A 72089-nucleotide genomic window follows, 5' to 3' on the forward strand; every position below is an offset into this window, starting at 1 on the left:
ATCTTTGCACTGGGGGGCCAGCACCTCCAACACCCTTTCAAAAACGACCGTCATATGAGGTGCTGGTCCTCCTCCTGAAAGATATAAGCAACAGTTTTTTTTTTTTTAAATCAAAACAGTATGACATGTTGTATAGGGTACCTATTTATTTTCCTATAACGAACATTATCCATATACCCAAGTAAATGGGAACGTGAGCAGTTCTTAAAAAGTAATTGTCGAGCCTTGACCAAATGAATTCAAAATTTAATCCGTAATCCTTGTTGGTTATTCATATAATATCAAATTTGATAAGGAAAGCTGAAACCGGCATTCTCCGATTGTCAGCATGTATTAATCTCCATGAGTTTGAATTATCATGAAATATTACTTGAGAATTAAACTCAGTACAAATAGGGCTCTGAATTGTTTATTTGGTCAAAGATAAATGTTATGTTAGGTTAATCTCATTTAGTGCCCACACATCCAATCCAATCCAGGAATTTATAAAGCGCCAATATCTAGTTGCCTAATCAAAGGCGCTGATGAGACTGAAAAATGTCTATTGATGATTCTAAATGAGAAAGACAAACAAAGCAGTGACTAATTGTAAGCAATCTGAATGTCTTTAGTTGAGTCCTGACAGTGGAAAGCTTGTGACAAGGGCACAGAATTTGGGGAAGACCATTCCACAATCTTGATGCACAGGCAGTAAATGATCGCAAATTAAAATAATACCTGTCATTTTGGACTTCGACCTGCATGCCAGGGCCCTGGTCTTCAGCTCCTGCCATTTTTTACGGACGTCCTTCCATTCACGCTGGCATCCACCAGCAGCTCTCAACAAGGCCTCGCACTGCTCCCATGCCTTCTGCTTCCGTTCCTCCACCTGGACGGTTCAAAATAGATTAACGGACAAAAGAATGATATAATTAACCTATAAAAGAATGACATGTTCTCTATGTACTTAATGCATATGATTTAATCATACACATATATTTTGCATTTAAATGAGAATAATAGAAGTGACATATCAATGGGTTCCATGAATGAGCCTCCAGTACCAATTTTATTTAAAATGGTCCATTTTTACAAATTAACAACAAATCATTAAATACAACTATTAGTTTCCTATAAAGAAATGTATGGAATTTTAAAATTAAGTTTGGAAAAACGCTGATAAAATCCCCAAAGCACCTAAGAGTATTTCATTTGTGTTGATATCTTTAATATGGAATCATCACGGAGTGCCAATTCATATTACATATATTCCTATAAATAGTAAGATAAACAAAATTGTTTTAATTACTCGAACTATACACTGCCTTTTAAGTTAACAAATACTAACCCGTTTCCCACAAAATCCTGCCTTTCCGAACAGGGCCTGTGTATTTTGGCTGACGAATGTCACCATCGCATACTGTTCTTCTGTAGAAAAGTTGGCTTTCCTTTCTCTTTTCTGTAAAGAATAAAAATATCACTTATTAGAAGGCAGATTACATTAAATCATAATTCAGTTGATTTATTAGATTAAATAAAATAATCTAATTTCTTCATCAAATTCATCATTATCCTTATCGTCATCTCTATGGAAGTGTAGGTTGTCGTGTCGGTCTCCTGGTCGAGATCTAGCAGTAGATTGTTGCAGCTAATTCCAGTCTGTACCATGTATGAACAAACAATTGTGAAGGAAAAAAAATCTTTCCTCCCGCTGTAATGTACGTTGAGAAATAAACTATGCCAATCAGCGAAAAAAATATGATGTGGAAATAATCGTAGTAGTGTGTGACTCTTTGAAGCTCGTTAAATTACCAGAGTTCTTACATTGTACTGATCTTTTATAAAACAAGAAGCTCACCTCTCAACAGTAAAAGTCATTTACTATTCAGTTCAGAAAATAATCAACTGCGAAAGTATTGAACAGGTTGAAAAACTTTAAATCAATTTCAATTAAGACAATTAACCCCCTATTCACCATGAAACAACAAAGAAAACCACTGGAATTGAAAGCTCTGTACTGCAGTGTGAACCTTTATACTTATGTTCAATATAAAGCTCTGTCATTCTTTCCAGTAGCCATCCAACTACATGCATCACAAACTTATTTAGGATTGAACTATTATATTTAATGTACATCAGTACGAGAATACACCCAACGGTGGCCTGTACTTATAGCGAAGAAGAAGAAAAGCCTGAAATTGAGCTTCAGTCGACAGCACTCGACAAACACAAGTACGATAATACGCCAACAGCGGTCTGTACTTAATCGGAAGAAGAAGAAGATATAATAACACAAATTCTGGCAAATAATTGAAAACTTAAATTTAATATAACTCATTGTAATTGAACAGATCTAGGATCTTCATCTTAATTTACCTTCGGAATAGGAGAAGCCATGTTCCTGTGCTAGCTATCCCTGCTCTCTTCAAGTCTGAAAAAAGAAAAGGAAAGTAGATTTAGATATAGTCTAATACTATTATTGTTTATATATCCTATTATAAAATCATACTCAGTCATAGTTCATACCCATTATTTTTTCTTCAATTTCGTGGGAGAAGGGGGGGGGGGGGGTGCAAACGATTCTTAGTACTCTTTCTTAGTCTTAATTACTCTTACAAGTTTTATTATCGTTAATTATTGTAATGTTATGTAGACCTACAAATATTAAATAATAAATAAACATCTACATCTAGATCTACATCTAGACTACATGATCCATGGATCTAGTTATCTACATGAATGTAATAATATTCCCCACGGAGTAGCAAACGCAGATGAGCTCACCATCATACTCATACTTATACTCAGTCACAGTCATAGTACTACTACATTAGACAACAGACAGGAAACAGAAAAATATCTAGTAAATAAGTAACTAAGAAAGACATGCGAACATTCATCTAGACAAGTATTATTACCTTTTACTGACTAAGGTCAGGCAGTAATGGTAGTCGTAGTTCGTTCTAATAATATAATCTAAATCATCGTCTCATGTCTGCAACTGCAAGTAATCTAGTGAAACGTATCACGAATTCACATCACGACGATTCACGAATCGTGATACACACACAGATATTCACACGCGGGACCGGGTGCAAAGCTGGGTGAGTACGTACCGTTCTTTGACTGCAATATCCTTCGAGATTTCTATGCTATAATTTAACCTAATAGAAAACTAATACTCTGGCTCGAATGGCCTTACATCATGAATTCAAAAACATAACAGATGAAAAGTGATAAGACAGAACTACTAGAGAAAAATATAAATTACTAGCGATAACTTACCCAAAACAGACGACAAGATTTAGAGAGATGAGCGCGGTAAATCTCGGCAGACACTTTTTCTCTGTTTACATGAATATGCATGAGTATGCAAATGATTCAGGCTCGTCCGTTTAATATTGAAGCAATATGAGTCGCACTTAGCCTAAGTACGACTTAGTGAAACAGACTTTGCTTCTCCGTGAGAGTCAAACTTAGGGTAAGTCACACTTAGTGAGATTAACGCTAAGTGCGACTTACTAAGTGCGACTCTTTGTGAAACACCTCCCTGGTGTTGTAATCCTTCGGTAAAAAGTAATATTCGTGCACAATGATAAAGATATGTTTCCTAAACAATTGCAACCATGTGAATGCCACTTAAAAATGAAGGCACGACATTATCTTCTAGGCTTCCAATTGATGATATCCTTTTTCCCCATAAAGAGAGAGAAATTAAAAAAAGATGAGTATCACTTGTATATTAAGTGTAATCTAATATAATCTGTATTTGTGTTCCTTTTACCCTCATCCTTTGTTTATAGGCAGTAAGTATCCATCTAAATTCAAATATATATATTTTTTTTAATATGTTCTGGTCCTTTTTCCAAATCTTGTTCATCTTTTCACTTCTACGCTTTTGTTTAGCTCATCACGTTAGAATGATTGGGTGTTGTAGAAATAATACCACTTTTCCTTGATCACTTCTAACCATCAGTTTAAAAATTAAATTTTTCGTCTTTCAGAAAGTCACGTATTGTATGATTATCTTAACTTTTTTCTTACTTAAATGGACTGGTGTGGTAATCCTTCGGTAAAAAGGGATATTCGTGCACAATGATTATGATATATTACAAAACCATTGTAATCATATATGCCATTTATAAAATATGGCATTAAAATTGTCTCTTAGACTTCCAAATGATGATATCCATATTTCCCATAAAAAAGAGAAATGAAAAAGATGAGAATCATTTTAAAATGAACTGTATTCTAATATATATCTGTATCTATGTTCCTTTACCCTTTAGGTACGTTCATAGGACGTAAGTATCCATCTAAATGTAATCATCCCTTTTTCATAATAATTTGTCGTCCTTCTTAATATTTCGATTCGTAGTCCCGTTTTAGGCTTTTGTTTTAGCTCCCAAAGAGAGAATGCTAGGTTGTTTAAAAAATGCTACAATTTTTCCATAACCTTTTTAACCATCGGTTTAAACATTCAAATTGTTCGTCTTTCAGAAAGTCATGTATTGTATGATTATCTTATCTTTTTTCTTACTTAAATGCACTGGTGTTGTAATCCTTCGGTAAAAAGTGATATTCGTGCACAATGATAAAGATATGTTTCCTAAACCATTGCAACCATGTGAATGCCACTTAAAAATGAAGGCACGACATTGTCTTCTATGCTTCCAATCGATGATATCCTTTTTCCCCATAAAGAGAGAGAAATTAAAAAAAGATGAGTATCACTTGTATATTAAGTGTAATCTAATATAATTTGTATTTGTGTTCCTTTTACCCTCATCCTTTGATAAAAAGACGGTAAGTATCCATCTAAATTCAAATATATCTTTTTTAAAAATATGTTCTGGTCCTTTTTCCAAATCGTTTTCATCTTTTCACTCCTACGCTTTTGTTTAGCTCATCACGTGAGAATGATTGGGTGTTGTAGAAATAATACCACTTTTCCTTGATCACTTCTAACCATCAGTTTAAAAATTAAATTTTTCGTCTTTCAGAAAGTCACGTATTGTATGATTATCTTAACTTTTTTCTTACTTAAAAGAACTGGTGTTGTAATCCTTCGGTAAAAAGTGATATTCGTGCACAATGATAAAGATATGTTTCCTAAGCCATTGCAACTATGTGAATGCCACTTAAAAATGAAGGCACGACATTATCTTCTAGGCTTCCAATTGATGATATTTTTAAGCTCCCCACGAGAGAATGCTAGGTTGTTTAAGAAATGCTACCAATTGTCCATAACCACTTGTAACCATCGGTTTAAAAATTCAAATTGTTCGACTTTCATCAAGTCACGGATTGTATGTTTATCTTATGTTTTTTCTTACTTAAATGAACTGGTGTTGTAATCCTTCGGTAAGAAGGGATATTCGTGCACAATGATAAAGATATATTCCGAAACCATTGTAACCATATATGCCATTTATACAATATGGCATTAAAATTGTCTCTTAGACTTCCAAATTAAGATCTCCATATTTCCAATAAAAAAAGAGAAATGAAAAAGATGATTATCATTTTAATATAAACTGTAATCTAATATGTATCTTTATCTATGTCCCTTTACCCTTTGGCTATGTTCATAGAACGTAAGTATCCATCTAAATTTAATCATCCCTTTTTAATAATCATTTGTCGTCCTTCTTAATATTTCGATTTGTAGTCACGTTTTAGGCTTGTTTTAGCTCCCCACGAGAGAATGCTAGATTGTTTAAGAAATGCTACCACTTGTCCATAACCACTTCTAACCATCGGTTTAAAAATTCATATTGTTTGTGTTTCATCAAGTCACGGATTGTATGTTTATCTTATCTTTGTTCTTACTTAAATGAACTGGTGTTGTAATCCTTCGGTAAGAAGTGATATTCGTGCACAATGATAAAGATATGTTTCCTAAACCATTGTAACCATGAATGCCAATTAAAAATAAAGACACGACATTTTCTCTTAGGTTTTCAACTGATGAGCTCCTTCTTTTCCATTAAAAAAAATGAAAAAGATGAGTATCATTTTAATATAAACTGTATTCTAATATATATATATCTTGATCTATTTCGCTTTAACCTTTGGCTTCGTTCCGCACAGCGTGTAAGTATCCATCTTAATTTGATTATAACTTCTCTATAATCATTTGTCATCTTTCTTGATATTTCGATTCGTAGTCACATATTAGGCTGTGTTAAAGCTCACCACGAGAGAATGCTAGGTTGTTTTAGAAATACTACCACTTGTCCATAACCACTTCTAACCATCGGTTTAAAAATTAAAATTGTTCGTTTTTTATAAAATCACGGATTGTATGTTTATCTTATGTTTGTTGTTACTTTAATGAACTTGTGTTGTAATCCTTCGGTAAGAAGTGATATTCGTGCACAATGATAAAGATACATTTCTAAACCATTATAACCATATATGCCATTTATAATTTATGGCATTAAAATTGTCTCTTAGACTTCCAATCGATGATCTCCATATTTCCCATAAAAAAAAGAGAAATGAAAAAAGATAAGTATCATGTTAATAAAACAGTTATCTAATATGTATCTTTATCTATGTTTCTTTACCCTTTGGCTACGTTGTTAGTGCGTAAGTACCCATCCAAATTGAATTATCACTTCTTTATAATCATTTGTCGTCCTTCTTAATGTTTCGATTTGTAGTCAAATATTAGGCTTTTTTAAAGCTCACCGCGAGAGAATGCTAGGTTGTTGTAGAAATGCTATCACTTGTCCGTAATCAATTCTGACATTGATTTAAAAATTCATCTTTAATTTTTCATCTTTTATAAAGTCACGGATTGTATTTTTTCGATGTTATTTCCTACTTTAATGCTATAGTGTTGTATTCCTCCAATATGCAGGGATATTCATGAAAGGCATGACATTTGTCTTGAAGGCTTTCAACGATAATCTCCTTATATCCCATGAAAACAGTGAAATTAAAAAGATGAGTATCATTGTAATATAAACTGTATTCTAATATGTATCTATTTCCCTCTACCTTTTGGCTTTGTTCGTAGCGGGTAAGTATCCATCGAAATTTGATTATAACTTCTATTTAATAATTTGTCATCCTTCCCCTCTACCCTTTCTTACGTGATAAAGTAATCATTAAAATATGAACCATTAAAGATAGTTTAGAGGCGATGAAACTGATGTTGTACAATATTTTGTTGAATTAACGTGCACAATTTTTAGTATGTACGCTTTTGGTGTCCTATTCAATAAACAAAATAGGAGGGGACACTTTGATTTTTTTCTTCATGTTTTTTTCTCAACAATTTCAAACTAATTATAACATGAATCAAGATGACAAACAAATTAATACATCTTCAACGTTAAATAATTACATTGTGATACTAACATAATATAATCATGAAGACAGATTGGCATATAAGTTAAGCTTGAAGTAGTGGTAAACCAATATTGAACGTATTGTTTTATAAGAAAAAAAACATGATGTTGGGGATGACAGTGAAAAAAAGATGTACGATCAGAAGATAGGAGGAGATTTGATATAAAGCGATAAAAAGTGATTCATGAAGCTGTACTGAATAGATAAAGAGAATTAGGTAGAAGGTAAAAATGAAGAGTGACGTGCGGGAAGTACCATCAGTTTAACAATTCAAATGTTTTGTCTTTCAGAAAGTCACGTATTATATGATTATCTTATTTTTTGTCTTACTTAAATGAACTGGCGTTGTAATCCTTCGGTAAGAAGGGATATTCGTGCACATTGATAAAGATATGTTTCTTAAAACATTGTAACCATGAATGCCACTTAAAAATAAACGCACGACATTATCTTCTAGGCTTCCAAATGATGATATCATTCTTCCCCATAAAGAGAGAGACATGAAGGAAAAAAAAGAGTATCAATTTTATATTAATTGTAATCTAATATCATCTGTATTTGTGTTCCTTTTACCCTCATCCTTTGTTTATAGACGGTAAGTATCCATCTAAATTCAAATACATCTTTTTTATATGCTCTGGCCCTTTTTCAAAATTTTGTTCATCTTTTCACTTCTACGCTTTTGTTCAGCTCATCACGTTATAATGATTGGGTGTTAAGAAATAATACCACTTTTCCATGATCACTACTAACCATCAGTTTAAAAATTCGATTTATCGTCTTTCAGAAAGTCACGTATTGTATGATTATCTCGTCTTTTTTCTTGCTTAAATGAACCGGTTGTGTAATCCTTCGGTAAGAAGGGATATTCGTGCACAATGATAAAGATATATTCCGAAACCATTGTAACCATATATGCCATTTATACAATATGGCATTAAAATTGTCTCTTAGACTTCCAAATTAAGATCTCCATATTTCCAATAAAAAAAGAGAAATGAAAAAGATGATTATCATTTTAATATAAACTGTAAGCTAATATGTATCTTTATCTATGTCCCTTTACCCTTTGGCTATGTTCATAGAACGTAAGTATCCATCTAAATTTAATCATCCCTTTTTAATAATCATTTGTCGTCCTTCTTAATATTTCGATTTGTAGTCACGTTTTAGGCTTGTTTTAGCTCCCCACGAGAGAATGCTAGATTGTTTAAGAAATGCTACCACTTGTCCATAACCACTTCTAACCATCGGTTTAAAAATTCATATTGTTTGTGTTTCATCAAGTCACGGATTGTATGTTTATCTTATCTTTGTTCTTACTTAAATGAACTGGTGTTGTAATCCTTCGGTAAGAAGTGATATTCGTGCACAATGATAAAGATATGTTTCCTAAACCATTGTAACCATGAATGCCAATTAAAAATAAAGACACGACATTTTCTCTTAGGTTTTCAACTGATGAGCTCCTTCTTTTCCATTAAAAAAAATGAAAAAGATGAGTATCATTTTAATATAAACTGTATTCTAATATATACATATCTTGATCTATTTCCCTTTAACCTTTGGCTTCGTTCCGCACAGCGTGTAAGTATCCATCTTAATTTGATTATAACTTCTTTATAATCATTTGTCATCTTTCTTTATATTTCGATTCGTAGTCACATATTAGGCTGTGTTAAAGCTCACCACGAGAGAATGCAAGGTTGTTTTAGAAATACTACCACTTGTCCATAACCACTTCTAACCATCGGTTTAAAAATTAAAATTGTTCGTTTTTTATAAAATCACGGATTGTATGTTTATCTTATGTTTGTTGTTACTTTAATGAACTTGTGTTGTAATCCTTCGGTAAGAAGTGATATTCGTGCACAATGATAAAGATATATTTATAAACCATTATAACCATATATGCCATTTATAATTTATGGCATTAAAATTGTCTCATAGACTTCCAATCGATGATCTCCATATTTCCCATAAAAAAAGAGAAATGAAAAAAGATAAGTATCATGTTAATAAAACAGTTATCTAATATGTATCTTTATCTATGTTTCTTTACCCTTTGGCTACGTTGTTAGTGCGTAAGTACCCATCCAAATTGAATTATCACTTCTTTATAATCACTTGTCTTCCTTCTTAATATTTCGATTTGTAGTCAAATATTAGGCTTTTTTAAAGCTCACCGCGAGAGAATGCTAGGTTTTTGTAGAAATGCTATCACTTGTCCGTAATCAATTCTGACATTGATTTAAAAATTCATCTTTAATTTTACATCTTTTATAAAGTCACGGATTGTATTTTTTCGATGTTATTTCCTACTTTAATGCTATAGTGTTGTATTCCTCCAATATGCAGGGATATTCATGAAAGGCATGACATTTGTCTTGAAGGCTTTCAACGATAATCTCCTTATATCCCATGAAAACAGTGAAATTAAAAAGATGAGTATCATTGTAATATAAACTGTATTCTAATATGTATCTATTTCCCTCTACCCTTTGGCTTTGTTCGTAGCGGGTAAGTATCCATCGAAATTTGATTATAACTTCTATTTAATAATTTGTCATCCTTCCCCTCTACCCTTTCTTACGTGATAAAGTAATTATTAAAATATGAACCATTAAAGATAGTTTAGAGGCGATGAAACTGATGTTGTACAATATTTTGTTGAATTAACGTGCACAATTTTTAGTATGTACGCTTTTGGTGTCCTCTTCAATAAACAAAATAGGAGGGGACACTTTGATTTTTTTTCTTCATGTTTTTTTCTCAACAATTTCAAACTTATTATAACATGAATCAAGATGACAAACAAATTAATACATCTTCAACGTTAAATAATTACATTGTGATACTAACATAATATAATCATGAAGACAGATTGGCATATAAGTTAAGCTTGAAGTAGTGGTAAACCAATATTGAACGTATTGTTTTATAAGAAAAAAAACATGATGTTGGGGATGACAGTGAAAAAAAGATGTACGATCAGAAGATAGGAGGAGATTTGATATAAAGCGATAAAAAGTGATTCATGAAGCTGTACTGAATAGATAAAGAGAATTAGGTAGAAGGTAAAAATGAAGAGTGACGTGCGGGAAGTACCATCAGTTTAACAATTCAAATGTTTTGTCTTTCAGAAAGTCACGTATATATGATTATCTTATTTTTTGTCTTACTTAAATGAACTGGCGTTGTAATCCTTCGGTAAGAAGGGATATTCGTGCATATTGATAAAGATATGTTTCTTAAACCATTGTAACCATGAATGCCACTTAAAAATAAAGGCACGACATTATCTTCTAGGCTTCCAAATGATGATATCATTCTTCCCCATAAAGAGAGAGACATGAAGGAAAAAAAAGAGTATCAATTTTATATTAATTGTAATCTAATATCATCTGTATTTGTGTTCCTTTTACCCTCATCCTTTGTTTATAGACGGTAAGTATCCATCTAAATTCAAATACATCTTTTTTATATGCTCTGGTCCTTTTTCAAAATTTTGTTCATCTTTTCACTTCTACGCTTTTGTTCAGCTCATCACGTTATAATGATTGGGTGTTAAGAAATAATACCACTTTTCCATGATCACTACTAACCATCAGTTTAAAAATTCGATTTATCGTCTTTCAGAAAGTCACGTATTGTATGATTATCTCGTCTTTTTTCTTGCTTAAATGAACCGGTTGTGTAATCCTTCGGTAAGAAGGGATATTCGTGCACAATGATAAAGATATATTCCGAAACCATTGTAACCATATATGCCATTTATACAATATGGCATTAAAATTGTCTCTTAGACTTCCAAATTAAGATCTCCATATTTCCAATAAAAAAAGAGAAATGAAAAAGATGATTATCATTTTAATATAAACTGTAATCTAATATGTATCTTTATCTATGTCCCTTTACCCTTTGGCTATGTTCATAGAACGTAAGTATCCATCTAAATTTAATCATCCCTTTTTAATAATCATTTGTCGTCCTTCTTAATATTTCGATTTGTAGTCACGTTTTAGGCTTGTTTTAGCTCCCCACGAGAGAATGCTAGATTGTTTAAGAAATGCTACCACTTGTCCATAACCACTTCTAACCATCGGTTTAAAAATTCATATTGTTTGTGTTTCATCAAGTCACGGATTGTATGTTTATCTTATCTTTGTTCTTACTTAAATGAACTGGTGTTGTAATCCTTCGGTAAGAAGTGATATTCGTGCACAATGATAAAGATATGTTTCCTAAACCATTGTAACCATGAATGCCACTTAAAAATAAAGACACGACATTTTCTCTTAGGTTTTCAACTGATGAGCTCCTTCTTTTCCATTAAAAAAAATGAAAAAGATGAGTATCATTTTAATATAAACTGTATTCTAATATATATATATCTTGATCTATTTCCCTTTAACCTTTGGCTTCGTTCCGCACAGCGTGTAAGTATCCATCTTAATTTGATTATAACTTCTCTATAATCATTTGTCATCTTTCTTGATATTTCGATTCGTAGTCACATATTAGGCTGTGTTAAAGCTCACCACGAGAGAATGCTAGGTTGTTTTAGAAATACTACCACTTGTCCATAACCACTTCTAACCATCGGTTTAAAAATTAAAATTGTTTGTTTTTTATAAAATCACGGATTGTATGTTTATCTTATGTTTGTTGTTACTTTAATGAACTTGTGTTGTAATCCTTCGGTAAGAAGTGATATTCGTGCACAATGATAAAGATATATTTCTAAACCATTATAACCATATATGCCATTTATAATTTATGGCATTAAAATTGTCTCTTAGACTTCCAATCGATGATCTCCATATTTCCCATAAAAAAAGAGAAATGAAAAAAGATAAGTATCATGTTAATGAAACAGTTATCTAATATGTATCTTTATCTATGTTTCTTTACCCTTTGGCTACGTTGTTAGTGCGTAAGTACCCATCCAAATTGAATTATCACTTCTTTATAATCATTTGTCGTCCTTCTTAATGTTTCGATTTGTAGTCAAATATTAGGCTTTTTTAAAGCTCACCGCGAGAGAATGCTAGGTTGTTGTAGAAATGCTATCACTTGTCCGTAATCAATTCTGACATTGATTTAAAAATTCATCTTTAATTTTACATCTTTTATAAAGTCACGGATTGTATTTTTTCGATGTTATTTCCTACTTTAAAGGGATCCGGTAACTTTGTCTCAGATTCTGAAACAAAATTCTGGATTTGGCTCATGATGCAATGATAATTATAAACCTTTAGGTCAGTCAGGAACCCCATGACGTTTACAAGCCGATCGCCTGTCTGATTATCAAGATATTTATGATTGGAAATACAAATTTTGAAAACCGTTCGCCTGACGGTTTTCATAACACTACAGTCTATTGGGGAAAACGAGTATGGTAAAACCGGTCACTCAAAGATTTTTACTTTTTTGAGGCACTTCTTGATCATTTTGAAGCGCAATTTTTTTAGGGCTTCAATATTACACCATATCACAGACACTGATGACACGTAGGGCCGTGTATCTCAGATTTAACATTGTTAAACGATCCCTTTAATGCTATAGTGTTGTATTCCTCCAATATGCAGGGATATTCATGAAAGGCATGACATTTGTCTTGAAGGCTTTCAACGATAATCTCCTTATATCCCATGAAAACAGTGAAATTAAAAAGATGAGTATCATTGTAATATAAACTGTATTCTAATATGTATCTATTTCCCTCTACCTTTTGGCTTTGTTCGTAGCGGGTAAGTATCCATCGAAATTTGATTATAACTTCTATTTAATAATTTGTCATCCTTCCCCTCTACCCTTTCTTACGTGATAAAGTAATTATTAAAATATGAACCATTAAAGATAGTTTAGAGGCGATGAAACTGATGTTGTACAATATTTTGTTGAATTAACATGCACAATTTTTAGTATGTACGCTTTTGGTGTCCTCTTCAATAAACAAAATAGGAGGGGACACTTTGATTTTTTTTCTTCATGTTTTTTTCTCAACAATTTCAAACTAATTATAACATGAATCAAGATGACAAACAAATTAATACATCTTCAACGTTAAATAATTACATTGTGATACTAACATAATATAATCATGAAGACAGATTGGCACATAAGTTAAGCTTGAAGTAGTGGTAAACCAATATTGAACGTATTGTTTTATAAGAAAAAAAACATGATGTTGGGGATGACAGTGAAAAAAAGATGTACGATCAGAAGATAGGAGGAGATTTTATATAAAGCGATAAAAAGTGATTCATGAAGCTGTACTGAATAGATAAAGAGAATTAGGTAGAAGGTAAAAATGAAGAGTGACGTGCGGGAAGTACCATCAGTTTAACAATTCAAATGTTTTGTCTTTCAGAAAGTCACGTATTATATGATTATCTTATTTTTTGTCTTACTTAAATGAACTGGCGTTGTAATCCTTCGGTAAGAAGGGATATTCGTGCACATTGATAAAGATATGTTTCTTAAACCATTGTAACCATGAATGCCACTTAAAAATAAAGGCACGACATTATCTTCTAGGCTTCCAAATGATGATATCATTCTTCCCCATAAAGAGAGAGAAATGAAGGAAAAAAAAGAGTATCACTTGTATATTAAGTGTAATCTAATATCATCTGTATTTGTGTTCCTTTTACCCTCATCCTTTGTTTATAGACGGTAAGTATCCATCTAAATTCAAATATATCTTTTTTATATGCTCTGGTCCTTTTTCAAAATTTTGTTCATCTTTTCACTTCTACGCCTTTGTTCAGCTCATCACGTTATAATGATTGGGTGTTAAGAAATAATACCACTTTTCCATGATCACTACTAACCATCAGTTTAAAAATTCAATTTATCGTCTTTCAGAAAGTCACGTATTGTATGATTATCTCGTCTTTTTTCTTACTTAAATGAACCGGTTGTGTAATCCTTTGGTAAGAAGGGATATTCGTGCACAATGATAAAGATATATTCCGAAACCATTGTAACCATATATGCCATTTATACAATATGGCATTAAAATTGTCTCTTAGACTTCCAAATTAAGATCTCCATATTTCCAATAAAAAAAGAGAAATGAAAAAGATGATTATTATTTTAATATAAACTGTAATATAATATGTATCTTTATCTATGTCCCTTTACCCTTTGGCTATGTTCATAGAACGTAAGTATCCATCTAAATTTAATCATCCCTTTTTTATAATCATTTGTCGTCCTTCTTAATATTTCGATTTGTAGTCACGTTTTAGGCTTGTTTTAGCTCCCCACAAAAGAATGCTAGATTGTTTAAGAAATGCTACCACTTGTCTATAACCACTTCTAACCATCGGTTTAAAAAATAATATTGTTTGTGTTTCATCAAGTCACGGATTGTATGTTTATCTTATCTTTGTTCTTACTTAAATGAACTGGTGTTGTAATCCTTCGGTAAGAAGTGATATTCGTGCACAATGATAAAGATATGTTTCCTAAACCATTGTAACCATGAATGCCACTTAAAAATAAAGACACGACATTTTCTCTTAGGTTTTCAACTGATGAGCTCCTTCTTTTCCATTAAAAAAATGAAAAAGATGAGTATCATTTTAATATAAACTGTATTCTAATATATATATATATCTTGATCTATTTCCCTTTAACCTTTGGCTTCGTTCCGCACAGCGTGTAAGTATCCATCTTAATTTGATTATAACTTCTTTATAATCATTTGTCGTCTTTCTTGATATTTCGATTCGTAGTCACATATTAGACTGTGTTAAAGCTCACTACGAGAGAATGCTAGGTTGTTTTAGAAATACTACCACTTGTCCATAACCACTTCTAACCATCGGTTTAAAAATTAAAATTGTTCTTTTTTTATAAAGTCACGTATTGTATGTTTATCTCATGTTTTTTCTTACTTAAATGAACTGGTGTTGTAATCCTTCTGTAAGAAGTGATATTCGTGCACAATGATAAAGATATGTTTCCGAAACCATTGTAACCATGTGAATGCCACTTAAAAATGAAGGCACGACATTATCTTTTAGGCTTCCAAACGATGATCCCCTTCTTTCCCATACAAAAGAGAAATGAAAAAGATGAGTATCATTTTAATATGAATTATATACCTCACTTAAGTAATCCAGCCATCTGATTGGTCGAATTGCATTCATAAACTTCAACTGTTCCTGTAAAATTCCCGGTAACCATGCATAAAACATTTAATATTTTTAATAACCATGGTTATTAAAAAAATAGGTCAGTCTCCATGGTTACCCCATAGGTTTACATGTTAAAAAATGGTTTGAGCGATCGAGGATACCGTATGTGTGCGAAGGATTGGTCGGTAATTTCAATACAATTGAATCTCGATCGATCTTACCGACAATTTTATCTTGCATTGTTGACATGAAGACGAAAATAAACTTCCAAAAACAAAAAAACAACATCTGCCGATAGATCTAGATCTAAGTTCGTGCCAATATGCATTGCAAAAGTAAAAGAAGGGTGCTTTTGCGAAGCATTCATCACGCCGAAGCCGGTTTCAATCCATTTTAATGTATATATTGTACAAAACTGCCAAGCATGTGAACAGCGCGCGATGGCCGAGTGGTGTAAGGCGTTGGTGAAGGATTCATCACACATTGTACGCAAGAGTTCGACTCTCACCTTCGACAAAAAAAAAAAGTATTTTTAATTTTTTATTTTTTAGTCTATTTTTTTTCGGCATATAAAAGTATTAATGACTGCTTTAATATTCGAGAAATAGTTGTTTTCATACGCTCTCGGGAAGGTTAGAATTGGGCTATTCCCCTCGGCAAGCCTCGGGGAATAGCACAATTCTAACCTTCCCTTGAGCGTAATAAAACAACTATTTCTCTCAAAGCAGTCATTAATACTATACTATATTCTAATATATATCTTGATCTATTTCCCTTTAACCTTTGTCTTTGTTCATAGTGTGTAAGTATACATTTAAATTTGATTATAACTTCTTTATAATCATTTGTCGTCCTTCTTGATATTTCTATTCGTGGTCACTTTTAAGGCTGTTTTAAAGCTCACCACGAGAGAATGCTAGGTTGTTTTAAAAATACTACCACTTTTCCATAACCACTTCTAACCATCGTTTTAAACATTCAAATTGTTCGTTTTTCAGAAAGTCATGTATTCTATGATTATCTTATCTTTTGTCTTACTTAAATGAACTGGTGTTGTAATCCTTCGGTAAGAAGGGATATTCGTGCACAATGATAAAGATATGTTTCCGAAACCATTGTAACCGTGAATGCCACTTAACAATGAAGGCACGGCATTATCTTTTAGGCTTCCTAATGATGATCCCCTTCTTTCCCATACAAAAGAGAATTGAAAAAGATGAGTATCACTTGTATATTAAGTGTAATCTAATATCATTTGTATTTGTGTTCCTTTTACCCTCGTCCTTTGTTTATAGACAGTAAGTATCCATCTAAATTCAAATATATCTTTTGTATATGTTCTGGTCCTTTTTCGAAATCTTGTTCATCTTTTCACTTCTACGCTTTTGTTTAGCTCCTTAAGTTAGAATGATTGGGTGTTGTAGAAATTATTCCACTTTTTCCATGATCACTTCTAACCATCAGTTTAACAATTTAAATTGTTACGTCTTTCAGAAAGTCACGTATTATATGATTATCTTATCTTTTGTGTTACTTAAATGAACTGGTGTTGTAATCCTTCGGTAAGAAGGGATATTCGTGCACAATGATAAAGATATGATTCTTAAACCATTGTAACCATGTGAATGCCACTTAAAATAAAGGCACGACATTATCTTTTAGGCTTCGAATTGATGATATCCTTCTTTCCCATAAAGAGAGAGAAATGAAAAAAGATGAGTATCACTTGTATATAAACTGTATTCTAATATATATCTTGATCTATTTCCCTTTAACCTTTGTCTACGTTCATAGTGAGTAAGTATACATCTAAATTTGATTTTAACTTCTTTATAATCATTTGTCGTCTTTCTTGATATTTCGATTCGTGGTCGCTTTCAAGGCTGTTTTAAAGCTCAACACGAGAGAATGATAGGTTGTTTTAGAAATGATTCCACTTTTCCATAACCACCTCTAACCATCGGTTTAAACATTCAAATTGTTAGTCTTTTAGAAAGTCTTGTATTGTATGATTATCTCATCTTTGTTCTTACTTAAATGAACTGGTGTTGTAATCCTTTGGTAAGAAGTGATATGTGTGCACCATGATAAAGAAATGTTTCCTAAACCATTGTAACCATGAATGCCACTTAAAAATGATGGCAAGACATTTTCTTTTAGACTTCCAAATGATGAGTTCCTTCTTCCCCTTAAAGAGAGAGAAATGAAAAAAAAGATGAGTATCACTTGTATATTAAGTGTAATCTAATATCATCTGTATTTGTGTTCCTTTTACCCTCGTCCTTTGTTTATAGACAGTAAGTATCCATCTAAATTCAAAATATCTTTTTTTATATGTTCTAGTCCTTTTTAAAAATCTTGTTCGTCTTTTCACTTCTACGCTTTTGTTCAGCTCATCACGTTATAATGATTGGGTGTTGTAGAAATGCTATCACTTGTCCGTAATCAATTCTGACATTGGTTTAGAAATTCTCATTTTTCATTTTTTATAAAATCACGGATTGTATGTTTATCTTATGTTTGTTCTTACTTTAATGAACTTATGTTGTAATCCTTCGGTAAGAAGTGATATTCGTGCACAATGATAAAGATATATTTCTAAACCATTGTAACCATATATGCCATTTATAATTCATGGCATTAAAATTGTTCTTTAGACTTCCAATTGATGATCTCCATATTTCCCATAAAAAAGAGAAATGAAAAAGATAAGTATCATTTTAATATAAACTGTAATCTAATATGTATCTTTATCGTTGTTTCTTTATCCTTTGGCTACGTTCTTAGTGCGTAAGTATCCATCCAAATTTAATTATCGCTTCTGTATACAGCGTGTCCACACACAAAACAATTTATCCCGAAACTCTATAACGATACGTCGTGTAAAGTATCATCGTATAAATTCCAGGATGTCCACACACAAGAAACGTCGTCACTAAAGAATCATCGTATAAAGTGCCCCCTGTCCACACACAATATTTTCCGTGATTAGGCGTGATACCGTTTCGCGATAGTTTTACGATGAAAATTGTAGGTGTGGACGCTCACTAACGATACGTCGTATGAGGTCTGATCTCATTTCGCTCGAGGTCACGTTAAGCCCCGCCCAGTTAGTTACACTAGTTACACTCCCCCTGTCCACACACAACATTTTCCGTGATTAGGCGTGATTCTTTATAGAGTTTCAGTTCGAAACGATGCCCAAACCTGCGTTTCGTTAGACTAGTTTCGTTATACGACGTATCGTTAGTGAGCGTCCACACCTACAATTTTCATCGTAAAACTATCGCGAAACGGTATCACTATCGCGAAACTCTATAAAGAATCACGCCTAATCACGGAAAATGTTGTGTGTGGACAGGGGGATAATCATTTGTCGTCCTTCTTAATATTTCGATTTGTAGTCACATTTTAGGCTTTTTCAAAGCTAGCCGCCAGAGAATGCTAGGTTGTTGTAGAAATGCTGTCACTTGTCCGTAATCAATTCTGACATTGGTTTAAAAATTCATCTTTAATTTTTCATATTTTATAAAGTCACGGATTGTATTTTTTTGTTGATGTTTTTTTCCTACTTTAATGCTATAGTGTTGTATTCCTCCAATATGCAGGGATATTCATGAAAGGCATGACATTTGTCTTGAAGGCTTTCAACGATAATCTCCTTATATCCCATACAAACAGTGAAATTAAAAAGATGAGTATCATTGTAATCTAAACTGTATTCTAATATGTATCTATTTCCCTCTACCCTTTGGCTTCGTTCATAGCGGGTAAGTATCCATCGAAAGTTGATTATAACTTCTATTTAATCATTTGTCGTCCTTCCCCTCTACCCTTTCTTACGTGATAAAGTAATTATTAAAATATCAACCATTAAAGATAGTTTAGAGGCGATGAAACTGATGTTGTAAAATATTTTGTTGATTTAACATGCACCACTTTTAGTATGTACGCTTTTTGTGTCCTCTTCAATAAACAAGATAGGAGGGGACACTTTGATTGTTTTTCTTCATGTTTTTTTCTCAACAATTTCAAACTGATTATAAAATGAATCAAGATGATAAACAATTTAATACATCTTCAACGTTAAATAATTACATTGTGATACTAACATAATATAATAATGAAGACAGATTGGCACATTAGCCAAGCTTGAAGTAGGGTAATCCTATATTGAACTTATTGTTTCAGAAGAAAAAAAACATGATGTTGGGGATGACAGTGAAAAAAAGATGTACGATCAGAAGATAGGAGGAAATGTTATATAGAGCGATACAAAGTGATTCATGTAGCTGTGCTGAATAGATAAAAAGAACTAGGTAGAAGGTAGCCTATCCGATATGCGTCGGGCTTTACAAGTATACTAATTGCGTTTATTTGGAGAGTGACATCGGCGCGGGCGTCAGCCCGAGCGCCTATCATCACTGGTAAATGCGAAAAGTTTTATTTTCTTTTATGTACCATGTTTCGTTCGTAGAAAATCTACGAACCCCCTGTGTAGCTCTTTCATGAATATTTATGTAGCATGGACCAAAATAGGCCAATGAGCGATGAGGAACCTGGAGATGATATTTGATTGGTTGAATCAAAGTGATCGATCACCAAATAAGGTTAGTCTTATGAATCATGCATGAGAATACGCTCGTCACACATACGATACACATTATATGAATAATGATGAGTTGACCAGTGATGATAGGCGCTCGGGCTGACGCCCGCGCCGATGTCAGTCTCCATAACGCGATCAGTATATTTGCCATAATTATATAAAGCCCGACGCATATCGGATAGGCTAGGTAGAAGGTAGAAAAGAGGGGTGGAAGTACAGATTTAGAGAGATGGAGGAGGGGATCAAAAGAGAGGGAAAGATTGAGAAACAGAGATTGAAACAGAGTGAGAGAGAGAGAGGATGGGGGGGGGGGGGTGTTACACCCATAAATGTAATAACGCCCACAAATGAAATAACACTTTACCCACAAATGTAATAACACCCACAAATGTAATAACACTTTACCCACAAATGTAATAACCACTTTACCCACAAATGGAATAATTTTGAATCAACCACAAATGGGGATGTTACACCCACAAATGTAATAACGCCCACAAATGTAATAACGCCCACAAATGTAATAACACTTTACCCACAAATGTAATAACACCCACAAATGTAATAACACTTTACCCACAAATGTAATAATTTCACCTACAAATGTAATAACTACTTTACCCACAAATGTAATGATTTCGAATCACCCACAAATGTAATAATGACTTTACCCACAAATGTAATAAATTTGAAGTGATATTTTGTCGAATTCGTTCAAAACTAAAACCCTGTAATAAAGCATGGGTATAGCGCGCAGTCTTTACTCCAGACCCGGTTATTTCAAAAAAATTAAAAACCTTCAAACTAAGACCTCACCATCTCATTCCTGTGGAATAACATGGGTATAGAGCGTAGTCTTTCCTCCAGACCCGGTTATTTCAAAAGAAATAGAAATTTAAACAAATCGTCGAAACTATATGTGGAGAAATATGTATTAAGGGGCTATTCATACTTTTCTAAAGAAAATGGAAAAAAATACAACATTTTGCTCGAAATTGCAAATTATCCTCAAACCTGTTAAATGTGATATCATCTTGATGACAATTTAACATCCTGCTATGTGACATCTAACATATGGTAAAATGAGGTTCCATTAAAAAGTAATCTCCAAAACCATTCAACAGTAGTTATATATGGCGGCCATTTTATTTCAGCAGCATCATTTCAATGTATCAATTGTGCAGGGAGGTGCCATGAATACGTTGATACCCACCTACCTTTTACAACATTCCATGTCTCAAAAAACAACTCTGCCCCTAATTATACATAGTATTTCATGCCTATGAGAGTTTTTCGGTCAATGGTCTTTATGTAATAATTTACCGCCCATATTAATTTAACCGTCGAAGAAATTGCGCTTTCCACATGTTTAAAATCCAAGTCTCAATATCATTGACTTTACCTTATCCAGTAGCGTTCCATTGGTTCATATACAAATAAATCTGAGCTCATTTTAGCCAGTGGCGTAGTCAGCTAGAAATTATTTATCAAGGGAGCAACCCCCCCCCCCCCCCACCCGACGAAGAAGCAGCATGAACCTTGGCTGCCGGAGATAGCCGGGCATGGGTATTTTTCTTTTATACACACAAACCCAGGGATTTAGACGATTGTTTCTAATGAAACTGTTCGTAAACATTCTAAACTCTGTTTTAATCCATTATGTGAGTGTGTGTTTGTGTTTGAGAGAGCACAAACGAGCGAAAGAAAGAACATAAAACAGGGAAGGAACATTGAAGTTCAAGGAAACTTATGTGTTGAAAGAGGTTTTACTTTTCATTCTTTGTTTACTTAGGCCCTAAAAATGGGGTAGATAAAAATAACTTACAAATATATATTTGTTTGTCTTCAAAAGTTTCACCCGGTGTCCAAGACACGTTTAATTGTTTTCAGCGTATTATCTAACATTCTACAAATAAGTATGTAAGAACAGCGGAAAGTGATATGATGATATTTGAGCATATGCCTCAAGTGTTAATATGTACTACACCTTTTTACTATTGACTTTTTTCAAATAACCATGGGCCCATCTCATAAAGAGTAACTATCGATTCAAATCGATCACAAGTCTGCGGTTGATTTGTTTGGAGGACTTACGAGACAAAGTCCAGGTCAACCACTGTGTCTATTTCAGGGGGCTTTGCTTAGAAGACGTAGTGTATCTTCTAAATACAATAACTCATTCACACGAACAAGACCGACACCAGACCGATAACAGCCCCTCCCCCCTCCCCCAACCGGCCCAAAATTGGTCAGTTTTGAGTTGATGTGGAGCCCGTTTCGGCAATTTGATAAAGGTGATACAGAGTGATACAGTCATGTCAAAACCAAAACTGTTTTTTTTTTATCATGAAGGTTCTCCTTGCTTTTTTCATGTTTTGTTAGAGTTTAGAAAGTTTTTTCTTTCTGTGGCAGGCCAAATTTTTGTTTTTATCCTGCATATATGTTGTGTTATTCTTGATCTTTATCATTAAATATTATACTAATAAAGTCGAGGGAAACTACGACTACCTGCCATTTCTTAAACATAACTCGGGGAGCAATCGGGATGATAATTCCTACGGTGGCCTTTCGGCACCCCCCGAGATCCTGGCTCGGGGGCCGAGAGCACAGCAAGCGTATGCCGAAGCAGCTAAAGCTGGCAAGAAGAAAGTATTCCGAACTCGCCTGATGCTTGTGGGACAAGAACGTGTTGGAAAGACAAGTCTAAAGAAAACTCTTACAAGACAAGGGTAATCTCTTTTTTTTATCCCTTTATTTGTTTACATTCTGTTCTGTCTGTCTCTCTGTGTCTCTGTCTCTATTATTCCTTTTTTTTTTTTTATCAGTTCTGTCTTTGTATTATTTATTTTTTCCATTCAGTTGAGAAGAAAAAAATACAACTTTAATTCCAGTCATGTTGGCACTTTTTTTTTGGATGCACGAACTTTTTTTCTCAACGTAATAAGGGGTCAGGGAGCAAGATGACTTTGATCAGGGTTGTTCTGTTGTTTCGATAATGAAATAATTCCCTTTGTCATTACTTGTCCTTTTTTAATCGCATTTATCTCTTATTTCTCTTTTGTTGGTAATAGAATCATTTCTAATCAGTGAACATGTACATGTGTTGTACACTGTCATAGTAGTCGTTTGTAATAACATGTGTGAATGTGCAAAAAAATAAACACTGCAAATTATGTATACAATAATGTGATAAATGTGATTTGTACACCATGTCTAAAATGTTTATAATCGTGCTGCAATGTCTATATTCATATTACTTGCTGATCACTTGAGGAAGAAGTAAGATGACACATCAAAACATTGTGCAAAATAATTAACTACTGGAATCTAAATGTAAAACTTTTCCGGATTCATTTTATAATTGAAAGGTATTGAAATTATTAAACATCGTTGACACAGGTATCAATATTTTGTTCTAACTGGACATAAATGAGAAAATAAAGAATAACAACTTGAAAACATTTCAAACTTTGAAATATTTCTAATCTTTTATTCCAACACTCGGACTTGACAATGAATATTTATGTTAGATGTTAATGGAGGACATCACTTTATATTGTAAAGACGTCATAATGTTTTCTTTTTCTTTTCTGATTTGAAGGAAATAAATAGTTTAAAAAGTATACAACGTAATAATATTTTTAATAATGATGTACCCGTGCCTCCTTTGAGGGGCTATCCAATCTTTATAGCAAGTTGCTTTGAAGGAAAGCAGAAAAAAAGACAAACCTATTGGTGAAAGTTTGAATCAAACCGGTAAACATTGAGAGAGGTATGACGTTTCGAAAGTCGTAATGTCGTGTGGTGTTGATTACGGCAACTACTCTATTATGGTACAAAAAAAGTGATATAATTTGCCAATATGAAATTCGATTCAATTATGGCCCGGTCCCACTGGCCGATGGACACAAAACGTATGCATGAAGGACACAGCGGACGAGCAAAATTTCGGGAGTGGCTCCATCCGTTTTCATCCGCTCCAGAAATGGACAAAATTGGCAAAAATTTGCGAAAACAGAACGGAAAATAACGGACTTGGGTAGTATGTAGCGGGGATGTTAAACGGATGTTCATCGGAAGCCTAGCGGATGAAAGCGGATGGAAGTTGATGACAGCTTTGAATACTTTATATACGAGATGCATACGCTTACATCCTTTCTATTTCCGTGCTACTAACGATGTATAGACGTTCCATGTACCTTAACTTTCCGCCCTCTTTCCGTTTTCGGCTGCAGCGGATGTGAGTTGCGAGGATGCCCAGAGGATGCAGAGAGGGTACAGCGGACGTTTAACGGATGTTAACGGACATAGAACGTTTGTTACTCGTATTTGTCGCGGATTTACATCGTAATGGCCCGGTCCCACTGGCCGATGGACACAACACGTATGCATAAAGGACACAGCGGACGAGCAACATTTCGCGGGCGGCTCCATCCGTTTTCATCCGCTCCAGAAATGGACAAAATTTGCGAAAATTTGCGAAAACAGAACGGAAAATAACGGACGTGGGTAGTATGTAGCGGGGATGTTAAACGGATGTTCATCGGAAGCCTAGCGAATGAAAGCGGATGGAAGTGGATGACAGCTTTGAAAATGTTATATACGAGATGCATACGCTTTTACATCCTTTCTATTTCCGTGCTACTAACGATGTATAGACGTTCCGTGTACCTTACCTTTCCTCCCTCTTTCCGTTTTCAGCTGCAGCGGATGTGAGTTGCGAGGATGCCCAGAGGATGCAAAGAGGATACAGCGGACGTTTAACGGATGATAACGGACATAGAACGTTTGTTGCTCGTATTTGTCGCGGATTTACATCGTACACGGCGGAAGTTCATCCGGTCTAAAGGTTTTGTGCAGCTCAAAACTTTTTGCGCGGATGAAATCACAGTGGACGGATGCTCGATGGATAGAGCGTATGAAACACGTATGCAATGAGTACACAACGGATGCATAGCGTTTTCCAACGGATGGCAAGATTTTGTTACGCTTTACATCCTCTTTGCATCCGTAAGTGCAGTGGGACCGGGCCTTAACGGCGGAAGTTCATCCGTTTTAAAAGTTTTGTGCAGCTCAAAACTTTTTGCGCGGATGAAATCACAATGGATGGATGCTCGATGGATAGAGCGTATGAAACACGTATGCAATGAGTACACAACGGATGCATAGCGTTTTCCAACGGATGGCAAGATTTTTTTACGTTTTACATCCTCTTTGCATCCGTAAGTGCAGTGGGACCGGGCCTTTAAATAATGGTTTATTAGACATTTTTCACGACAATAAGCCGTGTGTACACACAACAACTTGAATATGTGAGGTACTGTAAACAGTAATAAACATTGGTGAAATCTGTTTTAATATAGATGATAATTGTTCCTGGATACAGACGAAATACATTATCAAAGTTACAGATATAAAGGTGCACATTATTATAAGCAGTATCAAGAAAATAAAGCACACACTTGAACAAGATAAGAATAGTATAGATGTACATATACACTGGATATGATCTCTCTCCCTCCTTTTTTTAATTTGAAGTACATACCATGGGACAAGGTGCTTCATTGTCAGAACTAATATTTATCATATTTGTACGTGGCGATATATGGGAGAGCTCTTCATCTCAAATTACGTCACAAATTATTTCACAATATGAATTCACTAATTCACCAATCGGAGATTCGCATAGATTAAATGATTTTAACCTCGACAAATTTATAATTCAACATTTTCTTTTGGGATTTGTTCATTGTACTCGGATTTGTCTGACTTTACCCAATTCAGCTTGTTGAACGTTTTGAATACCTTGCGTATAGCTTTTACTTCTGTGAATCGGAATAAAAACGTGTATATATCATGTTCAATAATATTAATGTTATTATTATTATTATTGTCATTATTCTAATTGTATTATTGGTTCAGATTTGATAAAAATGAGGCAATAACGGACGGTGTAGAAACAACAGACGCTTGTGAAATTAGCATCGAGGTTGTAAAGACTTGCGAGAAAATGTGGTCAATTCACAAGAAAGGACATGAGAATGAAGATAACAAAGGTAAGTAAAATTTGAACAAAGATTTTACCTTTACTATAAGAAACAACAATAAATTATATGCATAATTATATCTTTCTTTCTGATATCATAAATTGTTCAAACTGTTGGTGACAAATGAGGATAGAAAACACTTTTGAATCAAAACTTAAAACGTATCTTTTCATTTTAATGTCTTAATGTTACTTTTCGTAAGCACATGTAAACTTTGGTTTATAAATGTCGTTTATGTTTGTCGTTCTTCTTATATGGCATTGTTATTGTTAGTATTAGCATCATTATTATTATTACTATCATTATTATTAATTTTTTGTGGTTGTTATTACAGTTATCAATATTTTAATATTTATTATCATCATTATTGTTATCATTAATACTGTCTGAAACATTTCCTGACATAGCAATTACTAAGTTATAATTCTTGCATTGGTTTTAAGGATAAAAGAATTGAATTGAATAATGCGACATCTTAAGAACCACTTGAGAATTGAGGCTCAAACTTAGCGATAATGTGTATCACCGTAGGAAGACGATAACAGTAGATTTTTGTGTAACTAGTTCAGAGGTCAAAGGTCACAGAGGTCAACTTATGTAATTTCGGCTATCAGCCTTGTTATTGCAACATTTCTAGAACCACTAGAGATATTATAATAGGCTCAAACTTGGGAATAATATGTATTACCATAGGAAGACAATCTCATCGGATTTCGGGTAAAAAAAAAAGGAAAGGTGAAAGGTCACAGAGGTCAATTTTTGAAATTACAGATTTTAGCCTTGCTATTGCGATATCTCAAGAACCACAAGAGATAGGCATTTTTTACATTGTGATATGTCACACATAATTCCATCCATTTTGTATACTTAATTTAGGGTGGATGCATATTGGAGACGCAGTCGCATTTGTCTTGTTATTCTTATTATGGATAGCATGATCTTAGAATTCACCGAAACATATCCTTTTCAGCCTTGAGTTTTGAAGACAATTATAATCTACATCACCATGCAAGCCGACACTTACAAGCAACATCTAATTATATTTCAGTCAAGATGTATATATTACTAAAATTGAAGGAGTTGCATCACATCACATCAAATTTCGAACTATCTGGTAATTTGTAACTTCCTATAATGACAGAATTGCACATAAAATCGTTCATTAAAATCGTATAATTTAAATTATTCTAAAGTTAATCAATCTAATATTACAATTTAATACATGATACAATAGTAGAATATGATATAAGATCATTTACTTTCACAGAGGATGAATACAAAAAAGCCCTTGCGGATGACATAGCAAAGAGGCTGACCGTAAACCCACAACAGGTAATCATCTCCATCCAGGTATTTTTTTCTTCTTCTGATTTGAGGTAAATCCGTTAGAGAGAATTAGGTGTCTATCGTACTTGTTAGTCCGAATAACAATTCTATACAAGTCAATGTAGTAGTGAGTTATGATTATGATGGAGAAGTGGATTTAGCCAGAATAAAAATATTATATTAATGATGATCATCCAAAGAAAAAAATGATTTCCACAATTGTGTTAAATAAATATGATATCAATATACCTGAGTAGTATGTAAAGAACGATAATTATATGGGCTGTCCTAGATTACAATGCACAATAGTATATCGAGGTTGCTATTTCCTTTGCATTTCATTCATGATGATATATTTTGATTATTTGTATTAGTACATTGCAGTATTCGCATACTCTAGCACATGTATTAGCTGTTTGTTTGCATCTTGTGTGTCAAGTAGTTCAGTCAATCATACAATTAAACAATAAATTGCTCTCGACCAGTCTAGAATGACAATGTAAACCAATAAATAATGGGATTATCTCATTAATTACTTAAACAAATAAATCCTACTTGCTATTTGTGATGCGGCTAGTGCAAGCTCCATGATTACACTCTTGACTGATTTATTTTGTGTAAAGGATGAAGGACGTTTTGAACCACACAGCAGAGGTCTAAATCCTGAAGAAGCAGGTTTGTGTATATGTTTTTGGTTAGCATTGATTTGTTTGTGTTGTGTGTTTGTTTTCTTAACTCTAGAGATCAATTCTTATATTATCGTCCATAATATATAAAGTATTAGTATGATATAAAAATTGATGACAAATAAGTATTTACTCCTGTTTAAGTGTTATCACATAATATGTTTTCATAATTCAGTGCGCAATTTAAACTGCTACCAATTTTGACCTAATAAGAAATAAGCTACATGAAATATTATCATAGCAATAATGATAATAATTATAATAGTCACATTTGTAGGCCGATATATGGTAGAACGACAGTGCACATGTTCCACTCCCTGAGGAGTATCGGTACCAAGCAGACCTGCTTCCTGCAGAAATTTTATCTTTGAGGTAACCCCAATCTTATTCAGATGCTTAGGAAGATTGCTTTCTCAGTAATCCTAGCATCACCAGGCGCAGCTAAATCTACACCGATGGCCCAACCACCACCATTTCTTGGTATTTCACAGCTTACCAGTTCTCCTCCTAGGTCTTGATTTCAATCTGTTCCTTCTCTTTCTCAGTAATCTTAGCATCACCACGCGCAGCTTTATCAATTACGATGCATTGACTCTTCTGTCCACCACTAGGATATATTGATCTGTCTAGATGTTAAAACCCCAGAGCAATTTTTTTCAGCATGTCTTTACCATCTTCCCTGGCTCATTATCATACCACTTGTCTGTAGCTTCAAGTCAATTGTTGACAATGATCCAGTGTATAAATCTGGATGCATTGTTGTGTCGTTGGAGGTCCTCAACCCGCGCCATTTTACTGCATTTACTGTTCAGTTGACCTGCTGTCCCTTCCTTTGTTCCACATATTCTTCAGAGCAGCACACATATTTTTCTTAACCTTCGCCTTGAATGCATTTGTCCTCAGTGCTTGATCTTGAGCCGCAGTGATAATACCTTCTGTCTCTTTCTGAACGCAGGGCCCTCATGGAGAACAGTATGAATACTGATTAGGCTTCCCTGGGTAAACAAAATATAATATTATTATTATTATTATTCCTTCTGGTATCCCTTCTTCGTCCAGTCCCAGGACCTGTCATACTGTCATCAACTGACCATGTAGTGGCTTAGCCTTCCAATTCTTAAGACATCCTTCATACGTCCATGTAATAGGTGTCCTATTCCAGTACACCAATATATTTGCAGCCATCTTCTTCCAATGATTTCATGAGGCAATGCGTCCATGAGGCAAGGTGATTCCATCATTCTTCTCAACCCTCACTCTCTTTACTATGAGAATAGCACACTTCTTGAGTCCAAACTCCATTCCAATGTCATCACTGAACACATGGATTATGTTCACTAGTGAGTCCACCTCCCCTTCATTCTTCCCGTCGAGCTTTATGTCAACCATGGACATCAAGTGAATGAGAGTCTCAGACTCCTTGCCTGAGGGATATTGTCTTTCCGATCTTCATAAGACTATATTGACAAAGGTATCAAGCAGATGAAAAATAGCTTCATTCAACAGTTTCCACATAAGTGGAAGGCATGCTATGGGCCTGAAGTTATCCTTAAGATTCATCCACTAAGGTACACTACCGGTTTATTTTTTCAGTTCGGATATAGTCTTTAATGATTATGATAAAAATAGTCACATTCGAACTTTTGAAGGCCATTTTTAGGTGGTAGCATGATAATGCACATGCTCAATTGACCAGGCGCCATTTTATGCTAGGAGTCCACTGGGACAGCGCCAGTTGGTGCCAGTTTGCGCTAATGCAATTTACTGTGGCGCCTAGTGGCGCCAAAAATGTGCCTTGTGGCGTGTAGTGGCTCAAACTGCCTCACAACTGGCTCGTGGTGGCCCGTAAAGGCACCAAATGTGAATGTGGCGCCACTTGCATCGAGCAATCAGCGCCAAGTGTCCGGCAAGTGGCACCAAATGGCGCGAACATATCGCCCTTTGGCGCAAACAATCCGCCTGTTGGAATCCACTGGAATGTAATGGCGCGCGCCAAGTTGCGCCAATGAAATTTGGCGCCACTAGGCAGTGGCCACCTCAGCATCTCTCATCATCTTCTGATGGAGCAGCATCATCACTCCAACATTGTCAAAAGCCTCAGACATATCAAAATTGTAAATATTTAGTAGAGATGTTGTTCATACAGCAGCTGAGGAGAGTCTGAACCAGGTAGCCGATGGCCGGTATTTATATAGTCGGCAAGTAGCGCCAAGCGGCGGCAAGTTCAAACCAATTTGGCGACCTTTGGCACAAACTAATCACCAAGTGGCGCAAAGTAACCGTCTATTGGCGCGAATGGCGCCAACAGGGTGAATTTTGGAATCAAATGGCCGTGTAATGGCGCGAACTGGCTCAAACTGGCGCAACATTTTGGAGCAAGCCGGGTGGCATTTGGCGCACGCCATATGGCACCCAGTTTATTCCACTTGGCGACACATGCCGAGCGGACATTAATTCGGCGCCACAGCGAGCCACTACGCGCCAATCACATAATCTTTGGCGCGACCTGGCACCAACTGGCGCTGGCCCAGTGGACTCCTAGCATTACAAACGCACACATGCCAATCCAACCACTCTAACGTTCGCATCCTTCTTGGTACCCTTTTAACACCTGGGAGGAGTGGCAGATGTAGATTAATTATGAATATATATGTCCTACAAAAACATATATGTATTTCTTCTTTCTTACAGACAAATCTGTCTTCGATAGTGTGAGGGCGCCCAAGGCTAAAGTGAAGGGTAACAATATGCCGAATCGAATAGCAAATCTGGTGCGGAAAATGCTTAAGAAGAAGGTTCACATAAAGGTAAACTTCCTGTTTTTAACCTTGTATCTTTATGTGGTTTAGTCTGTCATGCAATGACACAATGAATTATTCTAGACCAGTCCAGAATGACAGTGTAAATGCAAGACAGGTTGAGAGTAACCGTCTCATCAACCACTTATTTTAGGATATAAGAATTTGTGTGTATTGCAAGGTTCTGGAATCATCAAAATGAAAAGAAATTTGGCCAAGTCTTGGTAAAGTTACAAACACTGTACACAGAGAGATGTATATGGGACTACACGAACATGTGGCGTAAAAATCATACCCTGGATTGTTACGATGTTACACGACATGTTTAAAATGGGAAGGCGTTTGAAGAGCCATGCTTTTCAGGGAACATGTTTTATCTTATGTTCTTCCACACTTGCATAATAACAATGATAACGCTCACAAATTATTTTTCACCTCTTCCCAGAATTTAACCTTCTCTTTAAAAACAAAAGTAGTTCTAGTTGTTAATTGCAATGCGGTTAGTGCATGCTGCTCGATGACAATCTAAATTCTGGTTTATTTTGTGTACAGGATCAAGACAGTTTAGAATCACGCAGTGATACTCCTCTCAGCAGCGGCCTGAATCCTGTAAAAGCAGGTTTGTTTGTTTGTGTTTTTTTCGGGGGGGGGGGTTTGTAGTTGGCATGTGTTCTTTGTTCGTTTGCTTTTTACTATTCGATCAATCCTTAATTCATCGTCCATAAAATATAAAGAATCAACAAAAATTACCAACAAGTAAGTATTTTCTTGTTAAAACTCCCTTTAAAATGTTCTCACAGAAAACAAATGTATAACCCACTGATCAAATTACACTGCAATCGATTCTGACTAGTTAAATGTCAGTTATATGTAATATTCTCAAAATATGTAATACCCTATCCAATGAAAATACGACTTAATATAAAGGGAAACCTGAATGAATGTAGAACACAGAAATAAAAAAAAATAAAAAAAAAACCTTTACCCTTTCATTATGGCACAACAGCAAATTAAATCCTTATTTTCCGTACCCCTCCAAATTACGGGTCAACAGGGGGTTAGATTTCCCGAGGTTACATTGACGACATAACATGTGGACCCCATCGGTTTACCTTTATAGCTGAGGTGATGGGCCGTGCTTGAGTAATGCAAAGTCATTGTGAATATGCAGACTCCACGTAATATATGATTTGTTTTCCAAAGGTTTTTATTCATTCCTCTCATAAAGAAAATTGTACATAATGTTTAACATTGTATACAAAACAACAAAATATTCTTTTCATACGTCTAAATAAATTTGGAAGTGAACTTTTACATTTCCATACAAGGTTAAAAATAAAGTTACACATTTACAGATGAAACAAAATTTACATAACCAAAATTATATTTTCATATTTTAAACAAATCGCAAATATAGTTTGTACTATTTCCTCAATATTTTGTTTATCCTCTTAAATTTCCTTCAGAGAGAAAGAAAACAAAAGGGTTATGATAACGAAAAATTTAAAAAAAAAGAAGATGATGTCATAAAGTCGATAGCACGTTTTTAGGTCGACAACTTCAAATTTACAAAGCTTTACATTTGGAGTTTGCAGAGAGCTGAAACTCCTCTGACAGACACTGAAATAGCATATAATTGATATTATTGTAATATTTATATTGTAATACTTATAAGCTTTCATTTGATGTATATCCATCCATTTCATTTTTCAGTTCGTATTTGGTCATTAATGATTATGATAAAAAATAGTCACAATCCAACCACTCATATTCGCATCATTCTTGGTACCCATTTAACACCTGGGCGGAGTAGCAGATGTAGATTTATTATGAATGTATATATCCTACAAAAACATAGATATATTTCTTCTTTCTTACAGACAAATTTGTCTTGGATAATGTGGAAGCGCCCAAGGCTAAAGAGAAGGGTGGCAATATACCGACTCAAATAGCAAGTCTGGTGGAGAAAATGCTTAAGGAACAGGTTTGCCTAAAGGTACAATTCAATTCTTAACCTTGTATCTTTATGTGGTATAATATGTACAAGATTTTCTACAATGCTTTTGTTTTATCCTAGAATCTTCCACTTCTTTGTTTCATGTTGTTAAAGGATGTATACCATTGCATGCATAATCATTCCGTGTGCTACCACAGGTGACCCAGAAATATGAAAAGTGTGTACCTAAAATAAACAATTACTGGTAAGAGTAACCCTTATCAGGATGTAATAAGTCTGTTTCTTTAGAAGCGCAATATCTGTTTGCGTGGCTAACATAAGTTACCAGGTTCACTAGATGATTGTCTGGAAAGTGAGCGTTGTTTAACATAATTATGGTGTGTTTCCACAGGATTGTATAACGGCAGATAATCCATTAGACCATTAGATAATTGTTCATATGAATGTGTATTTATTTTCTTTATTCCCCAGGAGATAGGAACAGCCGGGACTGATAGCGGTAGAGGAGAAGGAGTCTCACTAAGTATTTGGGACTTTGCTGGACACGACATATACTACTCAACCCATCAGGTAAAATAACATTTTAAGAACTATAAAGTCTTTATAAATTCTACCGTGGTGCCATAAAAGCAAATTTGTAAAGTATTGTTAGATTATGGTATTTGATAAAAAAATTAATATATAAGGTATTGACTACAGTCTTTCATACATTCATTATGGCATTCATGTTCTAAATATTTGATATTTTTCTTGTAATTTTGTTCTGATCAGTTTCAGTGTAGAAATCTCATTTTCAAAGAAATTCGAAATTGAGAGTATTATTCCATTGTCTCAATTTAATGATTCAGTTCAGGGCACATGGATTCTTGTACTTTTAATAAACACAGCTGTTGGCCTACATATAGGTTTTACCATATAGTGACGTTTTATATAGCTGCATTAGTGTGTGGTCCAGTCATAGATGCAAAGTCATGCCAAGTGTTTAAATTATTGCTTATTTTATTTATTTGGTATTCCACTGTAGGAGAAGAGACTTCACATTAGTCAATAATTGCTAGCTTCTTGACATCTCATGAAGTGAAGAAAAGTGCTGTGAACTGTAAAAACTCTAGAACTATGTCTTAAGTTTGTAATATTTGTTTCTTTTTCAACATAAGTTTCTTATTCCTTTGACCTGCAATTGTCACAGACGTATCTAGGAAATGATAGTGTATATGCAAGTAGTTGGTTTATCATTATGTATCTTAGCACAGATACTCCAAAATTGATACCGGCTCTAAATATGGAGCCAGAGGATCTACGTCAGTCATGTTTATCCAAAGAACTTAATACATTTTTGGAAATGAATGCTTTGTCTTGAGTTTGAACAGAGATATCGCAATGTAGAGACCTCTTGCCCTTACTGCTGAACTATATTCTCTATATTAATACAGTTAACAACTAAATTATGTTTCTTCAGAATGTGACATATTGAAGCTTGCATCAAAAAGTATATAACATAGGCCCTAATTTAACTAGCCCATCTTGTATCCATGGGTTACGAACAACAAAAACAAAAACATCAAATTTACAAGGGTATGAATGCTTTAGTTGTTATTCGTATATAATAATAATAATAATAATAGTTCAGTTATTTAATAGCGTATAATACGTTATGAAATAACATCTCTATGCGCTTCCAAAAAGCTTGGGACTTTATTACCCTATAGCTTTAGCTCCGGCAGCCTGAGGTCCCTCGGTATTATATAAATAATAGGGCGTATAGAAACAACATAGAATGGTAGTTATTACTTATGCATCATTTTTTATTCCCTTTTCCTCTAGGTGTTTCTGACGTGGCGAGCTATTTATGTGATTGTCTTTGATCTCAGTAGAAGTTTGGATTCTGTCGTTCCCCCTGAATCCAGAGACAAGAATTATGAAATGGTATTTCTTTACTTTACTTTATACTGCTTGGCAAAAATAAATTATGCTTTACAGAGGATAGATAACATGTTTTCTTTGCCAAACATTACTTATTTTGCCAAAGTTATTTTGTATTTTGTTTTTCTTGTTTTTATCATACATTACTCATACAAAATATTATGATAGCTCTTGTTCATGATGACTATTTTAAAATGTAGATTCAACTACCTGTTTCCGTCTAGATTAATACATGTGTAAATGTTGGTACGATTAAATCCGTGATATATTAACCCCCTTTTCGTCTTTTTTCACAGGAGGGTGTACTTATAGAGGGTGATTATATAGCTAAAATGCCTATCACTTTGAAAGTCCATCTCTGCTCGAAAATACACGTAGGCCTAAAAGGTCATCCGGCCACACTTGGGCAGGTCATTAAAGCGATCAACTTTTGAGAGAAAAAATTACCAATCATAATAGCTGGTAAGGTTTTACCAAAATGAATATCAAGGAGTACTGCCATTTTTCTTGATTATTAATTTACCATCTCCTTCAGATATCTTTTCATACATGTTATTATTTAATCTCCATCCTTTATTGATTTTTATTTTTGTTAATATAGCACAAAGTATTTGTCCTCAATATTCCTTTTTTTTTAAATAAAAAACTTTATATGTAGCTGCCATGCTTAAGCTTAGTTCGTGTTGCAATCCTAGTTTATGATTGTTTTATGCTAATATTACAAAGTAAGTACATAATCATGATAATGTATTAATTATATGATTTGAATGTCATGCTGTAATCAGTTTGGTATGTTGGAAGACAATGAACATAAATAAACAAATCATTCCCCAAAAAAGAAATTTATATGGACGTAAAGAGTGGGATATGAGAATGATGGTGTTCCTGTGTGTTTGTATGCCTCCGCTACCACGTAGCCTGAAGCATGATGTTTTCTGGTTGTCCGTCCGTACGTTCGTACGTCCCGTTCTCGTGATTGCGTTATCTCAATAACAGATTGATTAATTACCGCCAAACCCGAGTCATGCATGTATCTCGCTATGAAAGCCAACGAACAGATTGAAATGTTGAGGTCACGAGGTTAAAGGTCAAAGGTCACAGGGCTTATTATGTATACAAAATTAGCTTGTGATCGCGTCATTACTAGAACTGGTGGAAAGCTTACCATCAAACTCAAAACATGTATGTATCTTGCAGAGCCAATGAACTGACAATAAGATTTCATGGTCATGAGGTCAAAGGTAAAAAGTCGTAGGGCTTATTATGTATTCAAAAATAGCTTGTGATTGCATTATCTTGAGAACCTATAGACAGATTACCAACAAACTCAAGACATGTTATGTATCTTGCAGAGCAATGAACTTATTAGATGTTAGGATCATGAGGTCAAAGGTCAAATGTCATGGGGCACATCATGTATTTTCAAACTCAGGACATGTAGGCCTATTTATCTTGCAGAGCCATGTATATGAAAAATAGCTTGTAATCACAATATTTCGAGAACCTGTTAACGGATTACAATCAAACTTGAATATTAAAACTTGCTTCTGTTTTGGTTTGGAAAATCGCTCTATGGCGGAGACATCAATTTCGACTGCGCGCAGTCGAAGTTGCATCTAGTTATCATTTGGCCTTTTCATACATACTTCTTTACAATTAAAACGCAGGTTAAAGGAGGTGCCAAATCAGAACTGACATGTCTAGAGTTCATCAATTTCTGGTTGTATTCCATCTACGCCCATGCTGTGGCGCCGTCTTCAGTCATAAATAAGAATACGTCTAAAACCGCCCAGAAATCTCCACCAATATTCATCGTTGGAACGCATCGAGAAAGTGTGAAAGGAGATGCGAAGGAGAAAAAGGAAAAGGTAAAGGTGTATGGTATAAACGTTTGTTTATAATAAAGTAATATTTTTGTTTACCCCAGCTGTACTTCTTGAAGGTCCTGCAATTCTTGATATCGGCAATACCCCCACATGCCAAGATGTGCGCATTTGGTACTTAATTTCGAGCTATTTCGGGGACTTACTTACTTACTTCGTGGTATTATGCAAGCGCAGTATACGTATCTGAAAGCTAATTCGATCGTGCAGTGATTTTAAACTTGTCTTGCCTTCAGAGCACCTTTTCGGAGGAACTTTTCCAGGTCACACTTTCTGTGTAGGATGTTTTGGAAATTTTTCCCAAGTCACATCTCTCATTCAGGGATATCTCTGAACGTTTTTTTCCTTTTTTTCGCGCGACCATCATGGAGCAGATTCACAGATACCCTCAATACTCCACTTACACCAACAAGACCGACACCAAAACGACAAAATAAGATCGAACAAAAAGTACTATAGTCTGAGTTAGACTGAAAGCTTCGGTCTCTGATATCGACGGTTGTTCCGCTGTGACTACATCTGGCCAGCCCGTCATGAATGAGATGCTACAATTTTGTGTCACTCTTTACATATTCATATATCCACTTTGGCTGGAATATTACAGCCCCCGTTATTTAAACAAAATAAAAAATGAGAAATATACTTTGACTTAAGGCCCGGTCACATACAGACGACGCATGGGGGACGCACGGTCGGCGCATTGAAAATTTGCAATTTTGGCCAGTGCGTTGTCGTTCGCTAGGCGTGCGTCATCATTCGTTAGTCGATCGTCGAGCGCGCTGGACCAACGCTATGCGTTCGCCGTCATTCGCTGTGTGCGTCGGGATTTGTTGATCTTGCTCAAAAGTATGCGCGGAGATCAACGCATAAATGTACACGCCAAAAGCACGCCAGACACGCGTAGAGCGCGCTAGACCAGCGCCAGACACACGCGGAGCACACGCCCTGTATACGCTCAGCGCGCTAGCTACACGCTGTGCATTTTGTGTCAGCTCGCTAGCTTTTCCAAAATCATGACAAAGGTTAAGGCCCGGTCACACACAGACGACGCATGGGGAACGCAAGGCCGGCGCATTGAAAATTTGCAATTTTGGCCAGTGCGTTGTCGTTCGCTAGGCGTGCGTCATCATTTGTTAGTCGATCGTCGAGCGCGCGGGACCAACGCTATGAGTTCGCCGTCATTCGCTGTTGTGCGTCGGTATTTTTTGTGCTTGCTCAAAAATGTGCGCGGAGCTCGACGCATGACTGTACTCGCCAGAAGGACGCCAAAAACGCGCAGAGCGCGCTAGACCAACGCCAGACATGCGCTGAGCACACGCTGTGCATTCGTTGTGAGTTCGCCGGCCGACGTCTAGCGAACGCCAAGCGCACACCTAGCGCATACCTAGCGCGTTTCAAACGCATGTCCAGCGAACATGCAGCGAATATGAGCGTGCTGAACGCGTGCTGAACGTGTCTCTAGCGCACCCAACTTTATTCTTGCGTGTTCCTAGCGTATACCTGGCTTGTTCCAAGCGTATACCTGGCGTGTACGTAGCGTGTATCCAAAGGGTATATAAACGGGTTCCGCCCCACCTCCTCACCACTTCTCCTCCGACCCTCATGTGATGACAGAGGTTCTTACTGATCTTGTCTAGAATAAATTCGTACTCTTCTAAAATCATAGTACTTTGTTGAATTCACTTAAAGGGATAGTTGAGTTTGGATATAGAGGGTACTGCACGAAAGAAATCCAAAAAACAAAATATTGCAAAATGCATACAATTTGATATTTTTTTTAAATCTCAACAACATGAATAGTAAATTCTCCTTTCATTTGGAGGATCGATATAATGTTTTAAGTCGACATGGCGGTCATGCAGATGGTCATTAAGGCGGTCATGCAGGAATGTCATTGGTTCATTCTCCTTTTCTTTTATGAAAATTTGCAACATTTCGATTTTGACTTGGCCCCTTATTCAGGTATTATGCACAATTCATTATGACACAATCATTACAATAGGGCATAAACGCGCTCTCCGGTGATAACAAATTCATGTAGGGTAATAATGAAGAATGAAGAGAAATATGAACGCGAGATAAAGAGAGATATGAAAGCACAACAAAATTGTGAGGGGTTTATAAACATTGTCTTCATCATTATGTGCATGTACAATACTATCACCCCTTTCTCTCTCTTTCTCTCTCTCTCTTTCTCTTTCTATTTTTCTATCTCTATCTTTCTTTCTCCCTCTTCTTCTTTCTTTCTCTTTCTCTCTCTCTCTCTCTCTCTCTCTCAATAACATGTTAAATAGGAAAACAAAAATACATTGTTTTAAAGTTCAAACAAAAAAAATACAACACGATCTTTTTTCTAAAAACTTGTTTACATTTTTGTATAACTATATAGAATGGGCAAATACAAACGTATTGTTTAAAAGTAATGTTAACTCTTGATAACTCGTTTTACAACAACACAGTCCGTATACATGTAAAATGAGTATAAACAAAACACCTCGTTTTAACATTAAACACATGACATAACCAACCTTCCTTTTTTACAACTTTTTACAACTTTCTTTTCCATTGCACAATCCATATGCATTTAAAAATGGGAAACACAACAAAAATTGTCTTAAAGTTAAACAAAATTATAAACCACCTTCCTTTTTAACAACGTGGAGTCATTTTTAACCGTTTTTAATCCTTGATTTGTATTATAGCAATTTCAATTGCTTTTGTAACCCCTGACCAGCAGATTGTATCCTTCTCTCTCCCTTCTCCACTTTCCTAAAGATGTTTGTATGTATGATGAAATATCTATGTATTATCTGATTGCTATATTCATTGTATGTTTTACGATTGATCAAATAAATAATATAACTACTAATAATGATATCTGTAAATTGTATTATTGCATGTATTTGAATTTGTATACGGAATTTAAAACCAAACCAACCTCTGTCGTTCGCGCGCTGGCTGTGCGTTGAGAACGCGGTGCATACGTGGACCATTCGTCCAGCGCGCTAGCAACACGCTGTGCATTCGTGGAAGTTTTTAACATGTGCGCTCTTTAAACGGTCTGTATGCGCACTGTATGCGCCCTGTATGCGCCCAGCGCGCTAGCAACACGCTACGCACTTGGTGTCAGCTTCCTGTAGCTTCGACAAAAGTTGGGCGCACGACAACATACTGACCAAAATTGCAAATTTTCAATGCGCCGGCCGTGCGTCCTCCATGCGTCGTCTGTGTGTGACCGGGCCTTAACGATAGTTTGCTTATTATATTAGTTCCTAAATTAACTTTTAATTTTGAGAAAAAACTTTTCGTCAACAGGAGTCATTGTCAGGTTGACAAATGTCAGTTTTTTTTTAAGAATTCCCCTTACCAGACAGTTATTTCTGTCTAAACCTGAGCGGCCATTACATTGGTCATTTGGATTCATATAGGAGTCAGTTTGGCAGTGAGATTGTGCTGTGGCATTAGAACAACTTGACAAAATAAAACTTTGCAAAATTTGGATTTACACTTTCTTGTGAATGGACGTTTTAAAATACAAATCTCACCCTGGTAATTATCTTGGTTTTGATAGTACAAGAAAATTAGAGAAACGGATCACTGACAATTTGAGCAATATCTGATTAAAGGGTAATAAATTTAAACGAGCACTTATTTTACCTGAACAAATTATTCAGTCGTACGTGCATGCTACATGTAATCAATCATTACGAATATGTTTTTACACCGCCCCATTTCTTCATTATATAAGCTAGAAAATAAGACATTATTAAAAGTGCACTACAAAGCAAATGGAAGACCACCTCATTAGATAAGTCACAGATTTGCCAAATTGGGTTGCATTGATTATAACTTCAGAATGTAATGACTTTCTTATTCGTATACAGATTTTGTTCAATTCTTCACTGATCTGTTTCTCGCATTTTTTCCCTTGTATTAAAACCAATGAGATATCATGGTGTACTTTAATTTCGTTATGCTATTTCATATCCGTTCTATTCGGCATTATCTAATGGTGCATAGATGATCGTGTTCTCATCTAAAGTGAGGTATTCATGCATGTTTGACATTATGATTAAGATGTGTATTTTCTGTTCATTTCACTTTTTTGGTCTTCTAGATTGGCTCTGCCTTTAAGAAGATCCGCGAATCTATCATGGAGAGGCCATTTCAATGCCATGTGGTCCCCGAGTATTATGCCATTGAAAACAGCTTAGAGGACAAAGACGATATGGTACATCATAAATAATCATCAACTTTCATAATTTATAGTAACCTGTAACAAAAGAGTATTACTGATTATTTATCCAATCGAGTTACATCCAATCCAAAATGTAATATTACTTTTCCTTGCAGTTATAAAGTGCTGCTTAAATTGCTCCACATCTTTGGACCACCTCAACAATTATATATCACTTCAAAATGTTAAGCTAATGCAGTCCATTGTTCTGTAACAAAATACATACAACAGCTTGGAGCCATGGGGCGAAATGTGATGAATTTTAGACTCAGGGTTATTTATGGCCTTGAATGTTGCCCCAATCGTTTAACTATGGCATATATTAAGATGCTCTTTCATACACAAAGAACTGACATAGCCATCTGTTAGTATCTGATTTTTTTACAAAATTGTTAAAAGCTGCTAACTCTAAAACTAGGTGTGTATGCCTTTTGACATCTAATCTCAATATGATTCCATGATAATTTCCAAAACACTTTCATGCAAGTTCCCAAGAAGTTGTTATTAAGATGTAAATATCTTGAGCTGCATGTCACGTTAAAAAAAACACACCAATAATTACGTTCCTTTGTAGCTGGTTGCGTTGAGGAGACACATTGAGAGAGTAGCAATGACAGAGCCTTACATGGGAGAAGAGATTCCACTTAGATGGCTCTTATTTGAGGAAGCTCTAGCTGCACATGAAATCAATTACATGTCGTTAGATCAGGTAGGACTGCAACGTTAATTCTTGTCATTCTCATGTAATTTGCGTTCGGGTATTGTAGTGGTAGAAAATTCGAGATCAATTGTATATTTGCAGTTCATATTTGAACTTCAAGTTTTAAATGCCTAGTTTGGTTTCATTCCTTTAAAAGTTGTTTTTCTTTCAAATTTTCCATTTGTTGGTACTGAATTTTCTAACAAATATTTCTGTATATATTTCTTTTTCAAGGAAAATTAAGTTAAGTCCTTATTTCATTTCTTTATAGCTACTTACAACTCTCCTGGTATTGTTGGGAATATGTAATGCTACATTATTTAAATGCATCCATCAGTGATACACTTTTAATTTTGTAAATTGCCCACTTAATGCGTGTTTCAATACAAAAAATGGCATGAGATTCAGGCTTCGTGTTGCATTCTGTAACAGATTTGCTTGATTAATGTATTTACATTCTGTGTATGCCCTGTGTAAATTGAATGAAATGTTACTGTTACGATATTTATTCATTTAATAGCTACTTTTTGTGATGTTTGTCACCAATCATATGATGATTTTGAAACTATTTTTTGCATTCTTCCAGACCAAGGAACTGACGCAGTCAGTCGGGATGGAGTTGGAGCATGAACTTCTCACGATGCTGACCTTTTACCACGACCTGGGTAATGTAGTCTACTACGGAGGCATCGAAGACCAGCATTCTCTCCTACGAGACATGGTGATTCTGAATCCTCAATGGCTAATCGATGTCTTCAAGCAGGTCATAACCATTCTACATCCCGCAAAGAGGGTGAGAAACTTCCTCCTTTACAAACTCATTCACTCGTGCTGCAGTAAGCTGCAACATTTTTTTAATATGACGAAATGCATGGGAATTGGGCATTCAAAAGTAATCGCGTATCACAAAGGTCCTATGCAGTCTGTCACACAAGACATCGTAGGAGAACATGTGGCTAATTGATGTATTGAGCAGGTCATTATCAAATGGTTTACAATCTATACGCATATGTCCAGTTATTCCGACTGCCATTAAGTTGACATTGTGTTTTAATTCCAGGATGGGATCGTGAGTGCTGCTTTTGCCAGGCTTGAGAAGGATGGTATCTTAGAGGATAGGTTGATTCAGCATATGTGGCAAGGCTTTTTGGAGAAGAAGGAGGCCTTAGTCGAGCTCATGGCCAAGTTTGATCTCATCTGTGAGGCTCCTGTAGAACGACTCCGGCAGGATGGAGTAGACACTCTGGTAAAATATCCAGCTAAATGGTGCTCCGTCCCGTGTTCCCCCAGCAATGACCCGGGTTTTATTTTATCATAACTATAGGCTCAGGCTTATGGTTATAATTGGGTATTTGGTTTAAGGTTAGGGTTAGGACATATGTTTTGGTCCATTGCTGCACCTAATAGGTTAGAAATTAGGTTAGGGTAGGAAATTACATCCAAATCAATTATTGCAGTTGATAAACATCTTGTTTCACGTTATCCTCAGTGTTTCATCTTAACCTCGGTGTTTCACGTTAATCTCAGAATATTGTGACTAGAAATAAACAAACAATATAGGAGCAAACAAGGGACATGTACCAGCTTTGGTAAATATAAATATATATGTATGTGTGCAAATATTGACTTAGGGTTGAAAAAGGGTACATAATGTCCATATTTTAAATATGCTTTCGGTTAGATAACATATTTTTTTATATTTGCATGTATATTCCTGAAAATTGAACTAAAAATTGCTCAATATGTCGATGTTCTTCGGAAACTTGCCACATTTTAGTGGCCAGAGTGGGATGTGGGAAACTTTTTGACGAGTGAAATATGAATTGCTTTTGTTTTTTGCTTAAATTTCTTGAGAAAAAAAAAAGTTTCTTGTATAATTTGTATTGATGGTTTAAGTGTTTGGATATATGTTTTTATATTTTAGGTATCAAAGGAAACAGAGAAGGTGGTACAAAAGCACTATTATGTGCCTTCCAGACTTACGTCCCCTTGCCCCCCAGAAGAGATTGGACAGATCAAATCTTCTACAGACTTTTATTTGGACTTCAGAGGCTTCTTACCAGGTAAGGATGAATATATCATCTGTTACAGCCAGAAGGGTGTCAACACGTGTAAAGTATCGTAAAGTTAATGCCCCTCTCGCTCCAAAGAAACTATATTGTAATTAGATTGCAACAATGTGGGTATAAAGTCAAACCTGTCTAAGTGGCCACCTGTCCGGGAAGGCCAAACATTTTTTGTCTCCCTTGAGAAAGAAATGTGTGTCGTGAAAGACCAACTGTCTACAGTGGCCACTTGCTCTATTTTCCTTGAATAGCCTCAATAGACAAGTTTGACTGACCTTAATAAGTAAACAAGAAGTTCACTATGTACAACTCACGGATAGCTTGAAAATTCTAGGATTGGCTTTAACATTGAGAAGAAAGATGGTAAGCTACAGACTATTTTTGATGATTTCTTGTATCAGATTAGTCTACAATATTCGTTTTATTTGCTTTAATTCTAATGATAATATCAATATTTAATTATTTCACAGTGCACATATCCACCTCGCAAGTTGCTCAATGTGCTCTTATATTACCCCGGCTCTTCTGGGCTAATTGGTGTAGGTTGCCCCCAGCAAATCAAGGAATTCCTCCCTGCCGGTACCTTTTTAACCCCTGGGTAGAGGGTGGTAAATGTAGATTAATGTCCTGCCAAAGGACGTGTCAGGGTGTTCAGCTGTAAAAGCCACTATACATTGTTATGGCTATGTTGATAGTCGGAGTTTAGTCCATCTTGTTAGAAACTCGTGTTTTGTTTCTCAGAAATATATAATTGTCTTTAAGTATTATTGCAGTTAATACATCTTTTTGAGCTTGCTTTCAAAACGGCACTAGCCATAATCTGTTGGTCATCTCTCTTGTTTGCCATTTCCACAGATGGGCTGTTTCATCGGTTGATGGCGAGAACAGTCAGATGGATACGTGAAAGAGATGGAGAACCAGTCACTCTTTTCCATCGTCACATCAGTCTAATGGTTGATGGAGTGCATCATGCCTTAATAGAGATGTTACCTCCTTGTGAAGCAACTATCAAGGTCTGAGTCAAGTTCAGCATTACCTTTTTTAATGGTGGAGATACTGAGTTGTAGGTAACGTTTTGAGGCCGCGCATCGGATCCCTTCAAAGGCAATGAATTTCCTTCGCCTGGCAATGTTATAGTCAATCTACTGAAGACGATCTTACTGTCGATACCTATAGAACCAAATGCTCTTCATGCCTCTTATTTATTTGAAAGAATTGCATTATGTAACCCTGAAAACTTTACCTATAATTCAGTATCAAGGTCTGGTTCGTACTGCTCTTATCTGAAAAACAGAACCTCATACTATTTCACCGTTAGTGTTATTTTTATTTTTATTTTCAAATGCACATACAGTCTTAGCTGATAAATGTATTTAAGATGTGATCGCAAGCCCTATAGTTGTTTTTATGTTTAACCTATCGTTTTGTTCTTGTTTTGTTTTGTAACGTATTTGCAATATTTGTTATTCTTTGACTGTTTCTTTTAACATTGTATTTGAATTGTATAATGTTAAAAGTACTCTCTTGCAAATCAGTTTATGTGTGCTGAGGAACATACTCTGTAAAACGAATACAAAAATAATAAATGTATTAATTATTTAATAAACAATCCTCACAAAACTGAGGGAACTGAAAACAATAACACATCTTTTGTGTTGTTCTATTTCGTAATATTTTTCCCTTTACCTTTGATGCTGAACATGTCAGGTCATTGTATATCAAGGACCGGTTGCAGATCCTGATAATGATGGGGATAGCAATACACCTCCAGTCCCAAGTGTCGTCAAAGAGGTAGGTAGCTCAACAGGATGGTTTCAATTACTACACAATATAAATAAACAGAAAAGAAGGCGTCATTTTTTGGTTCGATTGGAAAACTGGTAGCGTGCTTGAGTTTAGCTGCCAGTAAACATCTAAGAAAAGTATCTGAACTATAGAATTGAAGTTGTCACCGGTAAAAAAGTTTCGGATGTGTCATATAACATATGTTTATAATATAAAGTACTGTTAACTCTGCATAGGTCGAATCGGTTAAGACCGCACAAAATAGTTAGACTTAAGAAGTGGAAATAACAAATGATTTGCATAAGTTTTTCAAGATTGAAAATGATTTAACTTACAAGAACATACGACTTGTACTTGAGCTATGCAGAGTTAACTGTCATTGCTTTCACACAAACGATTCCATGAACTAAAGTGTGGTGAAACTTTGAGTCCTGTTAGATTGGAGGACAGTAAATTTAGACCAAATGGCACTTAAACTTGACTTAGAAATCATCTACAGTTGAAGGCAGGATTAACTCCAATTCTATTTCTTAAAGTCTGGTTAATTTAATCCATATTATACATCTAGTTTATGTGGTAACTCAGTTCAGCTATCAAATTATGAAACTTGGTGCTTCGTCATTAGGTTTATGGAAATTTGTAAATGAACTTCCAAGAAAATATCAATAGTTTATTACTAATTTGGGTCGATATATATTGGAAACAAACCTCACAATAAATGTACTGTTTGTGGATAAGGAAGATAAGAGGACCATTTTTGTCCCTCCACCCAAATCGGCAATACCTGTTCATGTGTCTCGGCAAACTTTGTTAGGTTAATAGACAATATAAGCCAATGTGACGTGCGATTCATGCACTATCCGAATGACAGTCTCATTGTAGATCCGTCTGTTGTTAATTTAAATCAAAGTTAAATAAGCATGAATCAGTCCAAAAAAGAAATTAAAATATAATATATATCTTTGGGCTGTTTGTGTATGTATGGCAGGTGATGGACTTTATAACGCAAACCCTTGATAGTCTTATTCAGCACTGGGCTAGGAGGATCAAGTATGATGTACTCTTTCTGTGCCCGAGGTGCAGTAAGAAGAAACTGCTTAAAGACTGCTTCAAGGGAATGTCACTCAAGTGTGGACTACATAGCATCCGTACAGCTGCAATCAAGTTCAAGTTTGGTAGGTATATAAGACTTGGTGCTCCACCAACAACTATTTTTTGCTCTGTATTGAAACAAATCTCCCGCTCAGCAAACCGATGGTGCCATTATTAAATACCCCCTAGTCTCTTAAAGAGTCTTTGCGTGAGGGAAATGTAAGATAATAACTTTTTCCATATATTATGGGTTGATTGGTGGAAAACGCAAATCATTATATATGGCTTGTTGGTCATAAAACTGAAGGCTATTCCTGTTGATTCATAACACCTGCTATTGGGTAAACACCCGAATGGTGTCAAATTGTCCATGAGAACCCACTATACAATGCGTCATTAATATAGATAAAAGGCACGCATGTGTAGACTAGTTGACATACTTGTACATGTTGACATGGACTACATCCATGTATTCTATGTTCAGGTAAGGTATGTTAATATATTATTGTTTAACAAGAAGTTAAGCGAAATTCTACAAATTCTTATGAGCTATATAAGCACTTTCCATTCATATTTAGTGTGAAGTTTTGAAAATAACGGAAACAAATGCAATATACACAGAAATGTGTATATGGGACTACAAACTTATTTTATGAATGAATCATAGTAATGAGTTGTTTTGTCATAGTGTCACTAATTTCTTTGAACGTTGTCTCCACATTGCAGGTATTAAAACAAAATAAACAATACAAGTAGTGTAAGCTATGAAATTCCACAAAAGAGTATAAAATGCAAATGTTTGTCATTATATCTTTTTTATGCCAGAGGGTTTCCGTCCTCATCATCATCCATATCAAAGTCAAACAGTTTCATCTTATGAGGTGTTACTGAGATTCTCTCCACCATTTCTTCGTGTCTCAAGCATCCTCTTCATGTATACATACCTTACCGCTTTCTTTCTTCACCATTTCTTTCCATGGAACCTTCAGTCTTCCTTTCCCTCTTAAGCCATCATAAAGTTCTATTTTGACATGATATGCTATGCAAACCATCCTTTTTCTTCTTTCCCCAAGGTACTAGCTCCACGTTGCCAACAGGAGGATCCAATGCACCTTCAGTGTCCTCTGACCTCGGCACACAGCCTCTGGCAGCGGCACAGGTTGCTTCAGAGGTTGTACGGATCATACCGCGAATCAACGATCTGCCAGCTATTCCAAGCTCCTCGGTGAACATGCATGGGAATGTTTATAACATCGGCTCCATGTATGTTACAGGTAGACATGATCTTGTGCCGCCGCACCCAATGATCATCCCCCTTGGGGTACGGCACGAGATGAGTAAACTGTTGAACGGTCCCCGTGTTACTCATGACGACTGGAAGGGACTTGCTAGTGCCTTAGATTTGGATGACTACATCGCTAGTCTGGCCTGCAAGCCAGACCCAACATCAGATCTGATTGACCTGGCGGAGGGACAGAAGAAGATTTGCAGCCTCGAGGATCTGAGGCTCATTCTGAAGCATATGAAGCGCGATGATTGTGTGGATGTTCTTGATGCCGGAGCATCGGTTAAGTCAAACAACCGTCTGATGATTAAAGATCGAGACAGGAGTAGCAGTTCTAGTGATGACAGTTACTGAACCACGGGGTATGGAGTTTTAATCCCTGCCACTGTGACAGTACTAACGTCCTTTGGTTAGACGCTAATCTACATTTGCCACACTCAACCCAGGAGAGTTAATTATGTTTCTAGTAGGTTTATTCCTTGAAACGCACTGTCCGCTGATAACAGCTGCTGGAGCTAAACCGAGGATATCAATCCCAAAGCTGTCTGAAAGCGCATCGGGCGTTATAGTGTGGTGTGCGCTTTACAATAATGAAAAATGAATATTATCATTTTTTTGTTCAGGTACCGGAAATTAAGTACATTAAATGGTTATTAATGGAGCTTCGTGCAATGTATTGTCTTAGAAAGATGCACCCGGAACGCAGAAGGATTTAATTATATTATAGTTTGTCATGTCTGATAATGAAAGTCTAGATAGATTTATATCAAGATAGTGCATGTGTTTAAAAGCTTCATATCATAAAGATGTGGTCCCACATCTGAGTGATAACATTATAATGTGTAACAACTAGACATTTTGTGTCCCACGTGTGGACCCGTTTTTCCTGCCCACTACATGAATCTAATGTACGATATTGTGCACATTCTTATAATTCATTTTCACAGGTATCATTTATAGAAAAGTGTATTTACAAATAGCCAGAAGTAGCTGCCTATCTGTGATACGTGGGAAGAGTGATTCCTATTTTTGTACCTTCAAGCTATGTTTTGCACAGGTCATTTCCCTATTTCTGTCTGAAGATTTTTGTGTAAAAAGTATACAAATTACATTTGATTCCTAACTTTCCAATTTTTAGCTGTAAAACATTAGTAGGTAAGACATGTAAATGATTAGGGTTTATTATTTTGGATCTCATCAGCGTAGAGTGATCATGGTTTACATTATGCTTTTAACTCAGAGATGGATTCATTATCTTAGATGCTGCTTATAAGTATTGGCTTACACGGTGGTGTCGATAATACAGAGGGCTTGTGGTTGCACCATGTGAGAGAGGGTGAGGATTGAAGCAACTCCTAGGGCCACTCCTACCACCCATTCTCTCCAATTACCGGTGCTATAATTCTCCTTAGAACTATAAGCTAAGAAAAATAACCAACAGTCTTTTGTAAGACTATACCAACAGTCCTTTTTTCAGGACTACACACATACTCGAGAAAGAAAGATTACCGAGAGTCCTTTTCAAGACTCCCGAATCCTCCCCCTCCAAGTCCAAGTGACTTTCTTTTTGTAATGCCTCCCTCTACTGCTGGGCTTTAGTCAAATTGTAGACCTCGATCAGATGACCATAAATATGTCAAAGCTGTTACTCAGTTTGGGGACTGGGCCTATTATCTGAAAGGAGTGCTGTTATGGATAATAAAAGGTGCTAATTGCGTAACAACCTTTACCGGGAAGTTGTATGAATTATGTTTTTAAAGAATAGTAATTTTGTATGAGTAATATTTTTGAACAATTGTGATGTTTGTAAACATTTGAGCTTCCTGTTTACTCCCTTTTGTAAAATTTGTGATCTGTTAAGTTCATGAATATATATTTTGTCAACTCTTTGTAAGACAGGGCCCTGGTATGTAGAACTAATATTAAATAATATATTTACATATTGAGAGTCAGTTTTGATGAATAAATGTTGTATTTTGTGCTTGCACAAGTGATAAAGAATTCATGTGTTAGAGAATCATGCGATACATTTTCTTACGGGATTGAATTGATATTAAATGTATGATCTCAGAAATAATATTTTATCTCACTTTTATACTGATCGGTGATATTTGTAGGGAATTAAGAAGTTTCAGCGTTCCACGGAGATATGAAAGAATTAATATGTTGTTATTGCAATGAAGTGGTTGCTAGTTGTACAGTTATTATTGTCGTACAGGGCGGCCGAATGTAAACAAACTTTAGAGATAACTGCGCCCATGTGCATCGATTATCGATAAACTGTGCTGTTGGTAGGGATTCATTTCGATTGTCCTAGATGTTATAATAAGATACAAATTAGTTGATTAAGATTGAAGAAATGATGTGTTTCGAAAATTTGTATTATTAATATATTGAAGAAGTACTTCAGCAGTGCAGAATATTTCATTGAGTTTGAACTTAATTATATTGATATGCCAAATGACATGCAGATTATGCTGTCGGAATAGCCAGTAAAGAAATGCATGTTTTTTTTAATTGTTTTTATTATTGATTATAGCTGGTATATGTTGGCTGTTGAGGTATTCTATTCAATGGCTACGTGTGGTGACTTGGCTGCTACATGGTTCGCTAGTCTTCCTGCAAATTTATATTATGACGTGGTTTAATACAGTAGTGCAAATGTATACCAAATTTGAAATTTATTTCAGTACAAGAATTTACTTGGTCTTTTAGATGTGCACCTTGCTTGTAAAATTGCTTTTTTTTTCGTATAATGTTTAGGTAACAAGAAATACATTAGCATTTCAAAGTGCACTGATGAGATTACTTCAGCTCATAGCCAGGATTTTAGTATGACAAATTGTGTTTGATTGTGATCATATACTAACTAGATAATTGATTCTTGTTAGGATTTCTATTCAGATTAATTTCCATTCGGATCTTAAAACAGAGTTTATATTATCAGAGGGTAATGAGTGAAGTTTCGTTAGAATAGGGATACAAATATGGAGTGTCTGTACTTTGTAGGTCATTTAGAGATTGGCATTGTTCCCATGAGGCCTGACAGTTGGAGGCATTTTACGCAATATGCAATGATGTATACGTATTAAGTATTGTAAACTTGTCATCAATTACAGCACATGTGTGGAAATAATACTGAATCTATTTACATTCATTAATCATTTTCCTAAAGTCATTGTGTTATATATCTTGTTATTCTTATATGACATAATTATGTTCACATTGTATTATGATATACAACTGTAGATAGTTTGTATGTGATGTTTAATTTTGAACATGTTCCTATTGCTTTCGTTATTGAATTTCGTTTTGGATTGTGTTAACGAATGGTGAATAAACGGGATAAACTGAATTACATTGCATTACAACTTGTACGATTTTGTATTTGGTCACGGCAATCCAACTGCGACTTAATCAATTTTTCCTGAATTATTCAGACCAAAATATTTAAATAGACGAGATCAGATATTTTAGTCACTCTGTATGTTCAACCAAGTGGGCAAGTTGTACGGCACTATCATGTCACAGTGTCATAATAGATTGAGCCCATTTGAAGTGCCCATACATATTTAGGCCTAGAGAAAGTGCAATTAACTTTCATGAATTCATTACCTTTTTATTGTTGTCCAGTTCATTCAAACTATTAGTTACAAGTCTACCTCTCGCACGCTTCCACTCAGGCAGAGTTAATTGTATAACAGTTGCACACATTTTATGAAAGCATTGTACGTATCGTAATGTATGATCTCTTTATGTTCCTCATATCAAATCTGAACTTATTGTTGATCCTCTCATCGTCTCGTTCTATATAGCTTCATTTGCTTATCCTTGCCTCCGACCATCTCTTCCCTTTTCTTTTCAAACATGTTTATTATAATTTTCTTTGTTTATATACTATAATTCCCAAACCATCACTAAACGTACAGGAACATCTAACCATAACAGACAACTGACTTCAAAGAAAGCAGAAAAACAAGAGAAGTTGACTAGTAGACTAAGCAAATGAAGGAAAAGATATAACACTTTTCTTGTGTAACGTATTAATAATTTGCTATGCATACAAGGTCAATCGTAGTCGAATTTCATCATCATAAATGTGATTCATATTCTCTTCAATTTGAGCGTGTGCATATATGTGCGGGGGAGAGAGAGAGAGTATGTATGTGTGTGGACGTGGAAGAGTACGTGTATGTGGATGTATGGGCTGAGAAAATCTTTGTGTGTGCGCGAGTTTGTGTGTGGGTGTGTGTGGTTGTAATAGAGAGAGAGAGAGAGAGAAATTCCAATATCAATAGGCATACAAGATCTGCTTGTTTTGTCCCCACTAATCGTTATTCATAACTACCGGTATGGCGTTCTTAGTGGCGAAGATTTAAATACACTGCAAATTCCTTACAGGGGTTGTGTTAAGGGGATAGTTTAGTTATGTTGCAGAGGGCGCTACACAAAACAATTTGTTTGACCTTGCGCTTTATTCTGATGTACTTCCAATTCCAGATTCATAACAAATACCATTTTTAGAAATTAGTAGTCATACTTTCTAATGATAAATATCCCATGACCAGAGATATATAATTGATAAAACTGGAGTTTCCTAACGCTTTTGTAGGGGGCAATATCTACATTTAAAAGAAAGATGCATCGACTCTTAGAAAGGTATGTAATATCATGATCGCTTAAAGTGGGTGTAGCATGACAAGACTATGTGTTTTTCCCGTGGCCTGACTCGGGGCCAATCGGGTATAATACGATTACGGACGACGCGACCGCAGTTTTCACGTGCAACGCAAAACAGAAGCGTTAGGAGGACTTCAGTCTGTTTCGCGAACGCTAGCGCGCTGACCGTTAATCTAGTCAATTTGTTTACGTGCAGTTTTCCCCCAAAATCGCAAATGGCGTTACACAGTATTCGCCATGCTATACCCCCTTTAAGTTGAAATAACGTTCTGCGAGATTTTCAAATTTCAGCCCCCTCCCCTCATTGGAAAATCCTAATGCTGACTACAATCAACACAAAAAGGCTACCCAAAATTTAATGGAAACTTTTGTTAAGCCTCGGTCACAAATACCATCACGAACGGCAACAAACGCCGTACGAACGATTTAAGACCATTTCGTAAAATCTTCATAAGAAGGATGTACGATACCAGCGTTCATAGACCGTTCGTAGACTGTTCGTAAGTTCGCACACTGGTCGATGGTTTTGTCGAAGTTTTTTCCAAGCTCGTACGAATCCCTTTCTTCGTAAGGCGACCGTACGAACGTAGTAATAACATCGTAAAAAACCCAAAAGACAAATTAAACGGCGTTCGTACGAAATCCGTAAAAAGGACGGAAAAAACTATGCCCCATTTGCGAATCTCTACAAACTATGGAATTCGTACGATCGCATTGTCCGTGCAAACCTTTGTGACCGTAGCCAATGAATTTTTCTTGTTTTTTTGCTCGTAAGAATGCCTAGAGTTCTTCTCACGTCAGACTTACGGTCATCTAATTGATAATGTCGCAGGTCGCAGTTGGAGTGACACAATAAAAGAATCGTGCAGTGTAGAGTAGTTTTTCCCGTTTATTCACCATTCGTAAATAAAATCAAAAAACAAAACCTTGCAAAGGCAGTAAGCCGAGCCTCTTCTTAATGAGGTCGCCTGGGCCCCCGTCGGCCTGATTGAACCAGCCACCCGCCGCCTGGTTCACCGCCACATCCTGCCAAACGATATCTTCATAAAGCATAATCTAATTTGTCAGAGCAAAAGAAACAGCGCCATTTTATCATCCCTGATAAATAATCGAAAAAACAGTATAGCCTTGCGAAAGTAATCTTTTCAGATTGGACAGCCTTATAAACCCCAACACAACGATAACAACTTGTCACTAGAGACAAATATGTGGTCATTCTTTTCTGATATGTCTTTTTCAATAAAGAGACCAGTCGTACCGTGGATATAATATGTGGGCTCACTTCATGTAGATGCATCCTGCCTGTAAATGGATTAGATGCCTTGTATTTTCATATTAAAAAAAAAAATTGGTAACGATATAAGATTTGCCATTTTAAATTACTGGCTCGCCTATTGTTTATAATAACCAAATCATATATTTGTGTTTATTTTTGTTATGCTTCAAGGATATAAATCCTATTATATACCTTACCTTAAGAATTTTTCCTAATCCTGCCATCTGATTGGTTGAAAGTGAAGTCGTGATTTTAACTATGCCCGCCAAAATGATCTGTTTTTAAATATGCCTGCCAGAATGTTATCTTTGTCAAGTCGAGGTGAGTGAGATAATATTAGCTTTGTCAAGTCGAAGCGAGACAGACAATATTTATATCACATTATAATATGCCGCCGTCATGTTCTGATGAGTTGCGTTTGAAAGATAGAGTTCAGTCTAGAAATCAGGGGTTCTTTGTTTTTCGAAGAATTTAGAAAATATAAATCTAACGTACCTCCCCATCAGTTATTTGGGGACTGAATAGATAATAAAAACAAACATGTCAACGGCAAGCAAGACAATGAAGCATATATTGTCATATAGCTTTTTATTAAATGAATTTTCTGTAAAAATATTGAGTAAATAGGTCGATAATAGAAAAGGGCAGAAGGTATAAACAGTTTTTCTTCGAGTGTATTTGTTTCGTTTAAAATAGAAATTCTATTGCTCTATTAAAAAGAAAAAGAAAACAAAAGCTATAATAAATATAAAAATCACTTTGAAAAATGTACATGGTTTATAATTGTTATATTTTCCTAGGATTAGGAGGTTGAAAAGCTTTACATACGTCCCCTTATTATGACCAGTAAACCGTATAAGGCGCTATCTAGTTTTATCAACGGCTCGTTAAAAATTATGGAATATTTGTGGGGCTCCACACATATAAGAAATGGTTATATTTATGGATAATTAATCCGTCTCTGAAACGATTTTGATCAGACAAATATGAAAATGTCATTAAAATTGTATTTTAATTTCAAATTTATAACTTAGTTTTGTCAGTACCTCAGAACAAAATTATTTTGTGTAGCACCATCTATACCAAAACCCAAATATCCCTTTAAAATGACAGTTAGTTTAGCACCTATTAACGACAGTGCAAATAACCAAACTTCGTGACTTGCACAATAAAGCTTGTGAAACTGGCAGGCATACGCATATCAATAACATAATTGCCTCGTGTGTGTGTGTTTGGTAATCAACGAATATACAGCCTTACAACTGATATTCTCTTAAGGCGAGGGAGATAGATGGGGATAGATGAAAAGAGTAGGAACAATTATACTAAATCTATTCAAATATAGCAGTAACATGCAAAATTGGCTAAATGTGTTTACAGATCATTAAGAAAGTTTAATTACAGGTATACATGATATAAAATTAGAACAAAGATCTGAAGGACAGAGAGATAGAGAGAGAGATATAGAGAGAGAAAGAGAGAGATGGAGAGATAGAGAGATAGAGAGATAGAGATATATAGAGATATAGAGAGAGATAGAGAGAGATAGAGAGAGAGAGAGAAAGAGAGAGATATAGATATATAGAGAGATAGAAAGAGAGAGAGATAGAGAAATAGAGATGGAGAGAGATAGATAGAAAGAGAGAGATAGAGAAAAAGAGAGAGATAGAGAGAAATAGCGATAAAGAGAGAGATAGGGAGAGAGAGATATATAAAGATAGAGATGGAGAGTTGAAAAATAAAGCTTATCTGAACAACTATGTTGGAAGTCTAAAAAGAAGAACCATTTGAAATAGATGTAATGATGTGGTTATGAATCTTAACAAGATAGCACACGAACCAGAAGGGGATAACAAGACTAAGAAATTGGAGAGAGGAAATAAACTGCAGTCATATAGATACAGTAGTGCGAGAGGGGGAAATATATATATATATATATAGAGAGAGAGAGAGAGAGAGAGAGAGAGAGAGAGAGAGAGAGAAGAGAGAGAGAGAGAGAGGTGGGGAGGGGGATGGGAGTAACATTGGCCCCATGATATACTCTTTACATACATGAAATACACGTATGTGATATGACCAAATTCATTGAGAGGTCTGTATGAGATAATATCAATGGTTCGCGTAGAAGCTTTCAATTGGGCAATGATTTTGCAAATGAGTGGCAAATATTTCTATCTCTTCTCAAAGGGTTCAAATGACATAACCTCAAAGCTGGTGTAACTCAGGCCATAAATAGCATTCATGTTCATTTGTCTAAGCAAGATTTAATTTCTTTGTACTGTTTTGTCATTCTCGAGGATCATTAGTCTTGTTCAGACGGAGAAAAGTTCCCCAGTTGTACGGATATTGGCATGCTTGGCCCGCCATATACGCCGCCATATTTACCCTGTCTAGCTCTTAACACTACCTTTACTCTAGGGTAACTTTTCTCCATCTGTACAAGACTATACACGTGCTGTTTTTCTATGATCGATGCACACAGGATACTTCTGTGTCAGCAACACAAAGGTAATGGAATGTCATATTTCAGAGCAAGAATAAATGCTTTGTCACTCAGTTCACGGTTGAACTCAAGTGAGCATCTCATTTTTCGTTCCTTTGAAATTTCTTTGTTGGTTTTGCTATTCATAAGTTTGATACGACGGGCTGGTATTATAACGACAAATAACAGGGACTTTTAGATTCGCACGAACACAATGGGGATGGCTACGATCGACGTCCTTTTAATGCACTGCCTTGAATGGACGTCACACGTATCAGTTCACGCAAATCTAAAAGTCCCTAACACCGCGCTTAGGCACACCTTTTGTTACATCGAGCAGGTATTAAAAAAAACAAGGCCGTCTGGAATTCTAGACAATAGGTTTGCCAGGTTTAATATTGACATTATAGCGCTATTCACCACAGACGAGACGGCGAGACGCTCAATCAACCAGAACTTTATTTACACAGTGTTTAATTGGAGGTTATACCATTGCAAGTAGTTTGTTTTTCAAATGAAAGAAACATTTAAAGATTAACTTGAGTCCTGGTTAAAAAAGAAAATGAATTATCACAGAATCAAGTGAAACTTAAGAATGTTCAAGATTATAAATAAATATATCATGTGCCAAACAATTTTGGAAGAAAATGTATTCTGGCTGAGTAATGAGCAAAGAAAGATAAGGAAATCAAGGTATAGTAGCCCCGACACCATTTGTGTAGTCCCATATACATCTTTATGTGTACAAAATAATGTATGCAGTTCGGATTCTGTCTATTGAAATACTATTATTCTTATCAGGTGAATGGCAAAATTTGTATTGAAGCACTTCACAAAGACTTATGATACAATTTGGTTACATTACGAAAATGGCGGAAGGTAAAGACGAGGGTAACCGAGCAAAATAATCAATCTGCGCATGTGCGGACCAGAAATGTCTCCGTTGTGTTGATTTTCACGACCGTTCTCAGCCATAATAGCGTTCTTTCCCTAAACTCGACGGAGGAGTTGTATCGCCGTACAATAGACCATTTTCGTAATGTAACCAAATTTAATGTATAAGTCTTTGTGAAGTGCCTTAATTCAAATTATTTCATTCACCTGATAAGAATAATAGTATTTCAATAGACAGAATTCGAACTGCATGCATAAATTATTTGATCTCGGTTGAGTGAATTATCCCGTCCTCTTTGCCTTCCGTCTCGTTACTAAATCGCCCTGATGTTATTAAGGGTACGCGTATGCGTGGTCCCAGCACCGCCCCCTCCCTTTTCAGCATAAGTCCGGTATGTAAAGTCAATACGGGTAGATCGTTTTCTTTGTTACGAGCCGGATATTTTGGAAACACGCATGCGGTCCCTCCGTTATCGGATTGTTGGGGGTGGGGGTAGGTTTAAGGGTGTCGGGGGATTCGGTTCGGAGGCAGCCTGAGAGTTTTCTTTGGGAGATTCATTCCTGTCTCCAATGCAAAACATTTACAAAGACAGGGTACACAAGTTTACCATTTCCCAAATTAATAGGTTATATGAGTGACCACATGTCAAATAGACAGCGAAGACAGTTTTGAAGTAAAGATACATGTGAATGTTTGTGTTGGGGTGGGGTGAAGTTTAATAGGAAAATACTACTCAGATTACAAAGAAGAAAAAGAAAAAAGAATAAACATAATATTACTTTAATAGGGCTACGTGGAACTAAACTTTCCATTTATGGAAATTAGCCGCTTTCTAAGCGCTGTACAGATAGGCTTATTATTAATAATGATAATACTGATAATGATGATGATGATAATACAAAAAATACTAAATATAAATGCTACCACTAATACTACTGATGATAATGAGAATACATTATGAGCGAGAAAGGGAGAGTGAATATAAGGGAGTTTAAAGTGGAAAAAACAAGATGAAAGTGAGAAAAGAATATATAATAAAGCAAACCTTTTACACAACATCACCCACTTATAATAATCAGAGTCATCTTTTTAAAAAAAAAGCTTTTGTTGTTCATATTTTATCCTGAATGCGTATTTGTTCACAATATTAAAAATGTTAAGAAATTACTCACATTATCATGACCAGGAGTATCATTATACAGACGTAGATGGCAGTAGTGCGGTTGGAGGCGACTCATTGATTCGGGAAGTCACTACCCAGGTCGGAATTCCAGTTGGAAACCAGTACGCAACCGGTACCACTTCAAACCATTAGTCAACTGGTACCTTTTGAAACCAGTACATTCAACTGGTTTTTAATATGGAAATTGAAAAAAAACGCTAACTAGGACCAGATGATTTACAAGTTGATTTACCAGTTGATTTACCAGTTAAATTACCAGTTAATTTACCAGTTGATTTACCAGTTGATTTACCAGTTGATTAACCAGTTGATTTACCAGTTGATTTACCAGTTAAATTTCCAGTTAATTTACCAGTTGATTTACCAATTGATTTACCAGTTGATTTACCAGTTGATTTACCAGTTGATTTACTAGTTGATTAACCAGTTGATTTACCAATTGATTTACCATTTGATTTAGCAGTTGATCTACCAATAGATTTACCAATTGATATACCAGTTGATTTACCAGTTGATTTACCATTTGATTTACCATTTGATTTACCATTTGATTTACCAATTGATTTACCAATTGATTTACCAGTTGATTTACCAGTTGATTTACCATTTGAATTACCAGTTGATTTACCAGTTGATTTACCAGTTGATTTACCAGTTGATTAACCAGTTGATTTACCAGTTGAATTTCCAGTTGATTTACCAGTTGATTTACCAATTGATTTACTAGTTGAATTACCAGTTAATTATCGATCCAGCAATCAATCAATACTCATCATTAGCATCTGGCCACCAACTTGACCTCGAACAAAGTAGATTACAGATGTGTATTATGTGAAGTAGACAATTATAGCTCGTGCATACCATACAAATGTATACATTTTGTTTCCTGGTAATTAATTACATATATCAATATATCTAATTTAACGTCTTTTAGTTTACACTGTTGCTCATAAAGTTAGCATATTTTGTTTACCATAATTTAAGGAATTATTTTGACAATGATTTATTCTTAATAGTAGTTACATATATCAATATATCTAATGTTACGTCTTCATTTACACTGTTGCTCAAAAAGTTGGAATAGGCCTATTTTTTGTTTACCCCAATGTATGGAATTATTTTGACAATGATTTATTCCTAATAGATCTAGATAATAGTATACATTCTCAGATTTTATTGAATAATAATTTGCCAGTGTTTGTTTTGCGTGACTGCTAAAGCATGTGTATGCTACTACGCTTATATGTAATTACTAAACAGGAAACAAGGGTGACACCTTTAACATATCTAACAACGTGAAGCTACATGGCTAAAGGGAAAGTGCAGAAATAACCAAAAAAAACTCACTCAAAAGTACCCAAAGTTTATTTACCTCCTTTTGGAATGAAACTCTTCATATGCACACGCCCAAATTAAAGTGAATATGAATCAAATTAATGATGAGGAAATTTGACTTCGATTTGCCTAGTGAGCAAAGCAAATTGTAAATTTGTTAAATTTTTAGAACAAGCAAAGTGTTATATCTTTGCTTTCATTTTTCAGTGCAGTTATTTTTTTGTTGGGTGGAGGGGCTCATATTTTTTTTATTTGTATTTATTCATTCACTCATTTATTGATTTATTCATGTTTTTGCTTCTGGAAATTGTTATCATTGTCCATTATTTGTATGTTGCACTTATTTCCCCCTTCGGTATATTAGACGACCCTATTTGCTGATTATTTTTCTGTTCTCTCTCTCTCTGTCTCGGAAAATGGCATGTGTACTATTTGCTTTATTCCACAAAGGACTCATTTTTATTTTTAAAAAACACAACCAACAAAGAGTATATAGATTGTTTGTACAATTTAATAAATTCTCTTAGATCAAGACATTTTATTTACAAAAATTAGCTACTACCGAAATAATATTTACGTGCTAAATAACTACAGAAGAAACATATATAATTACACGCTATAACATAATAATGTGCACATTAAACAATAAAGACGATCTTGTATGATTATTGATATTGGAATTTCTGTTTCTAAGAATGATCAAAGAACAACTGCTAAACTGGGATTGTATCCTTACTGTTTTTCCATTTCCATGCAACTCATGCGGCATGTAATTAAGTCAGTGGAATAAACTAAATTCATCAAATAAAGTTTGGAATCTCAAATTTGATTAATTATATCTCACTTTCATAACCATAACCATCGTACCGTTAAAGGGAGTGTATCATAGGAAATACTGATTAACGCCATCTACGTGTTCTTTTGGACAACTACACGTAAACGAATGGACTTGATTAACTGGGTCAGCGCGCGCTAGCGTTCGCGAAACGGACCGAAGTTCTACTCACGCTTCGGTTTCGCGTGTGTTGACACATAGTCCCATCATGATATACTCCCTTTAAGTATTATTAAAAAGTTTCGTTATTCTTGCTTGAATTGTTATGATTTGTAATCATGGAATGTGCTTTACATCAAAATAAGGGGCGAGATTAAAAGTAAAACATAGCAGAATGCACTAATATTGTTTGGCTGTGCATTATTCTTTCTTTGACGAGTGTACGGCTGCTCTGTAGTGCACGATACAACAATATCAATAATATATTGCACAACATTTTTTGAATTAATATGTTTTTACCCTTTATTCAATATCTTATTTTTTTTGCATGACTTTGCCCCTAAGAAAGATCTTACCATTTCAGCCAACGTGTTTTGCTTCTACTCTTCGTGACGTCATTATTATTTCTGACTACCCCCTTATTATGATATACTGCTGATTCCTTGGCTGCAGAATCCTATCAAATATGGTGTCATTATTATAAATATAATAAGCATAGTTTATAATAATCCCAAACAAAGTGATGATCATCTTATGACAAGAGAAATATCATTAATTTAACTAGAGTCGCTTAACTTTTTGGAGGGGGACTATTTACATTTAAAAAAAAGGTGCATCAACTCTTACGTGAGTTTGATCATAACATGATCGCTAAAAGTGCCCTACTGTATGTACAACATATATATTTCATTTCACATGCAATAATATTCAACGAAATTTACCAATGTTATATTTCATGCTTTCTGTACATTATATTCAAATAACTGAAAGGATTCATATTCATTTACATACGATTATATGTAATATAGTGCACAATATATTTTTGACCAATGAAATTCTCTCCAGTGATTGGTCAACATAGCATCATGTGACCAAACATAAAATTGCTATGATGTAACCGTGACGTCATCCATGGTATAGTGTAAAATACCATGGCACTATACCATGGATGACGTCATATATATGTGATCGATCAAGATCATATGTAATGTATTGCACAATATTTTGGAATTAATACGTTCTTACTCTTTATTTAAAATATTATGTTTTTGAATGACTTTGCCCCCGTGAAAGTCTTTACCATTTCCGCTAATGCTTTGCCTCTACTCTTTATGACGTCATTATAACGAGTGTGAGGTCCGAACGCACGGTCAACATGAAAATGATAGTCAGACCAATATTCTGATTTGAGATCACGTATGATAGGCCTACGAGGTTGTTTTTATGTTCCCCCTCGATTCTCTGTATTTCCAAATAATTCTTTCAAGTTTTCATGCGAATATCGCAGTTATGTCTGTCCAATAATAGCCTTAGAATTGTGTTAACAGAACATTCAGACTTGCTTTCTAATTAGAGTTATCTACATCGGAACGTCAACCGGAGTAGTTTGCGTGAGAGAAGTTTGCGTTCTATTAAAGGTTAACTTATATGTCAGATTTATGTTTGTGTATACAAATATAAAGAGAGATTATGTAAATTTATTGTAACCAGACAAACTTTAATAATATTTAAGGTGAGAAGTAGCTGCAAATGTGGCCAAACATTCACTCCAAAGTGGGTAGTCTCATATACACATTTATATGTCCATGTCGGCGAGCATAAATTAATTTATAATCATTTTTGTTATTCTTAAACATCACATTTATATACCAATACATTTTTCCTCATTAGTTTCAGTTTCTTTAACAATATTATTATCTTTTGACCAGAACTCTACTAAATCTTTATCATGTTGTGTGTTGTTTTTTTTCTTATGAGCGATAGCATGAGATACATCATACAAAATGGAGGAAATATTTATTTTTAAACTCAATTTCATATTACAAGCTTGGAAGGAAAAGGAAATGCTGAAATAACCTCGTAACTATACGTTCAGCAGTTTTCGTATCTACAACTAATTTCCAAGTCATCGGCATAGACACGATAGCCCGAATCCAAAAAGAAGTTTAAAATTTGTAAACTGTAATGAAATCTGTAATATACAACAAATATACAAGGCACTTCTTAGTGATTAAAATGTAATGTCAGTGCGCCCATCCCTGGCCGTTGAGGTCGCTCTATGATATCGGTAACCAGAGCCATTGACTAGAACAGTTTGGCCAACCCGCAATGATTCGGGCACAATAAGGCGGATACTGTACTGTGGGACAATCACAAAACAGAAGAATAGACGCCATGTTGTATCCAACTTAAACTTATTTGGCCAAACCCTCTGTATAGACCGCCATACTGTGGAGTGGTGGTGAAGTGACGTCACGAGGAGCCATAAACTCTTGTCTGTGACCGGAAGAAAGGAAAGATTGAAGAGCGCCCTCCACGATAAGAAAGCTGACAATCTTCAAGATCTAAGCTGCATAAGAAACAGATGGGGGAATAAAAAGATGGGGGAATAAAAAGAAGAGGAGGAAGGAGAAGAAGAAGAAGAAGAAGAAGTAAGAGGGAGGTGGTTAATTTGTAAGCTTTCACGATTTCTTTTCTTGAATCTTTCTTGCAAATTATAATATGTTGCATTTTAAACGTTGGAAATGGCATTATGGGAAGATATTTAAAATGTTCGTTAAAGTGATTACCCTTGAACTTATAAATCAGGTCGTTTTTGATAATGTAAACATAAACTCTGCTTTATGTGTAAGATATCACGCTAGCCAAAATGCACTAGAGCCTTATAGTAAATACAATATAATGATAAGTTGTGGTTGATTTCAGTTTGTTATTAAAATAATGATCAAATATCAATCTTAAACGAGTTTCATTTTTAACATTGGAGCATGTGGAATACTGTTAACTCTTTAAAGTATAATGATAACCCGAAGAAAATAAACAAAATGTGCATCCCTACAATGTATAGAATCAACCTCAAAGGGCTTGGTCAGTTATTAGGGTCTTCCTTCCAAATTAATTTGTCGTATCATCGTGTATGTCCTCTTTTACATTTGGTAAATAAAATCAACTAATTAATCAATCAGCGTATTTGACTCCAAGCTTGCCATAAGGCTGCACACAAGCTACCGTTATAGTGCTTTGTACATACGAGAGAGCCATTGCTTCAGTGCCTTGTGCATGCTTGCACGCATTCGTAATGCCAGTTATTGTTCATGCTCATTGGACTGTGCTGTGTGTTTTGCACGCGCTATTCATAGAACCAGCGCGTTAATCAGATTATCTCAAAATAAACTTGGCACGCAGGTATTAGGGGCTTGGCACAATGGGGATTAGCCCTGTGGCATGATAAGAATTACGTTCTTACGATGTGTCGATTATGGTAGGTTGTTATGATAGTAAGCTCTGTTGACTTTCCCCCGTCGTCTAGCGTGCTCGTGATCTACGGGTCCGCCGTGGTGTAGGTCGTACCCAGGTCCGAGCCTACGGGAACCTTCTGATCCAGGCCGCCTGCCGTGCGGGGGACCACCAGGGAGAGGTCCCGGTGGAGCAGGGGGTCTCTCGTGTAAGCGAGTCCGGGGACCGTCAGGGCCGGGAGGTTCCAGCGCGTCGTGACCGAAGGGGGGTTCTAAACCGTCATTACCAAAGGGGCGTTCCATGATGGGAGGATGACCGTGGGGAAAGTGAGGTGGTGGTGGTGGTGGTCGCATCGGCTCGAAACCACGTGACCCGTGGTGAATCTCAGGCATGTGACGATCCATGTGGCCACCGAAGCGAGATGGCCTGTGGAAGTCTGGCGGATAAAGGGCGTCATTCCCATACTAAAAGAAAAATAGTGGTTCGGGAAAATAAAAAGCGTTATTTATGCTATGGAATAACGGTTAAAATGAATATCTAAAGAATGCATATGAATATCACATCTAAGAGATGCTGGTTAGGGGCAATTGTTTGCTATCCTTTACCAGTAGCGGTTCTAGGGGGGGGGGGGGGGCCTTGGAGACTGACCCTCCCCCCCCCCAAAAAAAGAGATTTGCATTTAATTTAAGAGCTGCACATGTAGAAAACAAATACAGAACAACCCCCCCCCCCCGAAACTCCAAGCACCCCCCCCCCTCCGACACCTCCGACTAAATATAACAAAAGAAAATGAATAAATAAATACAAAATTATAATCTTCTGATACTACCTCTGTCGTTTAAATTGTGAAATTTATAACGACGGTTCTTTTTCTTACTAAGATACTAACGTTCTTGTTCTTACTAAGTCTTAATTTAAGTGAACTGTCATTGGCTTATGATGCAGTTTTCTGCTTTCATTTTGTGAAAATATATATCATATAATCGGCTTGTTATCAGTAAAGTTTTTTCCTTTGTATGATCATTATATTATTCAATATGCACTTGAAAGTAAACAAATAGACAATCGACCTAGAGAAGAGCCAAGTATGACTTACTGGGTGGCCTACTGCTGTGATGATCAAAGTAGGATCTGTCTGGTTATTAATATGAATGTAGAGACCGATACCAGCACCGATCAGGCAGCCTAGACCAATCAGAAGTAAAAACAGTGCGCATGCGCATCTCTGTAATGTGCAGACTTCGGTGCTTGCTGTTACGAGTTGTTGGTCATCATCAAAACTCGATTTATACGCCACCTGTTGGTAAGAAGAAAAAAAAGCACAGTGTATTCGATGAGCTCGTGTTCGTAATTTTGGTTCACAATAAAAGATATTGACTAGTTGTTTATGCATTTTGGAAATATTAAACGATTGAAAGTTTGGAAATCAAAATGCATGATTAATAATCAACAGGGCAATTGATTAGGAAAGTTTGGTCGACCAGGTTCGAGTTTAGCATAATAATAATGACGGAATTGGCCGGTGGGCAAGCACAAAACAATCTAGCATACGCCATGATGTAACCAACTGAAACCAAAAAGGCCAAACTCTGTGTATTGATGACTCGGATCTTTAATTGCAAATGCCGCCATCTTCGGTGGTAAACTATACATTGCAAAGAAATTGGGACCGAAATTGAACCAAATGCAACATCTTATTCAGGACTCTTTATGGTACTTTGTAGGATTCCTCCAAAAAACGCCGTAAAGGTGTTTAAACTGGAGGTGTGTCGTCGTGTGCGGCCACCAACTTAAGGTATTGGTTTTAAATTTGTTTCAAAAGCAGATTTCAAAGTATTTATGGAAGGTTGGGCTACAATTGAGGGAGAAAGACTGTTCCAGTCCTTAACTGTCAAAGAAAGGTTATTATTTTTATGGTGATAGAAATTGATAGGGGCTTAACACAAAGCTTAGTTTATAAGAAAGGTTCGTGGGGGTAAAGTCAACATCTCGATCATTGCAAATCGAACAGTAACAACATACACACAAACAAACAAGCAAACAAACTAACAAACAAACAAATAAATAAAATCAAATGACCAGGAAGATATTGTCACCGTAGTATGCATCGCACAACCTCATCTTTATTAATCCTGAAAAGTTTAATTCCAAAAGGAGCTAGATCTATTTTGTAACTTCGGCGAAAAAAGAAGTTTTTTACCAGATTGTGTACAGGCGTCTATGGAAAAGTAATATTGGAAGGTGAATTTTTTCATAATTGCTCCAAAAATTTAGGTAAATGATATTGTTAAAAGACGGGTACTTAAGTTAAAAATGTTTTGATATCAATAACTCAATCTCATCAAAAGTGAATTTAGCTCCTTTTGGAATTAAGCTCTTCGTTTAGTGGGCAGTCTAACGTTTTAGAAGAGTGTACTGTATTAGAGCAGAAACAAATGTTAGAAGTTTGAAATAAATCGGAGCAATACCAAGTGAGTTAAGAGTTTACTTTTTTTATATTGAACATATTGAACAACATGAGAAACTGGTAAATCAAGGGCTTAAACCAAATCACATTGTAAAGTCTAATTCTTTGCGATGTATGTCTGGCAAGAAACGATACATATACTTTTCTTTTGGCAACTTTTCTAAAGAAAACTAATTGAAGACGTCAGTAGAGATAATTCTAAACGGATGAACAAAGACCAAACTTGGTTTCCTGCTAATCGTCTTCTTTCCTGCATACATCAACACCCTTCCCCTTTACTCCTGCGAAAATCCATCGGGCCAAAAGAGTAAGGGGTGTCATGCCGCGAGAGGGCGGGCGACAGACTGACATTGGCTACTCTTTGTATTAACTATGAATATGACGGACAAAGAAAGAGGACAAAATATACAGTTCCTCAGGTAGACATAGGAACATCCCTTCACTGCTATTACGTAAAAATGTGTAGAACAGGTGAATATGCATGGACACCTGTTTTACACATTTTTACATAATAGAAGTGAAGTGATGTCCCTTTGTCTACCTGAGGAACTGTATATTTTGTCTTCTTTCTTTGTCCGTCATATGCATAGTGATTATGACCGTGTTCTTCTATCTTTGTCGTGTAAAGCATTGTCTTGTCCCTTTCTCGTCTCTGTTGACATCCCCCTATTTTCTTTCCCCTATTTCGTAGTTCTTTTGTAGTTACGGATTAGTTAATTTAATTACTCATCATTCCTTAGTACCATTTGAGGTGTTCACACTTGTATAGGCATTGCTTTTTAGTGGACCCCTCCGTTTCCAACAATTATTTCTTACATTTGTTTTAAATGCTTATAATTGATTTGTAATGTTTTGTTGGAAACATGAATAAATTGAAATTGAAATTGAAAACAGAGCCATTAGTACATAGAGTTCGACCAGCTTGCTTTTACATAGTCAAAACATTGCATATTTGTCAGAACTTCTTTTCTTTGTGTTTGCCTAAAAATCAGTATTCGCCATATTGTGCCAAATCCTAACCGGGTCTGCCAAACTCTCAAAACCAATTACTCTGAGACAAATGCAATTGGTTTATAGTAGCAGAAAGGGAGGATGAAAGAAACGGCTCATCGTACAGAAGTCTTTTATAATGAGAAGATGCCTGGCCAAGTAAAGGTCTATTTCTTTAAGCCAAACCTCAAGATTTAACCATCATTGCGGGGAACTTATTCTGTTATACAAAGGTTTCGTAGCTCAGTAAACTCGTACTTCAAAATGAACAATTTTCCAGATATCAAGATCGTGTTATTTCGCTTATAAACAATTTCAGATGATCAGTTTATACAATAGCTCAATGATTTTCCTTTAGTCTTTTCGATTGTCTCTCTGAGTTCACTCAATTTAATTATTTCCAATTTCTTTATGCATAAACCTGTTTTGCCTCTTTTAAACAAATACGATCGAATCATTTTGTGACGTTCCTTTAGAATGTGAGCGACCAGATCAAAGTATAGAATAGTATAGTAGTATAGTATAGTATAGAATTTTATTGTCTTCTTCCGAAGAATGAAGAAACTTGCCTTCCAGGTGATACATATACATAATCAAACATTTGCATAAACATTTCATAACTTATAACAAATTTACAAAGTTTCGGTATACTTCCAACAGTTGCCCTTTGATGTCTTGTAAGGATTTGTTTGCATATATATGTATTTGTTTCCACAATATACAAGGCCAGAGGGGAGTTTCACAAAGACTAACATCAACTTTAAGTGGGACTTAACTATGGCAAGCCGTTCATCCACGGTTTTCTATCACCATCAAGGGATGTACATATCATGGTCGACAAGCTACATAATTCACATATTTTGATAATTCATAATTGAAGGAAAATTGTTTATCTAAATATCATAATGGTGAGAGCAAACAGTGGCATGGACGGTCTGCCACAGTTAAGGACAACTTTAAGTCGATCTTGGCCTTTGTGAAACACTCCCCATGTCTACATAACACCGCTGAGTCACGCTATAGTTGCACTAGAGCCAATGACAAATAAAATGAGCTGTCGACCCTGAGCATCTTGACCCGCTTGACATCTTGAGAATATTGTCCTAGAAATTTCGCAGACAATGGGGGTCGACAGAATGTTTATGATTCAAGGCTGATCAGGAATGAGTAATATGCATAGAGTGTGGAACACAATGGAAACACCTGTAGAAAACATTCATCGAGAAAGATAAGAAAACATGAATCGTGCACAAACAATGCCAAAGTATAAGGACGGAACCAAGATTTGTAACAGGTTTGATCGTTTCAACAGCAGAAATTTCTTTAAAAGAATAGTCCCCTGTTTCTTAAAACTTTTTATCAATAACAAATTACGGTAACTGTTATAAGCTACTGAAATCGTGGCATTTGATTGGCTGTGATCAAATTTGTTATTGATGTTGATAACAAGTTTTATGAAACAGAGCCAAGGTTGATGAAGTTTGAAAAGAATTGAAAGAGTATTCAGAGACCATCTGTATGTTTAGGTGTATGTACGTAGGCCTATGTATATTTCTTGTTTCATTTTTTCTTTGTTTTTGTGATGACTAGAAGAAAAAAAACATGATTATCCTTTTTTTAAAAGTCGATGACTGATGTTTACAGACTGCAAATGCGAGGATAGGGACAAAAAAAGCTAACAGAGAAAGAGGGAGTGACGGACAAATTAACATGAGGACGAGATTTAGACCATCATCTTCTTGAAGACTTCATTTCTGATGATTTGATAGATTGTATAAACTATTACGGTGATAGACTTAGGGGTAAAGAAAGTTTAAACCAGAAAGAAATCATGAAAGAGAGAGAGAAAGAGAAAGTGGATGTATGGATAGGCGGTGAGGATTGAAAGAAGAGTGAAACGTGATGATTACTGTAATGTATCGGCAAAGGGTGGTACCGGTGCTCATCCCCCACCCCACCCTACTACGGAGACCAAACGGCACACGAGTGCAGGTATGGAATATTACCGCACCTTTTCGCCAGCCCGAACCTCATGCACGAACGCGCGCACCACCCCCCCCACATACACACACACACACACACACACACACACACACACACATGATTACACACACCCGTCCCCTCCCCCTTTGTATTACCAATGCCATTTTCCCTCTTTCTTTTAAAAGGCTACTGTCCACGGATTTTACCCTTTTAATATGGTGCTATGATATATTCATGATATCCCTTATTATTCAAGAAATATAATACACGTTACACGAAACCTTGAATAATTCAATGACCGCTCGCCTAACACGCTTCGTTCGATTTTGTTCGGTTTACTTTTTTACGACCCATCGGCTAGCTACTGCAATAGATTTTGATCTGCTCGATGTTTAATGTAGACGAGTCAATACGTGGCTGCAATCAACGTAAGGGACTTGTAATGTATAAGTAATCCTTTTGAAATTAACCAACCTATTTCTGGAGGCTGAGAATAATCAGGAGACGTGTACCAATCTATAGATCAAGCTTAGAGTGCACGCAAAGGGCCCTGCTTCATAAAACTTGGTAACAATCTGCAGATCAACCTTAGTCTACACGCACAGACCCCTGTTAAAAAAAACTCGGTATCAGTAACACGTGACAATAAATGTTATAAGCTACTGAAATCGTCGCATTTGATTGGCTGAAGAAATTTGTTATAGATATTAATCATTGTTATTGATTTTAAAAAATTATGAAATAGCACCCAGACTCTAATTTGACACTTTAGCACAATTCTTTAAGGCCTTAAGCCGAGCCTAGCTCTGACAATCTCTGATCTGAAAGCATTTCTATACGGATAACACTCAGACGAAGCTGCCTATCTCTCTAGGTGCTATCTATCAACTTTGGTGATCATGCTGTTCCAAATATTTTGTCAATGTTTCTAGCCTTTCGATCCTTTCTTCACAAGCATAACATAAAATATTATGTGTATATATATACAATCGGTAGCTATAAACAAATACAAACACTCGCACACGCCTAATAGCCTTTTTGTGTTTAAGGGAACCTCACCCAAACATTAATGATGGTATTCTGATAATAAAGATAAATAAGATGTGTTCTTGCCCATTCCTGTACAATATACCTTTAATACCAAAGTATATAAGCGGTAAATATATATATATTATGATATTCTTGGCGCAGCCATTTTATTGATAATGTGACGTACCTGTTATCCCTTTCAATGAGGGGAAATCATACCTGAGAAGGTAACAAATGTATTTGTTGAAAAACATATTGCAGCGAAGCAATTGTAACTCTTTTATTTAAAAATATAACACTTGACAACTCTTTTTCATTAAAGCGAAACCCTCACCCCAAAAGAGAAATAACTTATTTATGCAATGTGCGTATAATAGGAGGTGAATGAAATGCTTCATCACCACACACACCTGAGAAGGAAGCATCCATGAATTTGTATACGTTTAATTAGTAGACGCCTACGCACAATAAGATACGTTATCAAGAAAATGGCGATGCCCATGCCGTGCTAAGAAACTGTACATTATTCTTGATATATATACATCTCTCATACACTTTGGTGGGGAATCTTGTAGATTAATGGGCAAGAAAACAATAAACCTCTCACTGTAAATAAAAAAAGTATTAGGGGACTAGGTTTCCTTTAAGTGAAATTCGAGTGAGAAATGAAAGTTTGAGCTAAATGTCGATATGAGACAAGAAAGAAACAAAGTAAAAGGGAAAAGAGATACATTCTTCATGTACTTGTGGTGAAAAGGAAGGAGATAGAGAGAGAGAGAGAGAGAGACATAGGGATATATGTATATATATATATATAGAGAGAGAGAGAGAGAGAGATAGGGAGATATATATATATATATATAGATATATATATTTGTGTCTCTTTTGTATTCTTGCCTGACTGCACATGAGTGTTTTTAACTTCGCCATGATTGTATTATGTATTTAGTTACTGATGAGCCTTCTGGCGAAACAGTCTGTATAACTCGTACCAATAAAGTGTAACCTTCCAACTCCTATATCTACATTTGCTCCTACAGTTGAGCACTGTCAGAAATTGCAGTTTCACTAAACTTGCTTAGATATATATATATATATATACATAGAGAGAAGTGGAAGAGAGTGGAAGAGAGAGAAAGATCGAGAAAAGTGGGAAGGGGGAGAGGGAGAGTAAAAAAGAAAGAAAAAAGATAGAATGGGAGAGAAAGGGGGTGGGATGTCCGAAGAACGGAATGGGTGAGGGGATGAGGAGAGAGCAGCGTAACACATTGCTCTCCTTATAAAACATACATTTATGCAGGAGAAGTTTGAAGGAATGGATAGTATTATGATAATCATCGAGTAAAACGAGATGCACTTGAAGCTGCTTGTTTGGCCGGATCCTCTTCAAAAGCTCCTCATAACACTGGAGAGTGTTTCTCCCTAAGTCCCCTAAATACACATTAAGCTCGTGGTAATGGGATATAGTCTTTGCATGATTCTTAATCTGTGTTCTTTCCTCACACCATTACTCTACTCACAATGCTGTGTATTCTTTCACAGAAATCATAATGTACCCGTAGAGCAAACTGTGTTGCGTAGAGATGTTATAGTTTGTTTTCCTATTTCTGTATTTGCCTGTACCTGCCAATCACGTAATTGTAAATGTAA

The 72089-nt window shown here is 35.6% G+C and overlaps 3 long non-coding RNA genes across 3 annotated transcripts; 2 read left to right on the forward strand and 1 right to left on the reverse strand.

The window, feature by feature from the left end:
- Positions 1-22552: 22552 nt before the first annotated feature.
- Positions 22553-27474, forward strand: LOC105440973. Its single transcript, XR_971871.2, has 3 exons — positions 22553-22832; positions 26026-26159; positions 27418-27474. It is a non-coding gene; the product is annotated as an uncharacterized LOC105440973 (long non-coding RNA).
- Positions 27475-43635: 16161 nt separating this feature from the next.
- Positions 43636-45498, forward strand: LOC100890788. The gene is made up of 3 exons (XR_004065421.1): positions 43636-43723; positions 44582-44739; positions 45434-45498. It is a non-coding gene; the product is annotated as an uncharacterized LOC100890788 (long non-coding RNA).
- Positions 45499-60232: 14734 nt separating this feature from the next.
- Positions 60233-65267, reverse strand: LOC115927176. Its single transcript, XR_004065478.1, has 3 exons — positions 65067-65267; positions 63981-64434; positions 60233-63083 (listed from the first exon to the last, which is right to left on the reverse strand). It is a non-coding gene; the product is annotated as an uncharacterized LOC115927176 (long non-coding RNA).
- Between the last annotated feature and the right edge of the window lie 6822 nt (positions 65268-72089).

This window comes from Strongylocentrotus purpuratus, unplaced genomic scaffold, assembly GCF_000002235.5.
Source record: "Strongylocentrotus purpuratus isolate Spur 01 unplaced genomic scaffold, Spur_5.0 spur5_scaffold_20, whole genome shotgun sequence".
Lineage (NCBI taxonomy): Eukaryota > Metazoa > Echinodermata > Echinoidea > Camarodonta > Strongylocentrotidae > Strongylocentrotus > Strongylocentrotus purpuratus.